General features: G+C 42.1%; 2 long non-coding RNA genes across 2 annotated transcripts; both read right to left on the reverse strand.

Moving 5' to 3' along the window:
- Window positions 1-24,540: 24,540 nt before the first annotated feature.
- On the reverse strand, window positions 24,541-29,441 carry LOC118975036 (uncharacterized). Its single transcript, XR_005063995.1, has 2 exons — window positions 29,372-29,441; window positions 24,541-24,772 (listed from the first exon to the last, which is right to left on the reverse strand). It is a non-coding gene; the product is annotated as an uncharacterized LOC118975036 (long non-coding RNA).
- Window positions 29,442-52,127: 22,686 nt separating this feature from the next.
- On the reverse strand, window positions 52,128-60,147 carry LOC118975044 (uncharacterized). Its single transcript, XR_005063996.1, has 2 exons — window positions 60,078-60,147; window positions 52,128-52,520 (listed from the first exon to the last, which is right to left on the reverse strand). It is a non-coding gene; the product is annotated as an uncharacterized LOC118975044 (long non-coding RNA).
- Window positions 60,148-63,160: the final 3,013 nt, after the last annotated feature.

A 63,160-nucleotide genomic window follows, 5' to 3' on the forward strand; every position in this document is an offset into this window, starting at 1 on the left:
GCAGCTTGCCTAATGCTCTTGGGCACTTAAGGCAGAATCTGACCCATTTCCGTACCTTCCTTATCACATTTTCCCAGGCCTCTACCCGGCTTCTGTGACCAGCTGCCCCCTGAAGTTCTGATGTTAATAGTTAAGGTTTGGTCTTGACTGTTAATGAAAAGCTCTTTTTAGAGCCTGACCTCATGGGAAATGGGCAGGGCACATTTGCCTTGGACACTGTCTACTGGATCAGGTGACGAAAACCAGGAATCCTGAAGCGCTTTACAAACCCTCGCGCCCCTCCCCCCAGGTCCTGCTCTGTAATGAGTGTGGGGGTGAAGCCACGTCTCCTGTCCTGAATCATACAGGATGTCAGTAACGGAGCCAGAAATCGGGGCCAGCTCTCGGCTTTCCCATGGTTGTATTCTGCCCACTCAACTACAATGCCAAAAAAAAAAAAAGACACCACAGACATTTCATCAACCTGTCTCTTCTGTCAACTCGCGTTATTCTCAAATTGGGTAAGCCTTATGTAAACAATATCGCTTCACACATGGGGTTCCATAAGTACATTTTCTGTGTGTTTCTCACACAGCAGGTTTTCTATAGATGGGTGTATAAAAAGTGCCAGGATTTCAAACTTAAGAAAACACTCAAAGGGCAGCCGTCCAGCAGTGTTACAGTCATTTTTTGCCCCAAGGTGCAGGAACGTAAGTTTTTTGCAGCTGGGCTGTCATAGGTGGACTCATTACACAGCACTGGGAGCCAGATAGGTTCCCTGCGTGGCGAATCACTGAGACGGAGTGACTGACAGGTTTGCCTGACTTTTGAGGCACGTTATTTTATACTTTCTTGCCGTAGCTTTCTTCTTTCTTCCTCTTCTGTTTTTGTCCCTCTTCTGTCCCCTCACTCTCTCATTCACCACTCAGAGTAACTGTCATCTCTTGCCTTCCCCTTCCCCTCCCCTCACTCTCTTATAACTTGTAATACTCCAAGTTTGCACGTGTTTGTTTGAAGCTATGTCTAGGGAAGAAGAGTCCCTTAAAAGACCCAAGTTCATTACATAAAAATGGACCTCCTATCTGATGTGTGTTTATAAGGTTGCTAAATTTTTATTGTATTTTGTGCAAAAGATGGAAGTTCCTCCTCCTAGTTACTAGCTACAAGTCATTAAACTGTCTTTCACTATAATAAAATGAAAGCATTTAATTGATAGTTAAATAATTTAGGGCAGGCTCACTGAGGTATATTGCCACAAACTAGCATGTTACCATAAAATGAAGGTGCTAAAACCCTGATAAAAAGCAGCTTTGGAACTCAGAAGCCGGTATTATAATTTATATATATTATGCTGACTGAGACATTATGTTAAAAATTTGACTTTTCTGACTCCAATCCCTCCTTTATCCAATCTATCTAAGTCGTGGTTGCCTGCTTAATCCTCCAGAAACACCACCCTATACGCACCCCATTCCTTGTGGAAGCCTCCTGTGGCTTTCCAGAATTTAGGGTGTCGTCCACAGGGAGCATCAGACATACCTGGAGGGCATGTGAGACACAGCGTGGGCCCCATCCCAGAGGTTCGGGTCTGGGAGAATGGGGTTGGCGCTAAGACTGGGATTTTAGAATGGCTGTCAAGACCTTTTCCTGTAACCCCATGGACTTTATTTGCCTCTTCACATGGGCATCCATGGGTCCCCTTCACAGGAAGCTGCTGTTTTGGTAAACTGTTCTAGTCATTATCCCCAAACTGGAGGCTCCATCTGGACTGAAATGGTTTCTGCTAAAAATGTACGACTACCTTTGCCATTAAACAATCCCACCTCTTCCATGAAATCTCCATGTCCCACAGGATCTAGGGATTTCTTCCATCTCTGATCATAGTAACACTGGGCTTTCCCTCTGCTGGGTATTTGCCCACGGTGTAGACTGCCTTGTGTTATCAGTTATCTGCTTATAAATGGAATCAAATAAGTGAGTTTGCTCTACGATATAACCAGTATGTTTGAAGATCACGGACTAGGTTTGCACGACAAGACCGGCATTAACAGCTCTTTAAATTTTAAATGTTTAATAACCACAATAATGCTCAGTCACCACGCTGTCTGTGACATCATCAGCAGCCCACCCACCTGGCAGAAGCGAACGGGCCATGTGGTCATCCCACAAAGCTCTCTGCCCCGGCTAAGCACAGGTCTTTTACCCGCTCATCAGTACAGAGCTACCATTTCTCTCTAGGGCTTTTTCTACATAATGTGACTAAGTAATAAAACTGATTTCCATAGGCCATACACAAATCGATCGCATTGTGCTTTTGATGGTAGGTGAGTTCAGCTTGTGTCTCCAAGTCATTACGTCTATAAGTCTGCGGGTGGATTTCCTGTGGAGATGATGATGGTTCATCTCCAGGCTCATCTCTGGCGTGGAGAAATGGGCCTTGATGAGGAGCTCTCGTATTGAGCTCATGTGATCATCAATTTTTGTAAGTTTTGCAAAAGTAAGGTATTTTAAATGCTCTTTTCTTAAAGAGGGCCCCCCAGATTGTATAAGNCACAGGTCTTTTACCCACTCATCAGTACAGAGCTACCATTTCTCTCTAGGGCTTTTTCTACATAATGTGACTAAGTAATAAAACTGATTTCCATAGGCCATACACAAATCGATCGCATTGTGCTTTTGATGGTAGGTGAGTTCAGCTTGTGTCTCCAAGTCTTTACGTCTATAAGTCTGCGGGTGGATTTCCTGTGGAGATGATGATGGTTCATCTCCAGGCTCATCTCTGGCGTGGAGAAATGGGCCTTGATGAGGAGCTCTCTCGTATTGAGCTCGTGTGATCATCAATTTTTGTAAGTTTTGCAAAGGTAAGGTATTTTAAATGCTCTTTTCTTAAAGAGGGCCCCCCAGATTGTATAAGCATCAAACCCTGTGTAATCTGAGTCTGGTCCTGGAGACAGTCCATGTTTCTAGGTCTAAAATAAGTAAGGCAACCAAGTCAGAAGCAAAATTAAGGTTTCAAAAATAAATGCTCACTCCTTCCCTGTTCTCTACTTTGCTTGGAATCTGTAAGTATAACTCTAGAATTATTTAATCAGATGATGACACATGTTAGGCTATTTGAAAGTTGGCAGCCATCTTATTCATTTGTGAGAATGAACAATTTTAATTTGTATTCTCATTGATTTTGTGTGATCATATTATAAATGACATTACTTGAAATACAGGCAATTACAATTTTAACAGTGGTTATCTTTGTAAATCAATGTGAATCTTAGGAAAGTAAAAACCATATTTTTATGACCAGTTTGAAGAACTAAAAAGCTTAAGCCAATCAACAAAGCATTGCATGTTTGCATAATAAAAATATGTAAAGAAGCCATGCTTTACCACCACTGATAATACCTTACTCAACCATTTGCTGCCACAAGGCACATAGGTATAAGGTTTAGAAAGATCAGAAAGGCACAAATTAGAATTAAAATTGGGCATTTTAAGTTTATGGTCAGAGAAGATGATTTATAGATACTGGAATATGTGTAATACTTACACAAATATGTTTCAAAACAAAAAAATACTGTTTTCTTTCAGAGCAATTCATTGCAAGCAATTTGTCATCACAAACAGTTTCTGGCACTTGACCAACTCTTTTCAGAGACTTGCTTTAAAACAAATGGCCATTAAAATCTTACAGTGTCACAAAAGAAAATTTTTACTATGATTCATTCTTAATGCAAAATTTACTTAAATTACTGTATTCATTGAAATTACTAAACTTCATTTTATAAACAAAATCATTTTCATATGCAGGAAATCATAATTTAGATTTATCTTCACTTTCATCAGATACATTTTGGGTTTTCCATGCATAAGATCTTAATTGTTTTTCTCCAAACAGTGAATGTTTTCTAAGAACAAAGGTTTTCATTTTTAACCCTCCTTTCTTGAATTATGGAAATTAACTGAAATTCACATGCTCTGTTACATGAAAAACTGGCTTACATTTTTAAAGCCAAGAAACAGAAAATATGACACTTTGGGGCCATAAAAAGTGTTCGGTAAACCTCACTGTGATTTAAATTACACGGAAACTATTAATCACTATGTGTACTATCAGTGGCCCTCAGGAATTACCCCACAGTTGCTGTTTGCATGAACAGGTTACCATGGGTGTATAAGTTACCACGGATGAAATAAAAAATATTTTGAGGTGACAGCTATATACAACTAAAAAGTCTCTAAGACATTGATCACTGGAAGACAGCCATTCACAACGCACTTGAATGAAAAATTTCCGACACCTCCCTGGAGACTATTTGAGTCTGTATAACAAAACTCATGAAACAACCCTTATCTCCCACACATTTCCTAGTCACCATCCCACAATTTACTGCCCCCAAGAACACATGCCCTCCACCCCTTCTCCTTTGTCTAGTCATTTCTGCACAATCTACTGTCTTTTGTTAAAAGGGTGTATAGACCACCAGGTCGAACCCCTTCTTTGGGTTTTTACTTCTTTTCTGTAAAGCCCCCATAGACATAAAAATGGTAACAAAAATGTGCATGCCTTTCCCCCTGTTAATTTTTCTTCATCAGTTAAATTCACAAGCCCCATTTAAAGAATCTAAGCTTGTGTCTTGGAAATGCCAGGGAACACTTTCAGGGATTTTTTGTTTAATGCTTTAAACCTGTGCCAATTAGGAGAACAAAATAATGCTTCTGAGCCACTACAATATTATTTGCTATCTGCTATGACATTTCCTCCCACACCGGGAGGGACTTCAGCAGAATGAATGAACTTGACTTCCAAGCAGACTGAGAATCAGGAACCAGCAACGGGGGTAGTAGTTGAACAGAACTTAGCCCTGAATTTAGAAAGGAGGCTGCTGCCTTTCCACTGTGTTAGACTTCCTGCTGGCTCAGAGCATCCCTTTGTCTGGAGGTATTGATTATAGCCAGAAATAGATCAGAGACTTCTGTGCCTGCTTATGTTACAAGAAATTAAATGTTATGCTCTTGACAGCTCTGCCTGGGCCGAGGTCTGTGCCCAGCCAGTACGAATCTATAAACAGAAGTGAGAAGGCCCCTTCCCAGCATGGCCACAGGCACTGAAAACATGAAGCCAAAGCTAAGTCCCCCAAATTAGCAGCATCTGCATCACCTGGCCATGCCCAGACCCCCTGAACCAGAAATTCAGGAGGTGGGGCCCAGGAATCAGAATCTTGAGAAGCCTTCCAGGCAACTCTAACGCCAGCTAATCAGTGAGATAAAGAAACACTCTTCCCTTGTGAACTGAGTACTCCCTATGTACCAGGCACACTTCTTAGCCCATTAACTCAATCTTTACATCAACCCTATGTAATGGATGTCATTTTTAGCCCATTTTACAGATGTCAAAAGAGGGGCTCAGAGCACCACTTGACACCATTTAACAGAACTGAAACCAGTTCAGTGAGTGGCCCTGTGCTGTGTTGGGCACTTGGACACTAGAGATCAAAAACTCGTATGACTCTATCTGTTCCAATGGAATTGCAGTCCAGGTGGCCACTAAGAGCAAATAAGATGTACAAGGCGGACACCGGAAGGAGATATTCGAAGCATGAAGCATAAAAATGCTTCCCAGGTGGCTCTGACATGAGCAGCAAGTTGGTGCCGGCTCATGGTTGAGGGCTTTCGCTCCTCCTCACAGGTGCCTCTCCACCAGGCTGCTTGAGTGTCCTGCATTCAGACCGGTAGTCCGAGACAAGAAGGTGGAAGCTGAAATGCCCTTCATGGGGCTGCTAGATTTAACAAATAAAAATTCCGGAAACCCAGTTAACTTTGAATGTCAGATAATCAATACATAATTTCTTCATGTTAGTGTGGCACACGCGACATTTGGAACATATTTATAATGAAAAACTTTTTATTGATTACCTGAAATTCAGTATTAACTGGGCATACTGTGTTTTACCTGGCAACCCAAGTTTCATGACTGAGGGTTTCATACCGCCTCACTTGTTCCGTGCCCTTGGGTGACACAGAGCAGCTCTAATTCAACGGGCGAGGAGACTGCATAAGGATGTGAATACTGGGAGGTGAAGCCTCGGGAGCAGAGGCGGTGGGGCGGGGGGTGGGAGCGCTGTCTTGGAGGCTGGCTGGGATACCAGAGCTGCAACCTTCTGCCAACGGTTTTCTCCAAGGATCCATTCCATTTCCTCACATTTCCCCCGAAAGGAAGTATGATCTTTCAGACTCTATTATCATGATTTTATAGTACCAAAGCACAACATAAGAATAATGAGAGTAATTTCCCCTGGCGGAAGGGGAAGGTGAACAATGTAAGTCGACTTTTTGCAGCCACTTTCTCAACATCGTGTGTGCAAATGTCAGTGAGATCGATGTTTGCATGTGCATCTGGCTCTAATCTCTACTCAAAACTGTATCTGTACCAACATTTGCAAAAGGCTTTCAAACAACAGGGATGCTTTTCTTATATTCCATTTGTGGTTTCCAATGGCAACTGTGGGTATTTTAATCACCCTCTACATGGACTTTTGCATTTCCCTAGAATAAAACATTATGTTGCATTCCTTTTCAAGATGTTTCAATCATTATGAATGTTTGTATTTTCTAGTCTAATAATATTGTTAAATGAAAGGCTTTCACACTTTCATAATATCAATAACATTCTTAATGCACACAGTATTTTATCAGGTATTTGGAGTTTGGAAAGCACTTGAGAAGAAGTGGAAATATGACCCAGCATTTCTTGAGTAACTACTCATGTTTGGGAACTTTTCATACCTTTAAGCCTCACCGAATATCTGCCATGGAGGTATTATATCTTGGCTTCCCTTTTCCTACTGAATTTCAACCCATTACTATATAAGATGAACCCATCATTTTACTAAGGGTTTTCAGAGACAAAGATTTAAATGCAAGCTTTATCCTGACTCACTGCAAGCATTAAAGAATAGACCCTGAGCTGGTCAGAACGGAGGCAGAAAGTGGTAATGTGATTTTCACAGGAGGGTTGGTAAGGATCTGAAAATCAGGATGCCGAGTGCTAGAAAACAATACAGCAGCATCAAACAATACAAGGCAAGAGTTCGTTTGATGGCGGGGGAGAGGCACTTTAGTGGGTTAAAAATCAAATGCTGCCTCTTCCGTCAAACCATTCTAAACCCTTCTCTTACAACTTCCATTTACACCCAACTCCTGCAGAAGAGTTTCCCACCTATTTTATTTTGCATTTTACCATGGGCTTTATTAGGAACAATAATAAAAGCTCTTGTTCATTGAGCACGTTACATATGTGAGGTATTGTCCTAAGTCTCCATGTCATGGGCACCTGCCTCTGTAGGATGCCTGCAGCATAACACTCACCAGCCTTTTGTTTCCCCATTTCGTTTCCCCGTTTCACTAACGGGAAAGGCGAAGTTCAGAGATACAAAGTAACCAGCGCCAGGTTTCAAAACCATTAAATGGCATAGTTATATTTTGATTCTTTTCACTGAGAAGGGCTTCCCAGGATGTGGGACTTTCCTTTCTTAAAACAATATTTAAAGAGATTTTTAAAAATGTATTGGGGTGACATTGGTTAATAAAATTATACAGGTTCCAGGTATCCAGTTCTACAGTATGTCATGTGTATATGATATTGCATGTTTACCACCTCAAGTCAAGTCAACAAAACCAGCACAGTCGGAAAAACCAGGAGGCTAGTCACCCAACCTCGTTCAGACTCCAGACCCTTTTGAACCCAAAGCACCTGTTCGTTCCTCTGCTCAACATTTCTCTGCTGAGTTTTGTACTGTCTACACCCCTTACAACAACACTTAGCACAGTGCTTTGTACATCACAGCACTAAGTAATATTGATCAAATGAACAAAAGGATGGGTAGATAATTTCTGTAAGTGTGGCTGTATAATGATAATGACTATGATATGGTTAGGAAAGGTTAAAGTCATGGAGCTTCCATCTTTTTTTAAATTTTAATTAATGTCAAATAGGAAGCTGTTAAATATGCTGGTAAATGCTTACCCACTCCTTTGGGCAGAAGAGAGTGGGGGTGTGGGAGAAGGGGTGGGTGGGCAGCCCTGAGTTGTAGTGTTCACTGACTCCCCACAGTGGCTAATTTCAAGCTACCAATGCAATGTCACTGAACATGGGGTCGGAAAGAAATGAATAAGCACATGTACATTGTTATATTCGTATTGCCATCAGGCAGGGATGATAAATGTCAATAACTCCAAAAGGATAGGTAATAAGACACCCTGGCCAGTATGTCTCAGTCGATTGGGCGTCATGCCGCAGGGCAAGGGGCCACTGGCTCAGTTCCCGGTCAGGGCACGTGCCTGGGTTGCAGGTTTGGTCCCTGGTGAGGGTGTGTAATAGAGGCAACCGACTGATGTTTTTCTCCCTTTCTTTCTACCTTCCTTCCCTTCTCTCTAAAAATAAATAAAAATCTTTTTTAAAAGGGCATAGGTAATAAGGAATATTTTAAAAGTGGTAGGTTTTTATGTTTTACATTTGTTTGAATATAATTTACTTCATTGTAATTTACATAATTTAATTTTTCAGAATGACTATGTTTAACAACCAGCACACCAAAATCCTGAAAACTGAACAATCAGTTCTTAGAAACAATTGATTTCCCTGGTTGGAACGCTCCTGGCTGGTGTATCAGCCCTGTAGATTTCTCCCACTGGAGAAATTTCTAGTGAATGAGCTGATTCAGGCCAACCCTATCGTCATGCCTGGCCTGAAAAAAGAGAGAAAACTGAGAGCAGATAACTCCCTGATATGTGAAAAGAACAAGGTCCAGAGATAAGATACCCAAATTAGCCAGGTAGGACTTTGGAGGATTTTAGAAATTTGTGGGCAGTCATCACTTATAAAAGAATTTCTAGGATTGGCTAAATATCAGAGAAGAAAGCAGTATTTCCACAGAATTCTATGTCTTTATTTTAATTGACCGATGAAAACAGACTTCAGACAATTTCCTGGAGAAATGTAAGGACCCAGCTTACCCTATATATATTTATGTATACAGGGCAAGAATTTAGTTGTTAATTTGTTACACTTGCACACTGAAATATAAACAGCCATAGAAATCCTTAATGTTTGTGATATTCTGTTGGCTCTATACAACTATTTTCTCAAAATAGTTCACAAATGAATTTCACAAAATAAAATAAATTCATAGTTAGGAAAGAGACACTATAAATACTTCTCTAGTCTAAAGGAGATTTGCATATGTACCACTTTGTCAAACAATGATTTCAGCCACAGTAAGTTTTTTTTTATTGTTGACAAGATCTGGATTTTATTTGGAAGAATACTTAAAGTCTAAAATTACGTCTGTGCAAGTACAACAATATGAATCCCACTGGCAATTATCTAATGCTACCTAAGCAAAAGGAACAACGAGTGAACAAATACAGTTTTCCAGGTAGATCAACTTTACTCCTCATTTTTTCCAGAATAGACTTGAGGCACAAGTGTTCTTGTGGTTGGTGTGAGTTATGTCCCATCTCTCTGCTGCCAGGAGGATGGGCTAGGCACCTCTGTGATGACTCTCCGGGTAAGAGAGAATGAGAGATGTTTGTCCAAAAGGTTCCATCAGGATCATGTCCTGGAACTGACCAACACATGACCAGTACCACTGATATCGACAAAGATCTGTAGGACCCTAAAGAGCAACTAGGCTTCTTAAGGTGACTCTGGCTCAAGAATGACACAGAGATAGGTAATAGGGTACCTGGGGCTGTGCCCTGGTGGACCAGTGGGGATCCTCATGCATTTTATCAGGAGGTACAAATGAGCCGGCCATGTGCCTGAGCCTCTGCTAGACGTTTTGTTCCCATCCTGAGTGAGCCAGAGGAATCCCCGCTCACTGCATCCCAAGGAAACAATCAGACCCACCCCAGACTTCACATTGTTGAAAGAACTCAAATGTAAGCTTTTAGCAATATCGCCAAATAAGGGTATATAGTTACAGGAGCACACTGACGAGATGGCAACACTTTTAAAAGTCGGGTTAATTGAGGTAAGTCTTTCATATTAAAAAAAATCACCTTTGTAAAGTGTACATTTGGTGAATTTTAACAAATGCATACAGCTGCATCAGCACTACTATCAAACTACCCCAAGCTCACACCATGATAGTGAACAATACCACCTGTGAATGAGAACCTTTTTAGCCTGGAACTACCTTATGAGTAGCACAGATATGACCAGCATTTAATATTTTGCAGGTAGAAGTATTAAATTTGTTCAGTGTAAGTCTCCAAGTATACTTTAATATTTTAAACCTATTTTGATCACTCTTCATTTTTAAAAGTGTACTTCACATCAGAAAAGTAAGGTACTCCTGATCTCTCCTGTACTGAGAAGAGTTGGCCTCATTGTGTGGAAGGCTTAGTGGGCAGCTTTTTAAAGAGCTGTGACAAATAAACAGTAGGCACACATTTTTTGAGAAAGTTGAATTGGATTTCTATTGCACGATCCTCATGGTACCCCACTTCTCTACCATCACCCCAACTATAACCATAGCAAAGTTATGTCCCACAAAGTAATATTTGGAAGCAGTGGGTCTGTGCATTCTGAATATATGAGTCACATGAAATATAGCAGTTTCTCCTCTGCCTGTTCTATCCCTACTTCCCCCTCCTTGAAAATCAGTGAGTCCATATTACTACACGTAGCCCCTAAAAAAAAACTGGTCCCGGCATGGGGGAAAGAAATCAATCACTTGAGCAAATGACAAAGCAAAAATTACACAAAAGCATTTGAGAAAGAGTTGCAGGCATGGAGAGTAGTGGAAAGATACACCATTTTGGTGTCATTCGCAGTGACTCCCTGTATGTTGCACACTCCATCCTCCCATGCTTAGATGTGCTATCTCTAAATTGGAAATAACTGTATTTTCCTGTTATAATGCACGCTCATGTTTTTGTGTGTATTATACACGGGATTATCATGCTCATTATTATACCCATGATATGTAATCATTATAACCATGTATAACACACACCCTTATTTTTCCCTAAAAAACGTGGGCCAAAAAGTGTGCATTATACATGGCAAAATACAGTAATGCCTAGCTCATTGGGCTGTTGGGAGAATTCAGTGAGAATGACCTATTTACCGAGCAGAGTCCCTACCACACAGAAGATGCTCAATCATTTCAGTTCCTTCTTCCTTCCTCCTTCAAAATTAGTGTCAAAACCCTTTTGAGATATTTAAGGCTATTTATAGGCCCCAAATCCACATCTAAATTACATACATTTAGTAAGAAGAAAGTCAGTCAGTAATGCCCACCCTTAGCAAAAAGTAAGAGACTATTTTACAAGTGCTGACTCCCTGTGGGTGGATTTTGTGTTTCCTAGCTTCTTACTCCAAGTAAACAAGAGCCCTTTGTGGTAATCTCTCCCACGTGAGCCGTGGGGGGAGACTGTCTGCAATCTAAAGCAAACAAGAAACTGCTTAAGTAAAGGTAGTGACTGTGTGAATCACACACCACTTTCTCAGATAACAGCCCTGAAGTAAGTCTGTGTACAAATTCCACAATTTTTATTTTGCTGCCTTTTGACAGTGAAATAAACCCTTTTTAGAAGGGTTTGAGAGAACAAGATCTGACTGCAGCTTTCAAGAATTCATCACTGAATATTTGTTAACCTTGCTCCCTGTGATAGCTGGAGAACTAAGATAATGCCCTTCAAATGGAGATAAATTACAGTCTTTCAAAAGATTATCACGGTCTTAATCAGGTTTGCTCCTGCAGCTGAACAGCTTGTGACCTTGTTAGTTATACAACCAACATATCTGCTACTTTCTGCTTCTATAGGTAGTGGGGTAGAACCTTTAATCTAAATGTTTTCCATATACAGAATAATGGGTTTATTTCAGTTAATGTTGTTGGAGGAAAAAACAGAAGATTGATATTACTTAAGAAGAGTGTATCAACCCACCCTGGGCCCCTGCAGATGGAGGGCAGAACGCACTGGAGTTGTGTGACGAGTGTCTGGGGTTTGAGGCTCTGGGGAGGGAGCTGCAGGGACAGCTACTGGGCTCCCCGTGCAGAGTCATTCTCCCACTCCGCCGTCTTTCTGGCGTGGACTGCCACCCTTCTTATGACATCACCCTGGGGGGAAGCCAGAGTTCCTCCTTCTGGACCCCTCTCACCCCACCCTGTAGAGTTGTGCCACCCTACGGAGTCGGTGGTCTGGGCCGGGGTGCAGAGTTCTGGGCAGACGCAGGGGGTGTCAGTGACTGAGTGGTATGGCTCCGGGCTGGGCAACTTCTTTCATCTTCTCTCAAGACTGACCGGCTCCCACCAGTCACGGGAGAGCCACTAGCCCTATCCTCCCAATTCCTGGCAGCCCCCCACCCTTGCTAAGATGGAGCTCGTGGCAGGATCTGGGCCAGACTGAGTCACGTAGCTCTGGAATGGGGTCGTTTTCCTCTCACGCATTCCACCAGCGCAGAGCCCTTGCATCAAATGGCCAAATCCTGGTCTGTTTGGGCCTGATGAACTCTGCTGGCCTTGCCCTGATGACCCCCTGGGACCCCAGTGATATATCTAATAAGGGGTTAATATCCAAAATGTATAAAAAAAACTTACAAAACTCAACACCAAAACACAAACAATCCAATTGAAAAATCAGCAAAGGACCTGAATAGACACTTCTCCAAAGAGGACATACAGATGGCCAATAAACATATGGAAGGGTGCTCAAAGTCACTAATCATCAGAGAAATGTGACTTAAAACCACAATAAGATACCACCTCACAACTCTCAGAATAGCTATCACCAATAAATCAACACACAACAAGTGCTGGTACAGATGTGGAGAAAAGGGAACGCTGGTGCACTGTGGGTGGGAATGCAGACTGGTGCAGCCACTGTGGAAAACAGTATGGAGTTACCTCCAAAAAATTAAAAATGGAAGTGCCTTATGATCCAGTGATCCCACTTCTGGGAATATATCCAAAGGAATCCTCAAAACTAATTCAAAAGAATATGTGCACCCCTAAATTCGTTACAGTGTTATTTAGCTAAAATTTGGAAGCAACCCAAGTGCCCATCACTTGGATACAAATGCTGTGGTACATTTACACAATGGAATACTACTGAGCTAGGCAAAAGAAGAAAGTCGTATCTTTTGCAGTAGCATGGATGGGCCTTGAGAGAATTATACTAAGTGAAAGAAGCCAGTTAGAGAAAGACAAGTATCATATGATCTCACTCATATGTGGGATCTAATGAACAAACTAACAAAGTAGAAATAGACTCATAAGTACAGAGAACAGACTAACAGCTGTCAGAGGGAAGGACGCTTGGGGATCTGGGTGAAAGGATGAAGGGATTAAGCTCCCGCTGAAAAAAACCCACCTCATTAGACACATATAAGAGTATGGTGATTACCAGAGGGAAAGGGTTGGCGCCGGGGGGTGGGCATAGAAAATGTTAAAGGGGAGATGAGTGAGGCAATTTCACCTGGGGTGGAGAACACGCAATACAACATACAGATGTTTTACAGAATTGTACTCCTGAAACTGATATAACTTTATCAACCAATGTCACCCCAATAAATTTAGTTTTTAAAGAAGAGCTGTTTCAGATATGTTTCAGATTTTTAAACAAGTTTCATGGTGACATAACTTCAGAATTACAGAAAAGTTGAGAGTCTGTTCCAAAGACTCTGACTACCTCTCACTTGGATCCCCAAATTTACCATTTTGTAGATGTGCAGTGTGAATTAAAGGACAAGGAAGGGATCCCAGGTTCAGAAACAGGCATCGTCTTACATAATTCTGTGGCAGTGTGCTAGCATACCTACGATAAAGGAATAGGGATTTCACGATTAAAATACTGAGGAGAATGTTAGACAATCCGCATTCATAATTTTCTTGAAGGAAATCATTTGCCAATTTTTATATATACATAGACCCAACTGCAGATACACGAACGATTCCAGCATATGGCCCTGTTCAGGATGACTGCAATGACCAGATCTTGGGAAATTAAAGCACTTTTATCCTGAATGTAACGTTACGATGGCATGGAAATCGACACACCCGGTGTTCCGGGAGGTAAGCACGTCAGCAGTTATGCCGCAGTGCCAACTTTCAGCAGAAGGAGGGAGAGTCTGAAGGGTATTAATTATTAAACAGTAACATTTAATCCTAGATTCTTATTATCTGTGCCAAGAGAAAACATCTGTGGTGCTTTGAACAGGCAGATCTGGAGCGTCCATACAGATTCTGTTAGGTTTTGATCAAGCCTCCCAGGGTCCAAGGTAATTTGGGAAGCTAAGCATTTGTTCTCCCAGTTACACTCGTACCCTCTGCAAATAGATGATGACTCTGTGGTCCCAAGAAGGAATTTATTATGGCTCACCCCATGTTTCAGGGGGGAAAGGGAGCAGAGCTTCCTTTGCACTTCCGCCTTGTCAAGGCTGTCGGAAGTGAGTTCAATGCCCATCACCACACAACAGAAAACTCAAAATCACTGCATCGGTCACTGCCGCAGTGGCTGCCATCTGTGTGGCAATATCCATTTATTCTGTCCCCAGCCGCCCCTTGCCTCTTTGTTTCAGTGTTCTTTTATAAGTGTTCCTGACATTTTGTTTATCTTTCTTTTAAACATTCTGCCAAGATTATGTCTGAAAATGAGGGGGGAAAACCCAACCACATTTCACTGGTTAAATCTGTTGCAAGGGAAACAATTCAGCACCATTCTCAAAACACCAAGACAGTTTCAAGATACTCGCAGGTCTCCGGCAAATGGCTTGGGCAAGATCAGGGCTGTAGTTCAAATGGAAAAGGGACAAGATACATTCTCATAAGTGATGCAACTTGGATGAAATCAGACTTTTCCCATAATTGACACTCTATTCTGTCCATTGTTTAAATGACAGTCTTGAGGAAAACACACCTTCCACTCAGCCACACAAGTAGACACGGACACAAAGCCCACATGCTCCTCTTCCAAAATAAACACAGTCACGTGAGTCAGCCCTTGGATGTCTATGGAGGTTTTTTTCAAGAAAGTGCTTTCGTAACTTCATAAATAAAATCTGGAGTTTTCCTAATTAACCTAAGTTAGTTAACCTAATTCGACTGACTGCAAACTTTGACAAGGAAGTCTTTCCTTTTCCGGACTGAGGCGGCTTTGCCACATGATCACTTTGTGAGAGTTCCTGCGACTCGCCCAGCGGTGACAGCCCAAATGTCACGCTGCACCATTCTGTGGCAAAGACGCCACGGCTCCTCAATGGAAGTTTGAAAGGAAGTCAAAGAAACACTTTCAACAAAAGAGCCTAAAGTCTGCTTTTGAATTTGAGACTTAATTCAGCATCGTAAATCTGATTTCCATGTTACCAGATTTCTGTCCTTGCTTTTCGTTAGTTAGATTGGTTGGGCGACCTTCCCTGCCCCAGTTCTGACGTTTCCTTGATGCCTTCACCACCTAATTCAAACCATACTTTTTCTTCCCAAGAGTTGGGTAATGCTTAGAAAAAAAGATAGAAAAACTTGCAGCAAAGGGCCAAGATTTTCTATGTAATTTGTGTACAGTGTGTATAAATCATTGACCAGTTTTGCAGACAGAACTCAACTAAAGAAGCACAGCCAAAAGAGTGATCCCAAATCTTTACCAATGTCCTTCTCAAACACTTAAGAACATCCAAGAATGTCGTTTATATTCATTTACGTAAACTCTACTCTTGTTTTCATTTATTTTCTAAGCCTGTAAACTCCTGGAAGCCCCCGTCTTTGTTGTCTCAACATTAAACTCTCTGTCATCAGAGTATCTTGTCGTTATCACCTTAGTCACTCCATCTTTTCAGCCCGCAGGCCATTAACGTCATCCCGTCCTGTGTGACTCGCCCTCAATACGTTAACCCCTTTCCTAAAAGAGCCCCTTAAGACAAGGTTCTTCTGCTCTAGTAGTTCCATCAAAAATGTCCATGTGGCTTTTATTATTTCTTCACGACCACATCTATTAAGTGAGTCATCTCAAGTGAAGCCACATCAGTTGTAGCAAAGTGTTTCTGAAAACTCACTAGTTCTCCCCCTTATTATGAACCCCAGAGCTCCATGCACAGTCCACTACTTAACTCTGAAACCTCCAAGGGTTGTCTCTGGTGTTCCTATAAACGAGTCTGAGTATCCAATAAATATAGTTTATTAGATATTTAGCCCACATACCTGTGGGATCTGAAGTATACTATTTCCTGATCTGTTATGGTGGGTTCAGTAATGTTCCTCAAAAATGCATGCGCAGCCCTGGTCAGGTAGCTCAGTTGGTTGGAGCTACACAAAAGGGTTGTAGGTTTGCTCGCCAGTCAAGGCACATACCTAAGTTATAGGCTCAGTCCCTAGTCGGGGCACGTATGGGAGGCAACTGATAAATATTTCTTTTTCTCTATCTCTCTCAACCCCCCTACCCACCTTCTTCTCTTTTCTCTCTAAAATCAATGAATATATCTTTGAGTAAGGATAAAAAAATTGCATGTCAACCCAGAACCATAGAATGTGATCTTATTTGGAAATACGGTCTTTGCAGATATAGTTCTGGTAAGGATCAAAATGATATCCTAATGGACCAGGGTGGGCCATAAATCTAATGAATGTCCTTATAGGGACAGAAAAGGACACGCAAGAGAAAAGATGTAAAGAGAAAAGTAGAGATGACAGTTTTGAGGCCTGTCCAGAAGGTACCAAGCCATATGATATAAAGAAAGGAGATGTTTACTGAAGAAGACAAAAGATACAAGGAATATTGCACATAGGACAATGATACCTCAGTCCCCTTCAAAGTAGGCACCTTGGGACCTCACACAATTCTCCCACTTGCCATCAGCTGCCTCATTCTATTTTCTTGAATCTTATCGATGATCTGAAATCTCTTCCCTTTCAAAGGCAATTTCAGTTTTCAGAGAACCCAGAAGTCACAGGGCACCCAATCTGGGCTGTAGAGGGGCTGAGTCACCTGGGTGATTTGATGTTTCACCAAAAACTCTGTATGAGACATGATAGGTGAGCAGGTACATTGTTGTGACGAAGCTGCCAATCACCAGTTGCCCATAGCTGCAACCTTTTGAATCATCTGAATAGTTTCCACAGAGGAATGTTCAAGCTTACTGCAAAATCTGATGCAGATTCACTGCTGTGCTCTCCCAGTCATTGTGACTGTGACATCCACACCTGCTTACTCAATGGCATCTACTGCCCTCACTGACTAGTACAGCGAAGTCATTATTGTTCATATGTGTATATTCCAGTCCTCTCTCCTTGGCTGCCAGTTTACATGGATATTGTGCAAACCATTCTCATTATATTAACAATGGCTGGACTTTTTCTAGACAGACCTCATTGTGTGCGGCCACAAGCCAAGAAACACTAGAAACCAAATGAGATGAAAAAAACAAAAAAGAATTGTCCCCTATAGCCTGTGCAGGAAGCATGACCCTGCTGACACCTTGAATTTGGACTTCTGGCCTAACACCAAATTCAAGTCACTTCTTATCACTCATTAGTAATGTTTTGGAATATTACTCAAATTCACTGACCCTCAGTTATCTCAACTAAAAAACAATGTGGGGGGGTGAGGATAATTATTTCCACCTATATTCACTGAAGAGTTTTTTCGATAAACAAATGACATTATAAACACAAAAATACCTGGCTGGTGTAGCTCAGTGGATTGAGCACAGGCCTGCGAACCACATGATCGCAGTTTGATTCCCAGTCAGGGCACATGTCTGGGTTGCAGGCCAGTTCCCAGCAGGGGACTCTCGAGAAGCAACCATACATCGATATTTCTCTCCTTCCCTTCCTCTCTAAAGATAAATAAATAAAATCTTAAAAAAAAATACCTGGCATCTAAGAAACTCATGCAATGTGGGAATCTGTGTTTTTCCTTCCCCCTTTTCCCTCAGACTACTGGAGGTGGTGCAATGGAGGGAGTAAAAAGATAATCAGGATGTGATTACTTCAATAAGAAGGATGATCACCTGTACACATGGCAATACCAAAAAAAAAAAAAAGAGAAGAATTCCAGTAGTATCTTTGGGTTGGTGTTTGGATCTCGTTAAACTGCTATTCTCTAAACAGTTTTCAGAAATGTTGATATTGACCTCACTAAGCCACAACAATCTCTCTGCAAATAGAATTGGTCAAAAATCACATCATCAACCCTGGCTGGTGTGGCTCAGTGAATTGAGTACTGACCTGCAAACCAAAAGGTCTCCAGTTTGATGCCCAGTCCGGGCACATGCCTGGGTTGTGGGCCAGGTCCTCAGTAGGAGACACGTGAGAGAAAACCACACATTGATGTTTCTCTACTTTCCTTCTCCTTCCTTCCCCCTCTTTTTAAAAAAATAAATAAAACCTTTAAAAAATTGCATAATCAGTTCTGTTAGTTCAGCCACTCCAGATCTTCCTCCTGCCCTCTCTCCCTTCTTTTTTTCTTTCCTTCTTGCTAACATTTCTTCCCATCCACTCCCTCTCTCCATATTATAGCACTGCTCTGATGTCACGATTGGCGATAACTCTGAAAAGGGAGCAGCCCCAGTCTCCTCAGTCAGGGCGATTCATCATGCTCCAAGCTTGACTGTCAGGAGCACTGTCAATGTTGATCCTGGGCCCTGTGGCGGACTCGCTAAGAGCTGGGCCAGCATGCTTCGGAGAAAACATGCAGCATGGAAACAGGGTAGTAGGTACTTGTGAACAATTTGGTAAATTGCTGTCATCCACAAGACCAGGTCTGTGGCTGTCCCCAAGGCTATGATTTCACATGTGGTGACCATGAGACCACCAAAGCCCGGGAGGGGCAACGAGCCTTGTTATCAGCCATTTATTCAGTGACCTTGAGTTTGCTGGCACATCTCTGGCTTCCCAGGGCCTGAGAAGAAAAGCAAGGGAAATACCCAGCGAGGGAGGCACGGACGTCCTGCTGCCAGAGGCTGTCCTAGTGACACTGACCATTTGCTCAGCAAAGAGGCAGTCTGAGGGGATTGCCGAAGCCCATCGACCTTTCCAAAGGGATTGATAAACGGTTAAAAAGCTTTCTGATGTAGAAAATACATGGCTTTGGAGTCACACAGTCCCTGGTATGAGTCTGGTTCTGACGTGCACTTGAGTGGCCTTGAGAAAATTATTACTTTAAGCTTCAATGGCCCCATATGTAAAGTAGAGATAAAAAATAACCCCCCAGTGCAGGCCTGTTCTATGACTTTACTGAGGTTATATACGAAAGCACCCCGGGACACAAGATTAGAAAAATGTTGCTTCCTTCTTTCCTTGCTTCCTTCCCTCTTTCCTCCCCCCTCCTTTTTAAGCTCCTATAAAATCACTTTCCCAAGAGCAAGAAGAAAGAACTCTTACATTTCATATTTCTTGTTCATTTAACACTAAGGTTCAAATGGTCCTTTTTTTCGTGGTGGAAACTAGAAGGGGACATTGATAGTACCTTCTGCAGATGCCCCTAGGTTTCCAAAACTGGTTACCGTATGAATGGGAGGGACCTCTCCACTTGTCACTGGGTAAAGCACCCCGTCACTGTGAACAAGAACTGAGCTACACGTGTTATTTATACACTTTGATGATCCTAAATGCTAATTTGTGATGGGCCAGAAGTGAAAAAAGTATAAATGATAAATATAGCAAATTCATAGTCACTAAGCTACCTGGTGGTCATAAAGCTGAAAAACATATAACAAAAATATGCAGCATGGAAACAGGGTGGTAGGTATTTGCGAACAATTTGGTAAATTGCTGTGATCCACAAGGCCAGGTCTGTGGCTGTCCCCAAGGCTATGATTTTACATGTGGTGACCGTGAGGCCACCAAAGCCCGGGAGGGGCGACAAGTCAGGGAAATATGTGACAGGAGCACAGCCTTGTTATCAGCCATTTATTCAGTGACCTTGCATTTGAGGTACCTTTACCCTACCTTGAGGAAGTTAATGAAAGGTATCTGAAAGCAGGGAACGAATCAAGGCCTTGAGTGAGAGACTTAGACTTAGAGAAAATGGATCTCAGAAGATTTCAGCTTCCGGTAAAAGGAAACTCAGCTCGAAATTAATTACATGAGAGACGTATCAGTTCATCCATCAGGAAGTCTGGATACAGTGAGGGCTGCAACACCGCTCGTGGTTCAATGTTTCAACACAGGTCTGGGTTCTTTCCGTGTTTCGACCCTGCCATTTCCGGGTCAGCTCAGCACTAGGGTTCATTCCACATTAGCCAGAGGATGGTTGCAGTAGCCATCCGAGCTACGGGAGTGTTTTGTTCACACGCAGTGGGAGAGAGGAACAGGCTTCTCAAAGTTCAGAAATCTCCCACAAATCTGTCTTCACTTTATATTAACGGGATTTGCATCAGATGTCCACTCCTGGAGAGAGAAGGATTGATCCCTCCACCAGTCAGACTCTCCCCTTTGAGGACTTTGGACTGTGTCAGGGGGCTTAGATACCTAAACAAAACTGCAATTTATCGGGAAGAAGAAAGTACGAATGGGACCAGATAAGGCCTCCAACCTTCTAATTAAAGAAGATTAGAGAGGAAAAATTTACAAATTTCTGAGGGCCATTTGTTCCTACGTGGAGGCAATGTCACACAGGGAACCACTGGCAAAATCAGATTTAGACAGTTTTCTTAGGTTCCAGGCAGTGAGTTTGCTTTGTTGTTGAGTTTTGTGTTAACTGCACTGCACTGCGCCTTCCACAGGTAGTGCAAAACCCGCTCTTCTTAGCAAGTGCACGCAATGAGGGATTTTGAGTTCTAACGTCCTCCACACTACGTCGCGGCCCAAGCTCAGGCGTCATACAGTGTGCCCACTACAGTGGGAGATCCTGGGAGTTTTGCCCCCTCATCTGCATCCTGAGTGGTTGGATCACCTGGGAGCTTATTTTCAAGACACTTAGCAGAGACTGTAATTCAGTAAGTGAGATGTGAGACTTGGACATCTCTGTGTTTTAAGCCCGGGTCAGAGTGTTGGAGACTGGAAAAACTGGAGGTACTGGTGGGAGGGTGCATTATTTCAGTGTGTACTTTTTATATGGCTTGAATTTTTTTAACGTGTCTATTGTTTTTGTCCTTTCCCTTTCATCTGTTCTTTAGCCCCCTCCCCCTCCCCCGTCTCCGAGGTGTAGCCAAGACTGAGAACTATTCATCTATATGGTCAAAGAGCAAGCCTTAGATTAATGCCCTAGAGGCCAGAAGTGTGTAGAACTGTTTTCAGAGTCATAGTGGAGCATATTGCCTCATTAATGAAAATCCTGAGGCCAACAAGGGGGTCACTGCTAATGCCTGACTCAGATTCTTGGACTCATTTCTTTTCTGGTTTCTGCACAGACCATGGAGTCTCAAACACACCTTATTCCTCAAAAAAGGGGGATGTAGATGACCAGTATTTTGTTGACAGACACAGAGAAGTGGATTCCATACAGTTTGTTCAGCTTCCCTCAGAAGGAGTAGGCACAGAGATGGCGTGTAAGCAGAATCAGTGACAGGCTGCTCTCAGGAGGCCACGGACATGTGTCTCAGTGACAGAGACCATGGTAAGATGATGCTGTTTGTTTTAAGATCTCATTGTAGGTGTTCTTTCCACAGTCTCTTCTAAGCCCTCAGAGACACTGCTCCCCCGCTAAACACGGCCCTAGGAAACAGGAATCCCTAACTGGCTGTGTTGAAGCGCTTCACAGAGGCAATTTGAGGAGATCAGAGGGGTTGATGGAGAGATGAGTTGAGAAATCATGATAATGGTAGACATTGTTTTTAGAAAGGGACATCCCTTCTTCACCCTCTTATAGCTAGTTATGGTCTTATGGAAATCAAAGAAGATTCAGGGTAGCCTCATGGTCATTTTCACAAGAACAGACCAGATTGCTCGTGGTCACAGCCATTACTCTCTCCTTCAGCTGTGCTCCATACAGGGTATTTTTGAACCTGCATATATATCTCTGATATACCATGCATGGGGAGTCATTCCTACCACAAGGCCAAAGTCACAGCTTGTCCTCACAATCTGACTAAACCCCGTCCAGGTACGAAGTGCCCCTCCTTCTGTTTGCCTGAACGGCATGTTCTGCCCTCATCACTTCCTCTCCTTGTAATACCTTTGCAGATACTCTTCAGCAGCCCGACTTTAGAGGAAACAGATTGTCTGTTTGTAAGATGCAGATGCCAGGTAGTTCTGGGCTAAAAGAGCTCAGATGTCTCACCCATGAAATTTATGCCGTGTAAAGAGGAACTCGGGCAGGGGGGCCACTGATCCTACCTCACTGGTACCAAATTCCCTACAGTTCCCTTAAAGTGGCCAAGCCTTAGCCGGAGCGTAGGGCCTAGGGGTTCACCCAAGATGGACGAAAGGTCCAGATTAACTCCAAGAACTGATAAGAAAAGGTAGAAGGAGGGAGACCAACATTTTCCTAAGGCCACTTTCCCCAACCATCGATAGGAAGGGGAAGCCAAGTTTTCCCCCAATTTTTTTGTTCCCATCCATCTAATTTGGGCCTTACATTTCCCAAAATACCAACTATGATTATTTGTATTTTTCTAAAAAAATGTTACTGTCGTTTTAACCATTTGTACACATACAGTTCAGTGACGTTAGGCCCATGTACGCTGCCACACACCCATCTCCACCCCCCATCTCCACAACTTGTCACTTACACCCATGACACAGTGACTACCTGTCCCTCCATCCCCCAGCCCCCAGCCGCTACCATCCTACTTCCTTGTTTTATGAATTTGACTACTCTAAGTGCCTCATTTAAGTAGAAACATACAACGTGTGTGTTTTTGTCAGTGGTTTATTTTACTTAGCATAGTATCTTCAGGGCTCACCCATGTTGTAGCATGTCTCCAAATTCCCTTCCTTTCTGAGACTGACTAATATTCCACTATAGGTGTATGTTCCACAGTTTGTTGATCCATTCATCTCTCTTTACTTTTTTAGGTTTTGAATTTGTTTTTTCCCTTTTTATTGAATTTTGGGGGTAACACTGGTTAACAAAGTTGTACGGGTTTCAGGTGCACAATTGTAGGACACACCATCTGTGCACTGTGTTGTGTGTTCACCACCCCAAGTCACGTCTCCGCCCATCACCAAGGATCCCCCTCACGGCCTCTTCCACCTCCTCCCACCCTCCTCCCCCGCAATCACCGTGATTGTTCTTAAGAGCAAACCAATTTGTGCAGAATACATTTTTTTACTCACTGAAATTTGATACTTAGTATTCTACACTGCCTTAAAATTTAGGGAATGTTTTCTTTAGTTCAAAGGGGACAGGGAACCAACAAGCTGAGTTCCTATTGTAACGCAGATTCTTGTTGAATTTTTATGTTATCTCATTTAATGCTTGTAACCAGCCTGGAAATTAGTTACATTGGGTTATGTAATACGGATCCCCAGAGTGTGTCTAGTGTTTATCTTCCCTGCTGTAGGAACCCTTGCAGGTCCTGCGGCTGCTGTGCTCCCACCTGGGACTCAGTCTGGTGGGAAAGAAACAAAAGAATGACTAATTACAGCACCGAAAAAAGTGGGGCGGGGATGAGAGATGTATGAATAGAAGGTTGTGGGAACATGCTTTTTAAAATTTACATCCCTTTAATGTATGTACCAGTCAAAATGGTGGTCTTGCGCAGAACACACATTCTGAGACAGTTTCAAAGGATTCCAATATTTTGATACAATCTTACTAAAAACAGATGAATAGTTAACTAGGGATATAAGCTGCTCTTTCACCTTTTTTCTTTTAGGGAACATTGGGTAGGTGTACAATTCTCTATTTTTTTTCTAACAAAGTAACTTAAAATGTTCTAAAGAAACTTCATTTTTCCATTCATGCCCCCCCATATTTTAACATGGCTTACCAAAACATGTACATTAGCAGAGAGCAAACAAAAATACTCGGTAGCGAAGTGAGTACATCTATGTCACTTTCTTCTAAATACCTATTTCCTGTTCCCCACAAAGAACTGTTTCCTTTTTCCTGGTTTCGATTCTGTTTGAAGTCTCTGCAGCTGTCAGGCCAGCCCGTGCTTCCTCTGGAACTAATTCAGAGCCTCGCGCAGGCCCCCAGCCGCCTCTTTCTCTACACAGGGCCCGTGTCACCTCTTCCACAGCACAGTTAAGTCTCCAAACTACTTAGGCAGGAACTTCTGTCCCAAACAAATGTGTTTATCAGAGAGCAATCGGATTGCGTGTATGGACGCCTCCCCAAACAGGATATTCCGTTTCAAATTTCATGGCCTCTTGGCACACACAGGAATGACTCCCGGGGAAGCATGCGATTCTCACAAACACCGCGGCTTGTCATCAACCACATGACCTGGGGAGCCAGCTCAGGCCTCTGTGCATGGGCCCTTCCTGGCTGAAGTACAACCATTAGTGCCTTTTTTGAATTGATGCAGCTTTTGGATTATTAATTTCGGGGTGGAAAATCATTAGTATTCTTAATTTAAAGAGGAAACCTTTGGACAAGAGTCTGCAGCTATAAATCAATAATAAAGATTTTCTCTGAATTATGATGTTTTCACCTGACTCTGAAATTGGATTTTTTTCCCCTTTTCGTTTTTGAGCTTTGGAATTTGACTTAACATCCTGACTCTGTCAGGTGCCTGTGGTGCATTGATAATGAAATTAGAGGAGACAGGGTCCATTGACTTAGAAGACCTATGCCATTAGTTAAGTCTTCTCTCTGTTTCTGCCAGTGGCTTGACACCCACTTAGTCACCTTGGTTTGGGCACTTGCCTCTGACACGTCACTGAAGGGAGCAGGGAGATGAGGAGGTAGCCTGGTACACAGACAGTACCCAAAAGAAAAAAAAAAGGTGAAGATCAATATTTCCATTAACATCTAGAAGCAGACTTTTCAAAGAACATTTGTATGTGTAGCTGACAGTAATGTACCAAGAAGACTAGTTTCTTTAAAAATCACAAATTATGTTACTCACTACTTTTGTTTTCTTTTCATTTTGCCAAGTTTCACCAATAAAATTTTAAACTACACACAAGCCCAAAACAAAACAAAACAAAAAAATCCCAGGCTAGCAAAATTACTGAAATAAAGACTACATTTTTCAAGAATGTAGGTAGGATAAAATGCTAGTGCTACACACCAAGATATTAGTCATGTGCAATGAAATATCTATTCTCTCGAAGCTTGCTGTAAGAGGCATTGATTCGTACATACATCTCCTTTATAAATGGCATGACTTCTGGATGTTTAGGACTGAGATGCCGGTATTGCAATCCATTGTAATTTTCTGGTTTTGTTTGGTTTTGTTATCCTCTCATCCTCAAATCTAGGTTTAGCTCCTGGCTTCTGCATTCCCTGGCTCTGTGACTTAGAGAAGCCAATCAACTTACGTAGTGCTCAGTTTCCACCCGTGTTAAAATGGTATTGGGAGAAGTGTGATAGGTGTGCATAAATGCCTAGCACACTGCCTGCACGCAAGAGTTTCAACAAATGTTACTCCCCATCCCCACGCTCTGTGCTTCTTCATTTCCATTCCTCCCGTGTTAGTTCCTTTACCTCCTCTGCTTTTACCATCTCCACTCTATACAGTCAGAGGAACACCTCTGGGCAAAGGTGAGAGCATTCAGTGACCAGATAAGGGATTGACCTGTTGGCCTTCCCCCCAGTGAAAGAGGTTGGGTACCTCTCCTGAGGCTCCCACCACTCCTCCACTCTGGCAGTCTTTGCTAGTGCCTGTGCACCCAAGCGGGTGCTTGGTGGGATTCCAGCATCATTCAGCAGTGTGGGGTTTGGGGTCCCTCCCACCTCTGGGCACCCAGCAGAGAAAGATATATATATATATATATATATATATATATATATATATATATATATACACACACACACACATATACATATATATACATATACATACATATATATATACATATATATACATATACATACATATATATATACATATATATATATATGTATATATATATATGTATGTATTGTTAGCTTGGACTCCCAGGGGGACACGGTTTCTCTAAACTTGAAAGGGCAGGTTTAGAACAAAGAAGTGCTGAGAACCTTGGGGAAAAAAATGATGTCTTCCTAGCATTCAAATGCACAAAAGACAGGAATGTTAATCTGTCTGACGTGCACCCCAGACTACGGAAAAGTAAATTTCAAAAGTTCAAAGAAATATATTTTTGTTCTCATGGGCAGAGGGTTTTCTAAAAGGGTATAGATAGGTCCAGAAGGGGTAGAAAATGAAATTCTAACTATATAATAAAAGTTAGTCGAATATGGAAGAAAAGCTAAAGAAATCAATGTGGTTGCCTGGCGAACTCTCCTTTGAGCTCAGATTTTAAAAAGAAAACATGTTTGAAAGATCAAAGAATCTGCAGCCAAGAACAAAAGCAATGCAATAGCACAAACCTGGAAGAATGGTGTCATAAAAAATAAAGTAAAAGAATGTGCTTGATTTTGCTGGAAGAAAAAAATAGGCTAACAAAAAAAAAGGATTTTTACCAATGCATGAAGAGCAAGAAGAACAAGGAACTGTTAGGCACATTTCTAAGAGATTGTGATGTTATGTTAACAAGACAGAGAGAAAATAGAATTACTCAGCTCCTCATTGGCTCTGTCTTCTCTCGCAGAAGAATGCCCTTCAGACCAAAAATGTAAAGATGGCTGACTGAGCCTGAGGACTGGAAACACTCCCTGAGTGGTTTTCCATAGAGGAATGCAACAGTGTGAGGGGTCACAGAGGGGGTCGGCCAGAAGCTAAACTGCCCCTGCAATGGTCCACACAGTTGCCTGAAGTGAGACAGGCAAAGGAGGTCAAGTGGAGAAAGGCTGAGAGGGTAGAATTCATGGAACAACCCACTGCAAAGGCTCTAGAGAAGATTCAGATGTGCTGTTCAAAGTGAGCGTAGAGGAGGAAAGGATTTCACAGACCTCCAGTAGAAGCAGAAAGCAGAGGGGATGGGGGCACAGAGCATGTGAGTGGAGGGCAGCCACACAAGCCTGGTCCTGGAGACAGAAAGTTGGAGCACGATGAAGCCTTGGTGAGAATCCAGGTTTGCCAGAATCACAGGTTACGTATGTTCAGGGAAGTAGCTGGATGTAGTGTGACCACAAAGAAAGGGACACAGTCTGGGTCTAAAAGGTTTATTACCTATTAGGGAATCTAGAGTGAGGGCCCCACACATGATGAGGAGCTGGGGATGCATGTAAAAAACAAACCAACAAAGTAGTAGAGCCATCGATGTGCCTCCTTCTGTTGACCATGTACTTGGAATCTGCAGCCCAAGAGGAGGGAGTCAAGAGTTTTCTGAATTTCTTTGTGCTTTGTGGGATTGACTAATTAATAGTAAAACTATTGAAAATGGACAGTGCCCCTCCTCCTTTCCCTATTAAAGTACATGTGCTACTTAATCGTTGACTTGCAGGATATTAATGCTAATAAGGAAAGCTTTGTGGTCGCCCCACAGACGTGATATAATGGCTCGGAGTTGGCAGATGAGTAGAAATCACCTCAAGACACGTTGCCCACGCTGGGAGTGCAAAGCCTGGCTCAGATCGCAGTGCCTCACTTTGAAGAGAAGGGCTGCCAGACTGAGGCTCTGCCGTCGGAGGGACCACAGCCAGCCAGCCAGAGGCCACTGACGTGGCAGGAAAGTGGTTTCATCCACTCTGTGTTTTATCTACTTCTAAGATAATTTTAGAATTTTAATCTTAGAATCAGATGAAATTCTTCTTCTAAGAATTTCATCGAATTCTAAGACAATCTAGCGTGATGCTCCAGACCCAAATGCATGGCTTTCGATCCTGGCTGTCCCAGGAATTGCATCCCTGCGTATGTATAACAACAGCGGTAATAACGCACACCCCATGGCCTGCTGGGAGAACTGACTAAATAAATACACGTCAGGCGTCTAAGACAGTGTCTGGGACATAGCAGTCAGTCAAGGCATGTTGGCAATTACTGTAATCCAGTGAATAAAAGCTGTAACAAAACAGAGATATACAAATAAATACATGTCAATAAGGAAATGTTTCAGCAATCCGAGTTTTTGAAGAATGTAATATGAGTTATCCGAGAATAATAACCGGAAGTGTTTGACCAGCCATTAGATGACTGTCCGCAGCAAACAGTTACATTTTTGGCCCTGTGACTTGGGTGCTCAGCTTAACGGGGCAGCATCTGGACGTTCAACTTCCAAATTCCATGGCAAGACTTGTGTGTTCCAAGAGGAATCCAACTAATAGGTGTGTTCCTGGTGGCAAATTATGTATTAAATGTCCTGTGGAGGCATCCTAGCCAAGAGAAAGTATTTTTTCTATTTGTGAGACCCTAGTTCTTAAGCTGGCACACAGCTGTGTGTTTCCATTTGTGTTGAGTCAAATCACAGTGAAAACTGTGTATTCAGTCTATATGGTAGAAACAAATACATAAAATTATTTATAGGACTTCATACCAAAATGTGACATGAGGGACTTCTAATTTACTGTCAAACTTCCATAACTATTTCTGAAACACTTCTTGGTCATTCGTAAATTGATTATTCTTTAACTGAGTCAGCAAGAAGCAATAAGGACAAGTTAGGAAATAGAGGTATTTTCCCTTCAGCGATTTTCCTCAAAATTCTCAATCTCAGTGACAGCACTGATCATCTGAATTATCTGGACGCAAACAATGCAGAGAAGAACCAAAGGAGACTTACAGGGAACATTGGCCCATTTCATCAAGAGTTCATCCAGGCTGATTTGTTCAACGGGTAAAGAGTAACATCAGCTACACTAACCACCGGAATGGTCAGTGCGATTAATGCAATTAAACTAATTAGTCCTGGCAGCTGTAAGGTCAAATAGAGGTAGCATTGTAACAGCAATCTGCCACTGCAAAATTACTGACATTTCCAACTAAATTATATTCTCTAAATTGTTGCCTTAATGCCGAATAAATAAAGTTATGCTAATGTAGGGACTGATTACAGATTGAAATTAGCACAATTGCTTGTTATACAGTCTGCTAGGGTTAACATTTTTTAAAAACATAATTAATGGCCTTTGCTTACTCTCTCTGCTTATAGATCCTGCAGCTCATTTGCATTCTTTTGCAATATGCTGACAGTGCTAAATGTCTGAGCAGAAGGATCTCATCCACAGGCAGAAAAACGTGCCTGTCACGTCATCAAGCTAAAACTTGTTATGGTTTCAGGCCAGTGTTAATAACATAGGTGACCAGAAAGGCAATGGATAAAAATGAGGCTAGAATCCGTTTTTCTTTCTCACTCCTGTGATCCAGGCCTTTTCTGGAGTCAATGTAAAATGTAATTGCTCTTTTGACCTATATCTTCTCTCTCCCCAGGTCTGAGGAAGAGCTACACTGGTTGATTATTGCAGGAATGAAAGGCACTCTGACCTTGTCGACCAAACGCCTCGCAGCTTTCAATGTTGCCCATTATACCGAAGGCAGGCAACTCCTGGAGAGAGGCAGAATCTCCGGGAGAGCTGCTCCCCGGGCAACCTGCCAGAAAAGGCTTCATCAGCAGCAGTTCAGACGTGGCCAACAGCTCGGGCAGCAAAGGAAACAGCTAAGAGGGGAAACAGAGTGTATAAAAATATTGTTAGCACACTGTCTAAAGGGCTCTCCGGCATCTGTGGGATAGAGAGCCTTTGCTCATACCACCCCTCCGTCATCTGTCTGAACTGAATGAAGATCCGCCCGGGAAGGTTTGCTGGGGAAGGAAGCAGCAACCCAAGTAAGTGCAGCTCCTAATTTCCTAAGCTTGTTCAAAGGGGTTTATCATAACACTCTTATGTACATAGGAATGTAAAGTGATTTTCTAGCAAAAAGTAGGTCGGGATATTTAGTTGCAGTAATTGTTCTATAGTATGAATTATGCACTACAAATCTGGTTGGATTATTTTTAGAATTTACGGTTAACGGAAGGATTAGGGTGCAACTCACAAAGAAATCAACTGCACTCTTTCAAATGTTACAGTTCCAAGGAAGCTTTGTTTAAAATCAGCCATGGTCCCTTTGCATATCTGTTCTGCTCCAAGTTTAGTCAACAAAATTTTATTGAGCATTTATTATGTGCCTGAACACAGTGGGGAAATAAACAATATGCAAAGGTTGCCTGTGAATTAATGAGACTGGCTGGCCCAACCAGCACGCACCTGGCGTTCTTTGCTTTGTCGATCTACTTCATTCAGTGACAGGGAGCACCGAGGACCAGGTACAGGTGAGGCATGGTGTTTGGTCCTCTTGATTCCAATTTTCCCTTAAGTCTGACAGTAATTTTCAGGTTCATGTTGGCATCCCCACCTGAGGAGGAATAGATTTACTCTAGTAATAAAGGCTTCAGCATCTGGAGTTAGCCAGTCTTGGGTTCAAATCCAGTTGCGTTGCTGCAGTTGTCCCCACTCACTCTGGAGGGTACATTCCAAGACCAGTGGATGCCGGAAACCAGGGATAGTACCGAACCTTATATGTACAGTCACGTGTCCCTTAATAATGGGTTACGTTCTGAGCAATGTGTTGTTAGGTGATTTTGCCGTGTGAATATCACAGACTGCACTCACACAGACAAGGTGGCACAGCCCACTACACACCTAGTCTCTGTACAGTATAGTCTATTGCTCTGCGCTGCAAACCTGTGCAGCATGTTACTATACAGCGTGCCGTAGGCAATCATAACACAATGCCAAGGACTTGTGTATCTAATTGCATATAAACATAAAAAAAGGCACAGTAAAAATACAGCATAAAAGGTAAAATTGGTGTACAGTACAGGGCACTTACTGGGAACAGAGCTTGCAGGACCGGGGGTTGCTCTGGGTGAGCCAGCGAGCGAGTGGTGAGTCAATGTGAAGGCCCAGCAGGTCGCTGTGCACCACTGTAGACTTTATAAACGCTGTCCCACAAGCCTCCCCTGCTTCCTTCCAACTGGGTCAGAAATAGAACAGTGAAGCTGTCAGAGCTGCTCCGTGGACAGAAAGGTGTGCAGATTGATTGGAAATGTAGAGGAGAGACTGGTTGAAAAAGGTGGAGATCACCAAAACTGTGACTGTCAGGAGGGAAGGAACGGAGGCCGGAGGATCAGCAGGAATAAGAAACAACACAGAGAGGTCAGGGTAATGAGGGTTGGGCTGCTGCATGTTGAAGCTGTGGTCAGATTAAGAAACCTGTGGTATTCACTTTTTTAAAGGGAATTTCACATGGATAGGATATAGAACTAAGGTCTAGTATTTTGACTTTGGAAATCTGTTTTTTGGTTCCATTTACCCTATCTAGCACAAAGGGTTCTCTCTGGCATTGCATTGATGGAAGAAATAAAACTTACCAATGCTTTACATCATTAAAACCTAAAACCACAGAAAGCTTCTACTGAAGCGGCACTGGCACTTAGTGCTGTTAAGGCAGTTCCTGTAGGTCTGTGTCCTTGCACAGGTCGCGGGCGTCCACCCAGGGTTACAGCTGTGTTCCCCGAAGACCACCACGCCGGACCGGGGCGGCCTGGAGTGCCCGCTGGTTACGCAGCACTCGGGGTCAGGCTGCTGGTCTGAGACAGGTTGGTGGCTGACTGGGATGTGCTCTGCACACTCCAAATCGAGGTGTTGTGACTGAGAGGGAGTCTATTACCAAGCCCCACCTGTAATGCTCCTGTCAGAGGGAAAAAAATCCTCCTGACTCTCACAGCCTTGCATTTCTTGCAAGAACTTTAGCTCCACTGTAATCTTAGGGGACAGCTGTGGTAGAGAGGGTTTGTCATTGACCAAAAATGGCATTATGCAGCACACAGCTGCACTGTTTTTTCCCATGCATGCACACCTAGTACAAAGTTTAATTATAAATTAAGCAATTTCATGGACAGAAGATTCATTCTTATGGTATATCTTAGCAACCTCAGCTTCTGATTTTTTCCTTTCCTTATTAGCTCGAGAACTTTCACCGTTTCACTTAAAGGAAGTACCTAGCGGCTTCTCTTCAGCGTACTCGTGGGCTTTGGGGGCGTCATGAAGTGAAGTAGATTAAGAATTACTTGAACACAAACACTGAGCCACCATGACGGTGGATCTAAAAACCCAGACGATGACTGAGTGACGAACCGGCAGGTAGCATGTGGAGTGTGGACGCCCTGGACAGAGGGATGGTTTGCCGGACAGAATGGGGCAGGACAGCACGACAGTTCATCCTACAACTCAGAATGGCGTGCGGTTTAAAACGTATGCATTGTTTATTTCTGAAACTCTCCATTTACTATTTTTGGACCACGGTTGACCATGGGTGGTTGAAACTGCAGAGACTGAGACCTTGGGAAAGGGGAGGCAACTGGACTCAAAATCTGTGCAATCTTGAGAAAAGTCTCCATTGGTGGGGGTGGGGCTGGTCGATTGGCCTAATTCCCGTGAGAGAGGGGGCTGGGTGAAGCTCAGACCTGACCCAGCTGTGTGGCTCCGCGAGAAATGTTGTCGAGCAACCACACATCCCAGATTTTCTGAGAACATCCCAGCTCTAGATACGGTGGCCTGCAATAGGGAGAACTTCATGGTGATTCTAGGGAGACCGTGAGACTCAGCAGAAGTCACTGTGTTTGGACAAGTTCCGAAGGGTTAAACGCACTGACACCATGAAACCGGTGAGAGAAGGCTACTGGGGCCTCTTTGCAGTCAAAATTTCAAATAAATTGTTTGGACCAACAGAACAGTTTCTTTCTTTTTTTTTCTATTGTTTTAACCCCACGGATGAAGAAAATAAATCAATGTCTAATTTTTTTTTAAAGCTTTGGTAGCTCAGCTCAACACAATATATAAAAATGAAAATAATCATTTGTTTGTGGGGAGAAGAGAAAGCCAATAAAGCTCATAGTAGCGTCTTTCTAAAGCACACATTGTATAAAAGATAACTTTAGAGCTATTATTCCTCTTTTTGATCTTCCCCCAAAGCTAAGAGGTATACAAATTCTACCCACATAGCTGCTTTCCAGCTGTCATATCTTAACTAGTATCATGCACATACCTTCCAAGTTTTGAAAAGCCCATTCAGTGTTTTTATATGAAGGCTAGTTACCAGAAGTGGGCAGAGATCACATTACTAAATACAGCAACCTAATTACTGTCCTGTACATTATTTTCTCTATACTGTGCTAGAACAATGAGGCAAAAGGTTTATCTTGACAAAGTTTGAATTGATTCACGATATCTCTACCTTCTGGGTCCACAGACAGTGGGGGTGCGGGGGTGGCAGGGGAAGGGAAGAGCTCCTTTCATTTCAGTATCAGCAGGTCCTTCCTGTTCATTTGCATTTGGGGAGTTTTTCCACAGTGTATTCACTTGCTAGTGAGATCATGTGTCCCTGCGCGATCAGATAAGACAGGGATAGAATTACTAATGATGAGAGGAGGCAGCACCAGGGCAAGAAAGCAAAGCAGCCCTTGCTTTTCTCACCTGATCTGGGTAGATCTGAATTTCAACCATCTCATTTTTTTTTTTCTCATGGCGATGGTGGGGCCATTTTCCAAAGCTGGGTTAGGATATTGCAAACTGAGCTCTACAGATTCTTTTTTTTTTTTTTTAGTGCTGTTCAAAAAAGGAAAGTGATGTCATCATGCTGACTGGCTGTTCTATTCTGGTTATTTGTACTTGTCGGTTAATAAATTGAGGGCAATTTAATTCATCCATCACTCAGTACTCATCAGCTATTTTCCAGGTACTATGCAAATAACAGAGAGGTCGTGTCCTTTTTTTAAAAAAAAATCTGAATAGAAAGTTAGAAAATGGTGATTAAAAGGAATGTTGAACTTAATGATTAGAGCAATGGGGTATTTCTGGTACCAGAGCCATCAGAAGAACATAGATGAAAACACAGGCTAAATTTAAGAAGTAGAGGTGATGTCTTATCCTGTGCTGTCTTTAGGTTGTTAAAAAGTAGAGTTCTTACTGAGGAAATTTAAAGATTAAATTGGCTTCATTCAGGGGTTCCTGAGTTGGGCCCTATCCTGTCGAAGGGACAGAAAGTAGCTCTGGTGAGCTGTGGAGGAGGAAAGATCTCTAGAGGTGGAAAGAGGGTAGGAAACGTGAACGACTGGAAAAGCATGCGTTGTCCATCAAGTGGATTAGCTCACAAGTGCTGACCAGGTCATTCCAGTGGACTGGCTAAAGGTTACATTTTGGGGAAGGCTGAAAGTGCAATTCAGCTGAGTATGAAAGTTTAGCTTGCTGACATGGGGCCTGGCACAAAGTGATTCCATTTGGGACCCATTGTCTCTTTTTTAACAAGGTAAATGTAGGGATTTACTCCTTATGCTCCGTGAACTGCGTGCGGCTCAGTATTTCCTAGGGCAAGTCACAAAGCCAGCACGGGCACTGGAGCCAGGCATCTGCGGTCTGCAAACCAATGAACCTGGCCGCGTTTTCCCTTCCTGTACGTTTCCGAAAGTCTCCAGAACAGGAAAACTATGTCCTTTTAGGATAAATATGGTGATGCAGCAGCATGGTGATCAGCATTTCTCATTGACGTAGATGAGATAGAGACCAAGTTCAAACATCCTGATGCAATAAAAAGGGTATAATGACACACGAGGAAAACTATTTTGCTTTGACTTACATAGGAAACTTTTTTTAAGAAAAGGTTTTATTTATTTTTAGACAGAGGGGAAGGGAGGGACAAAGACAGGGAGAGAAACATCAATGTGTGGTTGCCTCTCACACGCCTCCCCTCCCCCACTGGGGACCTGGCCCACAACCCAGGCATGTGCCCTGACTGGGAATCGAACTGGAGACCCTTTGGTTCACAGCTCACACTCAATCCACTGAGCTACAGCAGCCAGAGCTAGAAAACTTTTTAAAGGTAGCTTGCAAGCGTGTGGCACTGAATTGGCTGACCCATCCTGTGAAGGCTCAGCAACTTTTTGCCTGTGGCCTGACGCGAAGTACCTCCCTGGGAGACAGAGAGTTCCAGGGTGAGCGACACGCCAACTGGAGTCGCTGTGTTATAGGACATCCCAAGACGCCAGCACTCCAAGCTGGCTGCTGTACACGCTTGCTTCCTTACACCAGCCCAGGGCGATTAAGCTGTGTTGGAATAGAAATCCACCAGGCTGAATAATGTCATCCAGCGCCTTGTCACTCACAGAGAACGAAAGGACCATGACACAGAGTCTTATAAAAAAAAGTGTTTCTTTAGTGGAACATTGGGGTCCACTGAACAATTGCTACAAATGAAATGTAGCTCCTACAGTGGGGGAGATTTTCCCAGAGCTATTTGTCCAAAGAAGCAGTCTAATAACAATAATCCTAAAAATGAGAATATAGCTGTGATGGAATCCCCTGCAACCCTCCACCCCCACATTCTAAATGTATTCATTTCCCCCAAACATTGGAACGTATTCTAAATTCAGACTATATCCTAAAAAGAAGCATCGTGCAGCTCTTTTTAAGCACTGCACTAGCTAGCGCATTACTCAGCCATATTCCTCGGCCCCCTGAGCCCAAGCCCGAACAGGGCAATGACAGAGGAGACAGAGAGAAGTGAATGGAGGAAGGACGGACAAAGATGGATTTCCGAAGGGCAGGAGGTGGAGGGTGGAGTGGGGGGATGGGTGGAGGAAGATAATGATAGAAAAGAATGTATCAAAGAAAATCCCTAAATGTCTGACTAGAATGATGATATGTTTATTGAGATAAGAACCCTGGAGGAAGACTGGATTTGGAAGCAAAAGACCAGGATGGGAAGGAATCAGAAAAGAGGAACATCCTGGAAACAGAGGAAGGGGAGGGACTGATAAAGAGAAGTTCGTAAGGAACAAACTCGGCAGATAGCCCGAAGAGATCACCTTAGAAAGAGGAAAGATGGGCGCTCTTCCTTTGAAGTAGGGGACACCTTGCTCTAGGCTAGGAAACTCCTTCCTTTAAAAGAGGGAACCAACACTCACCGAAGGCTTTGTGTGTACCCAACGTGGTGTCCCAGAACTCTCTCAGGCCTTAGGATGCCGTGAAAAGATAACAGGCTGTCCTGTGACAGCCTTTACTCTCTCTGTGGTAACAGGGCAAGGATGCTAGCTAAGATTTTAAACAATAGAGATTAGATTTTAAAAGAGGAATATATTGGTGGTATGCAGTGAGGGAAGTGAAAGGAAAATGACTAGGGACTTGGAAAAAAAACAGGGAATGTCAAATACCACTGAACACTGAGAGCTGGATCTGCATTGGTGAGCGTCTCAGTTATTTTTCAGACAAACTAACTGCCACGTTGACATCATCCAGGGTCTCTAGCAAGTAGAGTGAAAATCGTTTTCTTCATTCTTAAAATGCTAATATTCTTTAAAAGCTAGGCTGGAAAAAAACCCCAGAAAGAACAGAAAATTGAAGCTGCTAGCATATGCTGAGCCACTGCTGGAAAGTATGGAGGATTCTTAAATCCATGCCCTTCCCAGGTCAATAGGTTAAACGCAAGTCTGTGTTACATGGGTTCAGAGGCCCTGCAGCATTCCCAGGGGTTTAATCGTACAAATTAGTAACATGCTTGCGTAACGCACGGGCTCTCAACAGGTGTTTTGTGAACTCTCTGAGTGGTATGGTGCAAGTGAATAAAAGCCAATCCATCTAACTCCAATTTACTGAAAATGTTACATAGTCTAGCAAGAGCAGTTACAATAAACTCTCTTTTAATACCCAGTGGAACCAGGAAGCTTATTCAATTTCACAAACATTTCCTGGGCGTCCCTTGGTGTGAAGCGCAGTGCTAGGCACTGGGGGTGCTGTGACGATGATGATGACCACCTTCACGGAGGGCCTACTGTGCACCAAGCAGTGGTCTAAGCTCCCAAATGCATCCGTCCCAAGAAGTCCTACAGCAGCCTTATGAAGGAAGTCGAACCCACTACTGCAGAAGTGGGAACTGAGGCACACTGGCCACCCTCTCTGTCTCCCTGAGGCTCAAGGCAGCGAATGTCAAGCCTTGAAGGAAAGCTCCTTGTCCTTCCCTTGCTTCTCCCTCTCTCACTGTGAAAGTCTCAGCCAGGAAGTCGAGCCAAGAAGTTACCAGACATGGACATGGGAAAAACACAATTAAAAAACAGAAGTTCCAGGGAAATAGACTTTTCTATAAAATCTAGATGTTGAGAAATCTCTTATTTTCCTATCAGAGTCTATTAAATATCAGTATAATAATATCAGATTATCTTGTCCTAAACATATATGTAGAAGTGTTACAGCCCTGTCAAAAATTGTCTTTCAGTAGCTGGTTGTATTGGTGATGGGAAAGGGCTGAGGGCAGCTGGAAGTGGCCACATACACAGGACAATCTTTAAAAAAACACCTTAATAGGTTTGACAGAGGGTGAGCGATTCCAATGGGAATATGGGATTGAGTGTGTGAAAAAGCGTGTATGACAACATTCTAATGTGATGATTCACGTTTTATTTGATTCTCTCTAATTTAAAAAAATAAAATTATATCTGCCAAGCAACATCCAGAAACACTGTTTATTTATGTCCTAAGATCGTTTTAGGAGCCTCTCTACCACCAGGGTGTTTAAAAATAATTTCCATATTGGAACCACTCTTAAAACATCTATCAATCATTCCATTTAATTGCTGACTTCCGTTTAAGCCCACCAAAAACATGTCAGCTACTAGTCGCAGCCTCGAGAGTATATTTGCTATCCTATCCTTGGAGGAAAGCTTGTAAATTTTTAAGTGTTTATGCTGAGTTTATTAACATTATTTAAATAGTGATATAACCAGTGCTGGGTTGCCACCACTACCTTGAAAATATTTAAACATTTTTATAACTTAGCTCCATGTTCCAGTTTTATCTCTAAAATTCATGCTTTTAGGCTCAATTTATGCCTGTCAACAAGTAATGATCATAGATGTGAGCTGGCTCATAATCCAGAGGTACTAGGTTACAATGTGTTACCATGGAAACTATGTTTTATTGCATTTTCTCTTCTTGATTTAAGGCATTTGACAATCATAGCAACTGTTTGCCAGTCTTCCCACATCATAAAAAATTCAAACCCACAAACAACCAATGTGGGGGGGAAGGAAAAGAAAAGAAGTGGTGGAGAGGGGGACGTGAGCCTCTACTCTTCTTGGGCCTCACTAGAAAAATAAAAAAAGAAATGACAGCCTTATATTTAACATGGACCTTTTGTGAATAGTTTATCTCTCAGAAAGTCCAGGAGTGTCGGAAAATTCAATCAGTGGTTAGTCATGGAATGGACCTGTCTGCCTGTGGTTCATTTTGTTTATTGCATCATATATCTTTTATGATCGCTGGAACTTGAGCCCGAAGCAGCATTTTCTTTAACAAGGGCCATGTTTCCCTTAACGTTGTTTATTGCATGGGAAATACTACTCTTTGAAATCTTGGTACATTTTCTATCCAGCAAAAGTCTGCAACCGAATCTTGCATGAATGTGTTTATTCAGGATCTAGAGGAAAAAAAAAAAAAAACTAGTCCAGTTCATGTAACATTAATCACTTTGCCAGTGCTCAGCTGAGGTCATTGCCACATTCCTAGCAGTATTAAGGCAAGTCAAGATTAATCACGTACATTAAACCCTGCAAGGGCAGCACGTGAAAGGGATCTCAAATTAGGCATTTTCTAAAAGACAGAGAAGGGACTGTAGCCAATGGGCTTGCTCTGCAGCAGCTTGTCTTTCCACCCTGCTGGCTTTTCCTGCCTGAGGTCCACACAGCCACTGCGAACGTGTAGGCTTCCTTTTTCCTACTTCTGGAAGTGTATAGGTCAAATGTAAGGTCTTTCTGAGCATTCAACAGGAAGACTCATTCATTAAACTTTGCCGAGTGCATGGTAACCACCAGGCCCTGGCTGGGATCTGTCCATACAAAGATGAATAAGGCACAGTCTTTCCCCGCCCACCTCCGAGAAGAGCGTGATCTGCCCTGGAAGGCCGTTTCCATGTGTGCATAGTCTGAATGGGGGTGGGGAGGTAGGAGTCATTAACTGTGATGGAAAGTCAGAAAAGACTTCACTGAAGTTTACTTTACGGGGGAGAAAGGTGAGAAGACAGCCCAGGCAGAGGGAACAACAAAGATCTAGTGAGTGTTCTCAGCTCAGACTAAGTGGTGAGTAAGTGTGGCTGGAGCAGAAGGCTGCTGGGGCGTAGCGGAACAGGAGCAGCAGAGGAAGTTGTATACTAAGTTGGTGCCAGATTTCAGCATCTACTTTATTCTAAAAGCCATGCGGGCCCCAGCCGATGTTGCTCAGTGGACGGAGCACAGGCCTGCAAACCAAAGGGTCACCAGTTCAATTCCCAGTCAGGGCACATGGCTGGGTTGCTGGCCAGGTCCCCAGTGGAGGGCACATGAGAGGCAGCCGCATACTTGTGTTTCTCTCCCTCTCTTTCTCCCTCCCTTCCCCTTTCTCTAAAAATAAATAAATAAATATTTTAAAAATAATAAAATAAAAGCCATGCAAAATCTGTGAAAAATTTGAGTCATGACATTGTATTAGAAACTGATTATAATTTGGGTTGAGGGCAGGTAAGAAACTAGAATCACTGTCATGAAAGAGAAAAAGAAAATCATCCAGGAAAGTGACAACAGATGAAATTTGACCATAGAATAGAGCGAGAGACATATATCATGGAACCAGATGAGACAAAAATAGTAAATTGAGTTCCTGGAAGAAGCCAAAGGGCAATCACGGAGCGAGGGAATCTAAGACTATCCCACAGGATCTGGCTGGGCTGAATCTACAGAAGATGATGCCCTTAACCAGAGCATCTGGGGTCATGGGAACACTGACATGTGATTTCTATTAGGATGTTGGGCAAAATGTTCTGGCACAATAGCAATGGACAAATTAATTTGAAGGTCATTAACTTACACTCGGTTCTTTAAGTCACAGGAGAAGATAAGAATGTCTCTAAGAGCAGAAGGTAGAGAAAGAAGGATAGTCTAGGGAAGAATGACTGGGAAAGAAACGATTTTTCTCACTTCTATGATAGTTTTTACATTGAGGAAAAAATACTAGCCCTGGTCGGGTGGCTCAGTTTGTTGAAGCATCGTCCCTTAGGCCAAAAGATTGCTGGTTCAGTCTCTGGTCAGGGCACATACCTAGGTTTTGGTTCAATCCCCAGTCGGTGCATGTGTGGGAGGCAACTGATAGATGTTTCTCTCTGTCTCCCTCCACCTTCCCTCTCCCTCTAAAATCAATAAACATATTCTCAGGTGAGTATTTTTATATATTAGAGGCTTGAGGAATTGTTATGCTTTTCTCTGTCTAAATGAAAATAAGCTGGACACATTAATATTTCTAAAAGACAGAAATTTAATAATAAATATTAGATTAAAAATATTTCACCGTTGGTTGATATGTATGTATGATTCAACCTGTATTTAAGTTGCTATTGGGCTTATATTTGGAGACCAATGTTTCATATAAGAGGCTAACATTATTTTGAACCATTGCAGCTTTCAATGTTCATAATATGTGTCTCTAAATATGTTCTTATACTGTCTGTGACAGATTTACATACTTCCCATGTCACCATCGTACACTTCCATTAGATTTACTTATTTAAAAAAATACTTTCTATACTCCCCTAAAAAGGAGAAATTAAATCATGAAAATACAAAGTTAGTGTATAGTCTAACCAGTACTCTTACAAAAAGAAAAAAGAAAAAAATCAGAGTTTGTGGCTGTTTTTCTGTGTTGAATAGAGAGAGAAGAGCTTAGTTTTTGGTCATGGAGCCTTGCATTTCGAAGACTAAATTTTCCTAACACCTAGATATAACAAATGTGAGAAACAAAATGTCACTTTCTAATAGACCAGAAAGTTGAAACTGTGTCCATTTATGCTTGACCTCACCTTTTATTAATACTGAAAATGTAAGAATCAGTTATCATCCAGTGGCGAGAAGTTATTGGAAAAATCAGGAGTATGTGTAGAACTCAGAAACACCATTTGGGGAGGTTTATGCATTCCTCCTCATTTTCTGTTCAGTCATACAATAACACATTCATTCAGCAAGAGCTTGCCAAGCAGCCATAATGTGTCACGCCCGGTGAGTGAGTATGAGATAGTGACACAGTCGTTGCATGGAAGGAATTAATGCTTTTGCTGGGGAGATGAGATAAATCCCCAGGTTACTTTTGTGATAGGAGATGCAGGCTGGGCTCGCGCAGCCCCAAAGGGAGCCGATCACACCTCGGCTGCAGTGCAGCCCTGGAGCTGCCCCAGCCTAGCCAGCAGGTATCCCCGTCTCCCTAGACACGGCGATTAGTTCAGAGATGGGCGAGTGACCCAGTCACAGCTGATTAGATGTGTGTGAAGGGATGTTTGCTGGAACCTCTCTCTTCCTGAGAAGCTACCAAAAGGAGCCCATCTTCCTTCTGGACGATGAGGTAGGAGGCTGAGGTCAGGAATTGCCTCAGGTGTTTTGACACCGTGAGCCGTGAGCCTGGGGTTGTTGGACTCCATCATACGGAGCCTGAAGATGAAGGTAGCAAGGAGGTGGACAGAATGCCTACCTCTAAGGGGCAGGAAGGCCCTGGGTCCTTAGAGACCTCACAGGAGCCTCAGAGAAAGCCTCTTACAGAGCCAGGACCAATGCAGTTGCGTAAACCCATGAACTCCCCTTTTGGTTGTTTGTTTGTTTGTTTGCTTCAGCCAGATTGAATGGGATTTGTGAGAAACATGTATTTATGTGTGTACTTTTAATTAAAGTGTAGTTGATATGTAGTATGACGTTAGTTTCACATGTACAGCATAGTGTTTCAGCACTTCTACAGTTTACAGTATGACCATCACCATAAGTCTAGTAGTAACCATCTGTCCACCCACTTTTTTATTGCTATGGTGTTGTCAATAATCGACTGAGATTTCTTGTCACAACAGCAAGAATCCTGACATAGTCACCAACACTAACGTGTCCTCTCTATGTAGGTTTTGTGCCTAGTCAGGTCATGCTCTTTTGGAGGTCCATTCTAGTTTAGGGCAAGATGGATCTCAGCAGAGTCAGGGAGAAAATGGGTAATCCCAGCCTCGTTGAGAGCTTGACCTCTAAGTGCAGAGGGGGAGCCAACTGCTTCCCAATCCATCAATTCTCATTCAACCTAATGTGGAGGTGGTGGCAAAGAGGGTGGATATTAAATGGAAGTATTTAACACTCAAAGCTAACCTCCCAAGGGACTCAACACTACACTCCTAGATTTGGAGGCTTTTTTATTTAATATCCCCAGTGACACATAGGGTTGTACTTAGCATTTCTGCAGTGCTTGATAAAGTTTGCTTTAATTTTTTTGTTATTATTATGGCCAAATATGCATAGCATAAATATACCACCTTAACCACTTTTAAGTGTACTGTTCAGCGGCATTACATTTATTCACAGTATCGTGCAACCATCACCACTGTCCACATCCAGAAATGTCTCATCATCCCAGACGGAGACTCTGTACCTGTTTAATGACCCTCCCCCCAACTTCTCCCTGCAGCCCTGGTGACCTCAGTTCTACTTTCCTCCCCTAGGAATTTGCCTATTCCGGGTACTTCAAATTAAGTGGAATCACGTTATAATTGTTCTTTTATGTCTTATCTCAGTTATATTTTCAAGGTTCATCCATGTTATAGCATAAAGTTTTTTTAAGTATATCCCTCCCCCTCATGCCTTTCAGAGTATTTAAATTCTGCTATATAAAAAAATGACATAAACATTGGGATGTTTTTTTAAATAATTAGGATATAATTCTGGAACTGACACGTATTTAGGACCCATGGGACCCAGGTAATATACTAAACCCTTTACATACATTACATTATTTAGTACTTACCATCCTAAGAGTTATGTCGTTTTCAAAGCCCCCAAGTTGCAAGCTCATCTGGCATTGTAACTAGGATATAATCCCAGACTCCTCTGACCCAGGGCTTATACTTTCCTGTGTGATCACATTGTAATGGTCCAGACACTCCAGATCAGAGAAGGTCTAACTATAAACCTATTTCTAGTTTTTGAATAGCTTTAAATTTTCCAGGATATTATGTTTATCCTCCCAACTACATTTTACTTGAGCTGACATAAAAACTAGTTCACTGTAGCTGGGTTTACTCAAATCTTTGGCTTGGGGCTACCCACTAGAGACCTCCTAAGTAACAGTCTTACCTGGGGACTCAGCTTTCTGTGTCCACGCCCAAGGTCACTACACAGCCAACACACACACACACACACACACACACACACACAGATTGCCATTTGTCTGAACACCTGCTGTGCTTTGCACACCCTAAGTGCTCAACATATTTGCTCTGTGCACATGGTATCCTTGGCTTCTCAGAAAGGACCTAGGCTCCCTGAGACACGAGTGCCAATGCACACCCATGACCGTTCTCCACCAACGGACAGGACCAGGGAAAGTTCAGGGGTGGATGGAGTTTGTCTCTGCCTCTTTTGCCCTCTCTAATCCCTTCAGATTCCCTTGAAATGTAAATAAACGCAAAGTTACTTGTGATTTTCTGGATGCTTATTGTTATGACAGAGTTCACTATTCTTCCTGCCCCTCGATGCTGCCATCCTGACCAACCCAGAGGAATCTTGCCCGCCAGCCCCAAGAGCAGAAGGCCCAGAGCAACTTCCGGGTTCCAGTCCTATGTGATTGTATGGAGGCTTCTAAAACAGGGTGGAAAAAGTCATTGAGCGAAAAGATATTTTGTCTTCCAGAGGCAGGAAAGAGTGGGTCAGGGGTTTTTTGCTCCTAATTTAAGGCAAACCTGGATTCCGGTTAAGGACTCTGGAAGAGATTGTTCAGTTTAACAAGCAAACTGCACTGTCAGTTCTTCTGAGACCATTTCCCTGAGTTTGGGTCATCGCTAAACGTGCAATTACACATTGCATTCTTCACTCACATATAATTTAACCTGGTCAATGACTCTTCTGGGATGCTGGGGGAAGTAGTGTGCGTGCTGGCGCGTGGACAGGCAGTGCAGTTAGCAGCCCTAGGTTGGAATCCCAGCTCCGACACTTCACTTCCTGGGACGTGACCAGCAACTCTCTGAACCTCCCTCTGGCAATTATTTACTTATCACTGTGCAAAAAAGCAGCCTCGAATTTAGCAGAATTTAAACAATAACTTTTTTGGCTTATTATTGTATGGATCAGAAATTTAGACTAGGCTCCACTGCGCAGTTCTTGTCTCTCCTGAGTCACTACGCAGATAAAGTTATACAGTGGCTTGAATGGGCTGGCCTGGTCTAAGGTAGGGCCACTCACTCGTCCGTTTGTGGCGTCTCCGGTCCCCTCTTCATCACCATTCCATCGGGCTAGCTTGGGCTTGCTCACACAGTGGTCTCAAGTTGCACCCACAGCCAGAGGAAAGCAAACCCATGTGCAAGTACTTTTCAAATGTCTGCGCACACTTGTGGTGTCCCATTGGTCAAAGAAATTCTCACAGCCAAGCCCAGACTGAGAGGGTGGAGAAGTAAACTCTACCTCTGGCTGGAAGGAAAGGCAAAGCCACATTTCAAAAAAGCCCGATTACTGCAGCCATTTTGAAAACAGACTCCCTTCTTTCTCTCCGAAATGGAGACAATAATATAATATGGAATATAACATTATTGTGAAAACTAAACTTATTCCCTTCCCTTTGTTAGCTAGGTCAGTGGGGCATAGAAACGGAAAGAGTGTGGGCTAAACTAAATTCAGACTTCATTATGGAGAGTCAGAATGCTCAGTTGAGGCATTTGTTTGTATTTACCGTAGTCGGCAATAGAAACCGCTGACACATCCTACGCAAGCTGAACAACATGATCTGAATCTGTTCAGGGAGTGATCCCTGTCTAACGCTATCTGCTTCCTTTGTTTATTTTCTTGTTTATGATCTGTGTGCATCTATCCACTAGATTGTAAGTGCCATGAGACAGAATAAGGACTGTGTAGTTTTCTACTCTGTCTGCAGCACATACAGCTTCCTCTGGCTTGGGAAACACTTGCTACATGATGAAACGCGCTTCAGGCACTTTGAACTTCCTCTTATAGTGTGACTTCCAGGCTTTCCAGTGCACTTCGCCATATCTAGATGTGTGAGGTCCCCTTGTTCTCCACACAGCACACAGCCCCCTTGGCATATTCAATGGCAGCTAGAGAAGGATAGAAGTGTCTCCTGGTTTGGTTACTTCACCTTTATTAATGCAAGATTGAATTTCTTGGCTCGTATGGAAACTGTAGGTAACTAAAATTCCCAGGAGGTTTCCCTATTAACTACTATTAATCCAAATCTTAGTCTTACCCAATCTCAAAATTGTCACCAAAAATAATTTTTTATGTAGCATAAATAAGTGTTGCCTTTGTTCAATCTGATCTGCAGTTTCCGGCTCGTCATTCTCATTTGCCAAGATTTTTCTGAATTTACATTATGCCATTACCATTTGCTTGCCTTCTCAGCTTTGTACCAAAATTCTGTTTGTCAATTACACTTCCTTTGTCTTCAGATGGTAGATGGTAAAATGTTGGGCAGGGAAGCATTAATATGGAGACCTGCCATTGCTACACCACTAGGAATCTCCCTCTTGGTGTAACCAGCCACACGCCCACTCAACTCTCCTATTCTCCACTTTCTGTATTTCTACCCTCTCTGAGCATTTCAGTAGCAGTTTGTCACATGTCTTGCTGAAATGAAGATATCTAGTGTTTATAGCATTCTATTTCACACCTACCTATTTAACCAATCTCATTCTTAAAAAGAAAATAGTGGGTCATGGCTTGTTTTCATGTTCCTTTTGACCCATCTGCAGCCTCACCTACACTTGGATCCGCCTTCTTTATCTTACCTCTAAAAGGAAGGTGTGTCCAGGGGAAAATATCCCTAATTTAATCTACGTTCTGGCCCTCTGTCAGGATCTCCTGAAATCTTCTTGCAGAATTCAGGCATTCCCTCTCTTCTGCAATATGCCTTCCTTCTCTTTTAGATCATAGCCATTACCACTGTGGTATTGGTTCCCAAACCTGACTTTGTATCAAAATCACCCAAAGAGCTTGTTAAAACACAGATGGGTGAATTTGGGTGAATTTCTTATTATGCCTGGGGTAGGAGCAATAATTTGTATTTCTAACAAGTTCCCAACTGATGCTGTGACTGCTGGTCTGAGGACCACATTTTTGAGAACTACCAACCTAATATATCGCACCTCATTAAAAATATATATAACGATGGTGCTCTCTTCCTCCTGGGAGCATGGCCACTCCTTTCCCTCCACCCTCTCCTTCCCCCACAGGCACGCATCTCCTAAACTCTAAGGGAACCCTAAAGACTTTCAGGGGAGCAATGGGCAGTGGCAGCTCATCCCAGGCTGACTCTCTGAACCTATCCCTAAGGCCTCCTTTTTTCTCTGACTCTCCAGGGAGCTGACAGCAACACCACCTTGGCTGGCTTCTTTCCCGTAATGTTTCTAGAATGGCAAAGCAGGCCTGCTGAGGCTCTCGCCTATTGCTTCTTCTGTGCCCTTCCTTGCTTCACTGTCTCTAGCTTTAATAAATGTACTCTCAAAAGACAAAAGCTCTCCTCTGATTTCACAAATACTTCCAAAGATGGTGGGCCAGTTCCTTCTTTCTCTTCATGAACAAACTTCTTCAGATTATTATCTAATCTTATAATCTCCATTCTTCTCACCTCATATTCACTCTGACATCATGGGGACATCTTTTAGCAAGTTCGCCAATGGTTTTCTTTCTTTCTTCCTTTTGTAAGATTTTATGTATTTGTTTCTAGAGAGCAGGGAAGGGAGGGAAAATGGAGGGTGAGAAACACCAATGTGTGAGAGACACATCAATCAATGGCCTCTTTGCAGGTCCCCAACTGGTGACCTGCCCCACAGCCCAGGTGTGTGCCCTGACTGGGAATTGAACTGGCAAACTTTTGTTTCACAGGTTGGCATTCAATCCACTGAGCCACACCAGCCAGGGCACAAACGGGAGTTTTTTTGTTGCCAAATCCAAAGAACAGTTCTCTGCCTTACTCTTATTCTGTCTCTCTACTACATTAAGAATGGTTTCCTTAAAATGCTTTTTTTTTCTTACTGGTTTCTCAGATACTATATTCCTTTATGCTTTGCCTCCTAATTCACCTGCTGCTTACTCTCTTTTGCTGGCTCCCCCTACTCTACCCAAACCCTAAATGTGAAGTGCTTCCAGTGCTTCCATGCTTGGTTCTAGACTTTCTTCTCTATCATATTCTCTCCCTTGGCGATCTTACCTAGTGCCATGGTTTTAAATAGCACAATTTGTACATTTGTACCTGTCAGCCAACACCTCTCTCCTCAACTTTAGACATATGTGCAAGTGGAGACCCAACATCCATCACAAATGTCTCTCAGTCTTCTCAAAGTTCAATCTTTATTTATCATATTAAACCTAGTTCTTTCCCAATTATCCCTGTAGTAGGAAGAATTAGGACCTTCCCAAAGACCTCCACTTATAAATTCCTACAACCTGTGAACGTTACATTAGGTGGCAGAAGGGACTTTGCAGATGTGATTAAGATTAAGGACCTTGAGCTGGGAAAATCATTCTGGATTATCTGGGTGGACCCAGTATCATCCCAAGGTTCCCTAAAAGGCAGAGAGGATAGGACAGGCAACAATGAAAAAGGAAACTAGAGATGTGGCGGTGTGATTATCTGGGCGGGCCCGATCTAATCCTTAAAAGCACAGAAACTTTCCCAACCAGGGCTGCTCCCTGCAGCCCCTAACAACCACCAACCACCAATTTACTTTCTGTGTCTATGGACTTACCGATTCTGGATATTTCATATAAATGAAGCCGTACAATATGTGCCTTTGTGTCTGGAACCTTTGCTTAGCATAACATCCTTGAGGTTTATCTACATTGTAACATGTATCACTACTTTGTTTCTTGTTACACTGAATAATATTCCTGCATGTGTGTGTGTGCAGCAATTAGTTTTTTGTATTGTATTTTTCCATTACTATTTATCTCCCTTTATTCTCTACCCTCCAAAATCGCCACACTGTTGTCAATGTCCATGAGTCCTTTCTCCCTTTTGCTGAATTCCTATCTCCCTAACCTCCTAGCCCCCCACACACCCCCACCAATAGCTGTCAGCCTGCTCACTATCTATGAGTCTGTCTCTATTTTGCTTGTTAGCTCAGTTTGCCCATTAGGTTCCACCTATGAATGAAATCATATGGTATTTGTCTTTCTCTGACTGGCTTATTTCACTTAGAACGATGTTCTCCGGGTTTGTCCATGCTGTCATAAAGGGTAAAATTTTCTTCTTTTTTATGGCCAAGTAGTATTCTATTGTGTAAATGTCCCATAGTTGTTTTATCCACTCACCTACTAATGGACACTTGAGATGCTTCTATACCCTGGCCATTGTAAATCATGCTGCAGTGAACATAGAGGTGCTTATGATCTTTCGAATTAGTGTTTTGGGTTTCTTTGGATATAGTCCCAGAAGTGGAATCATTGGGTCAAAAGGCAGATCCATTTTTAAATTTTGGAGGTATCTCTGTACTGCTTTCCACAGTGGCTGCACCAGTCTGCATCCCCACCAACAGTGCAAGGGTTCCCCTTTCTCCATATTCTTCTAGCACTTTCTAGCACTTGTTTGTTGATCGGTTTATGATGGCCATTCTGACAGATGTGAAGTGGTATCTCATTGTGGTTGTAACTTGCATTTCTCTAATGATGAATGACATCGGGCATCTTTTCATATGTCTATTGGCCATCTGATGTCCTCTTTGGAGAAGTGTCTGTTCAGGCCCTTTGCCCATTTTTTAATTGGACTTTTTTGGTTTTTGGTGAGTTTTCTAAGTTCTTTATACATTTTAGATATTAATCCCTTATCAGATGTATCAGCAAATATGTTCTCCCATTCTGTAGGCTGGCTTTTTATTTTGTTGATGGTTTCCTTTGCTGTGCAAAAAACCTTTAAGTTGGATGTAGTCTTGTTTGTGGGTTATTACCGCTTTTCCGCTATTGTGAACAGTGCTGCTATGCTATGGAAAATCGTGCACATTTATGTTTAACAAGTCCCACGGTGGCATTTAGGATGTCGGCCGTGATTTCTAGAGCATGAGCCGTATTTAGTTCTTGCCTGTTTCTGATGGTCTGCATATCTCTCTCACCCCAAGATTTTTCAGAGTCATTGAGAGTAGCTTTATGATCATACCTGCTTAATCACCATAGAATTCCTAATTCAATTGTTTACTCTATAGATTCATACAGCAGTTTCCATTCTTAATAGGGCTGGAGACAGAACTGGTGGTAGGCAGGAAGAGAGTAAGAAGAGTGGTAGGTGTAGTTAAAATGATGATTAAAAAATGCACATTACAAGATAATCAATGTGCTCATCTGGTGATAAACTCTGTTTCCCTGAGAAGTGCTAGTAGCTGCCAATATTTCCTGAATTAAGCACTTGGAATCCCTTGGTGGTATGTTCAGTGCCATCTCCATTGTTAGGAAATTTTAATCTGCAATTAGATATATATTAAGCCATTAAAATATCATTGCATTTTAATGATTTGAATCTACAAAAATATGTAAATTAGTAATGGCTTATTAAACTTTACAGTTTCGGGTTATTTTACAAAAAAGATCTGTAGATATAAAATGTTAGGGGTGAAAGTCTTTTGTGTATTTCTTTACATCTCTCTTCATTGAGAAGGACAACAATGAGAATGTTCGTGCGATTAATAGTTTTTTTAATACATATATTAGTTATTATGAATAGGAATGATTTCCCTGAAAGCTGAGTAGCAACAGTTGTTTAGGTCTAAGCACCCTGTCTCGATCCCCGGCACTCTGTTTTGTGCTTTGGAAAGCTCTACTCAATTCAAAACGTGAATTTGGAAAAGGCTTCCTCCCCGGCGCCCTCCGAGAGCTGTAGTGGTGGTGGTGACTTCAACACTATTTCCATAGCTACGCTGGCTTCCAGGCACAGCTGAAATGCATATCAACCAGCTTGGTGTGAAAATGGGAAGGGAGGGGAAAAAGAGGAGACAGAGGACACTAATTTTCCTTCTTTGGAGTAGGAGGTATAATGTCTTTATAAGTAATAATTAAAAGAAAAACAATTACTGGAACCTTATCTGGACCATGCAGCTGTACTTCCTCCTTCCGCATCAGCCGTGTTTCTAAGGTTATGACAAACCATGAAAATTGCATCTTTAGAGGAATTTTATTCCTTTTCCTATGATTTGATTGAAGCAGACAGCTACATTTTGTGTATATATAATTAGGCAGTAAAATAGGCTTTGAAGGCAGGTTTCCATTTAGTATGTGAGTCACACGCTCAACAGCCTTTCATTCAACAGCCAAAGACTGATCTTTTTAATGCCTCCGCTCGCTCAACATGTTTTCTGAATGCTACATCTTGCACTGAGGGGGAGAAAGAGGGAAAGGGAAGAAAATCTGCTTTTGCCCATCTTTCTTGTTTTGTCTTCTTTCCAAAGGAAAAACAATCTGAAAAGCCAATCTAGAAAGTCTTTGGGGATGTAACCTCACAACAAACTGATTTTTATCGTCCTTTTCCCAGATTGTTGTCGGGGGCACCAGTGGCTGCCGCACCGGCTCTTGGCGTGTCTAATCCCTCTCATAAAAGGCCATTGTGGCAGCAAAACTGAGACCAATGGCTTTTTCATTCTCCACCTCTCAGTTCTCCACAGTAATGGCACTGGGTCTCCTCATCGTGTTCTTCTTTCAGATGCACAGTTTCCCCCCTTAACAAGGTTTTTGAAAAGGGAGGGGGACCAGAGAAGAAAAGGAACACAATCCCATTTTCTTAGTGCTGTCTCCCTATGCGGCACTAAGTACTCCCCCCGGCCCCCCGCCCACCGCACTAAACTCAAATTAGGAAGAGTATTTGAGATGCAGCCTGTTTTATGAAAGAGATTTTTCCTCTGAGGGTTTGAGTACACTGGGAACGACCCTGGGTGTACTTTTTTTTCCCTTGTAATAGAAATCAGGCCTATCAACTGCGCATCCTCAGGCCTTATCTGATTAAAAAAGCAGTCGCCTGTTAATCTCTACCCTTTCATCTCACTATATACCATTTGCTATCTCCTGTCCCATTCTGGCAAACCCAGAGATGGAGAGAAATAATATCCAGCCACTTGGCTGATGTATGCAAGTGATAGTTCGTGTTTGTAGAATGCCTTTCATCTGAAGACCTCAAAGGGCTTCACGAACATTATCACAGTGCCTGGGCCCAGCTCCAACATAAAGAGCCTCGGACGGCCATCATCATGTAAATCTGAGTGTCTAGAGTGATTAGTACCCTGGTGACCAAGAGCAATGAACTGGGGTCCCATTTTTGATGTGAAATTCGATGTCCATGCAGGAATTTCCATGTCCAGTCCAGGCCCTGTCACAAGGTAAACCACTCAGTATCCAATTGACCCACTGAGGTGCGCCCTTGGGGAGTCTGCTCCCCAAGATGAAGGGTTTACATGACAGGCAGGTGTATATATTTCTTCAATTGGCCTAACCTAATAAAGCTGGACGTGATTTATATGTGCAAAATGTTGCCGTGTTAAATAATTCAGAATGAAACTGCCTTTTCTAGTTGTGCTACAAATAGATGTCAATCTGCATTTGATGATGCTTGTATCCCACAGAGAATTTGGACAGACTAGGAAAAAATATATGCCTCGTGCTGGTCCTGAGGAAAAACCCTGGGGATAGCACTCCTAACTGAGCCCCAAGAGTCTGGCCCAACCCCAGTGACATCTTTCAAAGGGGGCTCTCCTTTCTGGTTCTGTTTGTGTGACAAATAGGAGAAGCTTCCATGGAAGACTGGGGTACCTATCAGGATTTCTATGTAAATCTAACACAGAGACTTCCCTTATTGTAAGAGATGTGTCTGTTCATGATCAAGGCCCCAAGGATAATCAGCACCACCTCCTAAATTTATATTCCTCTTCACGTTTCTCCCCTATTTCCTAACTCACATTCCCTCCCCATTTTAATCCCATTCCCCCAGCCTGTGGATTTCTAAAGGTTTTTTTCAGACAAAAAAACAATATCTTGAGCCAGTATTTTTTATTGTAGCTTCTCTCAAATAAGATTATAAAGTCTGCATTCATCATTTTCATATTAGTCTTACAGACAAAATAGGGGTCATCGGGTTGTAAAAATAAGACATCCACATTTCCACAGCATTCTGCTTCTGAACTTCAGTGATGGTGTGCATTTACCATAGTCCTCTCTTGTCTGAGGGTTCACATTCCACAGTTTCATTATAAACAACCCAAAAATATTAAGTGGAAAATTCCAGAAATAAACACTTTTTGTTTCATATTGCATGAGGTTCTGAGTAGCGTGAGGAAATCTCGTATCACCCCGGGCCGTCCCCACCCATGATGTGAATCATATGCTTTCCCAGCACGCCCACACTGTATGCCCACGCCCCGTGCGTGAGGCACTTAGTAGCCAGTTTGGTTATCAGACTGATTGTGGTGGTATCACGATGCTTCTGTTCGAGCTGCCTCGGGGTATCTACGTCACTCACCTCACTTCCTCTCATCACATGGGCATTGCATCATCTCACATCATCTCAGAGTGTCACAGGAAGGGTGACTATGGCACAGTAAGGTATTTTGAAAGAGAAAAACCACATTCATATAAATTTTATTATAGTATATTGTTATTGTTCTACTTTAGCATTAGGTCTTGTTGTTAATCGCTTACTGACACTAACTTGTAAGTTAAACATTATCATAGGTATGTATAGGGGAAAATGTATAGGGGAAAATGTACTATATCTAGGGCTTGTATAGGGGAAAATGTACTATATCTAGGGCTTGGTGCTGTTTGAAGTTTCGGGCATCCCTCAGGGACAAGTGGGGTCTCCTGGGTTTCATAAAGTGTAACAGGCATTATTTCCCAACTGGAGCCTCTTTGGTGATGAAAATGAAATGGCAGCATTTAGGAAAATGATTCGGCCAATATCGGGAGATTTTTGATAACTTCAGAACACCAATTTATAGCATCAGCTTAGCCTAATTTTATCAATGGATGTGGTAAACCAAGGGAATATGTATCCTGGACCTTTATTAGTGAACTAACCAAACCCAGCAGTCAGGTGTTCATCCATTGTTAGTAGCTGACCAGACACCCAGCCTTGTGTTCCACGGAAGAGGCTGCAGCCGGTGGCTGAGGGGAGTGAAATGTGCCCGTGAGCCTCACTCTGTGGGTCCCGTGGTAACAGAGAGCCAAGAGAGGACTTTTCTGGGGCTGGCTCTGTTCCCAAGGGCAGTGCTTAGTTATTATTCCCTTTAATGCAAGCCCATTTTTTGTGCTTATTTTCAACAAAATTTAGAGGAATATTCTACATTTGGGAAAGGAAGATTTTGTTACTTTTTAACGAAGGAGTGAGGACAGTCAGTATTAAAATTGCTCCTACCCCATGAACTTCCCTCATGTCATCCTTTTCTATTTTCTCCTTAGCATTATTTTTTTAGTTTCAATCTGCTGTAACATTTATTTTTTAAAGTATATTTTATTGAGTATGTTATTACACTTGTCTCATTTTTTCTCCCTTTTATCCCCCTACACCCTATACCTCACCTTCCCCTCCCTTAGTTCATGTCCATGGGTCATACATATAAGTTCTTTGGTTTCTCCATTTCCTATACTATTCTTAACCTCCCCCTGTCTATTTTGTACCTACCAGTTATGCTTCTTATTTCCTGTTCCTTTTCCCAATTCTCCTTCCTCTCCCTCCCCACAGATAACCCTCCATGTGATCTCAATTTCTATGATTCTGTTCCTGTTCTAGTCATTTGCTTAGTTTGTTTTTGTTTTAGGTTCAGTTATTGATAGTTGTGAGTTTGTTGTCATTTTACTGTTCATAGTTTTCGTCATCTTCTTTTTCTTAGATAAGTCCCTTTCACATTATAATAAAGGTTTGGTGATGATGAACTCATTTAACTTAACCTTATCTGGGAAGCACTTTTTTAAAAAAAGATTTTATTTATTTATCTTTAGAGGGGAAGGGAAGGAGAGTGGGAGAGAAATATTGATGTATGGTTGCCTCTCCTGTGTCCCCTGCTGGGAACTGGCCTGCAACCCAGGCATGTGCTCTAACTGGGAATCGAACCACAGTCCTTTGGTTCTCAGGCCCGCACTGAATCCACTGAGCTATGCCAGCCAGGGCTTGGGAAGCACTTTATCTGCCCTCCCATTCTAAATGAAAGCTTTACCAGATAGAGCAATCTTGGATGTAGGTCCTTGCTTTTTATGGCTTTGAGTACATCTTTCCAGCTCCTTTTTGCCTGCAAGGTTTCTTTTGAGAAATCAGGTGATAGTCTAATGGGAACTCATTTGTAAGTAACTAGCTCCTTTTCTCTTGCTGCTTTTAAGATTCTTCCCTCATTTTTAATCTTAAGTAATTTAATTATGAGGTGTCTTGGTGTGTTCCTCTTTGGGTCCAACTTGTTTGGGACTCTGGACTTGCGTGTCTATTTCCTTCACCAGACTGGGGACATTTTCTCTCATTATGTTTTCAAGTAAGTTTTCAATTTCTTGGTCATCCTCTTCTCCTTCTGACACCCTTATGGTTTGGATGTTGGAACTTCTAAAGTTGTCCCAGAGGTTCCTAAGCCTCTCCTCATTTTTTTGAATTCTTGTTTCTTTATTCTGTTCTGGTTGAATGTTCATTTCTTTCTTCTGTCCCAAATTGTTGGCTTGAGTTCTGATTTTCTTCCCTTCATCGTTGGTTCCAATATATTTTCTTTTTTTTCACTTTGTGTAGCCTTCACTTCTTCCTTTATTTTGCATACGTACTCAATCATTCTGTGAGCATCCTGATTACCAGTGTTTTGAGCTCTGCATCTGATAGGTTCACTATCTCCTTGTCACTTAGTTCTTTTTCTGAAGTTTTGATCTGTTCTTTCGTTTGGGCCATATTTCTTTGTCTCAGCACACCTGTTACTGTGTAAGGGGCAGAGCCTCAGGTGTTCACCTGGGCAGGGCAACCCACTTTACTGCACCCGTGGTGCTGTATGTGGGGGAGGGGTCAGAGAGGGAACAATGCCACTCGCTCGGCTCTTGCCCCACTTTTAGTCACTCCCCTCACTCCCCTCAAGCAAATGATGCCCTTTGAAGTGCTGCCCTGGTGCTGAGTCCTGGGTGGGTACGCTTGTGTATATTTTAGGACCCTGTGGGCCCCTCCAGTGGACTCTCCTGTGAGACTGGGAGTCTCTCCCACCACTGCAACCCCCACAGGTTTTTACAGTCAGAAGTTTTTTAGCTTTATTTTCCTACAGTGGAACCCTGGGTTGTGTGGTTGCTCCCCAGTTATTCCTTCTGGTTTATTTGCCATGATTGTGGGGATCACCAGGTCTGCCAACCGCCACCTTGCCACACATCCTCTCTGCCCCAGCTGCCCAGCTCTGCCACTCCTACCTGTCTGAATGAATGTTTCTTCTTTAACTCTTTGGTTGCTGGACTTCATACAGTTAAATTTTCTGGCAGTTCTGGGTGTTTTTTGTTTTTAAATTTGTTGGTATCCTTCTTTTGGTTGCATGAGGAAGTGAAGTGTACCTACCTACGCCTTCATCTTGGCTGAAGTCCACTCTCTATAGTATTTCTTATTACCTGAGATCATATTTATTTACCTGTTTACTTACTTACTTTTAAACGTCACTAGAATATAAACTATGAAAGCAGTGAATTTGTATATATAACAGATATACCTGGGTGCCTGCAACAGAGCTTAGAACACAATGGATGCCTAATAAATATTTGTTGAAGGAATTAATCAATGAATAAATATTGGTAATATGGTAAATATCTAAAAATAGATTCTACTAAACAAATAGATCAACATTTAATAGATTTCTAATTTTTTAATTCTATTAATATTTAGTAGTATAGAAATGACCTTTATTTTGGTTGTTTTCTTATAAGTATCAACCCACTAGAATTAATCATAAGCTAATGTCTATTAATTCTCTATATCCACTTTATCATATCCACGCTAAAAATGAAAACTATTATGAATATGAATGACACCAAATCATGCGACATGCTCCTGTGAAGTTATAATTCTGAAACAAACTTTAGATGTAGGTTCTTTGTAGTTTATAGTATTCAAATTTATTGATTTTATTTTATTTTTTTGTGGAACTCATACACTGAGCCTCTTTCAACTAGCCTATGAATGAGGGACTGGTGTTGCTAAAGCCAACACATGTCCTCATACTGTCCCTCCCCTTCTTTGTAGGTCACGGACCACAGCAGTTGAGCATGTGGACTTGGACTTGATGCAGGCCAAGCTCCAGCTCTCCCACTATGCCTCCATTTCCTACTCCCCACAGTAGGGTAGTAGTTCCAATTGTAATTATATGTGTGCATATGCATATATGTGAGGGAGAAGGATTTTTAAAAAAGAACTATGTACAAAAACTAGCATTGTGCCTGGCACATAGTACTCCATAAAAGTTAGCTATAAATAGTAGTAGTGGCAGTGGTGCAGTCATTATTATCTTATCGCTTATTCCCAAACACATTTTGGCTAGCCAGTCTTAACTTCTAGAACAATTTCCCACCTTTTCCATCTCAAGGCACACATAAATTAATTACAAAATTCTGCAGCCCACCAAAAAACATGTATTATATTTTTTGCCTACCTTACTACAAAAAATAGGCATAATTTGGATTCATTCATACCGGATGGCTATTGTTGTGTTGGCTGTTGTCATGTCTTTCCTTGGAAGTCTAAGGAAAAGAGGTCAGTGCCCCTGATTAATAGTCAGGTATTGCAAGTTTTAAAAAAATATTGCAGTGCACCAGTTTGAAACCATTGTTCTAGAATCTACTCTATATCTACATTTATCTGCATCTCAAGGTCTTCCTTCAAATAGCCTGCTCTTTCCCTTGGAATTTATCCGGCCCACTTCTGTTCTTTTACTGGAATGAATTAGTTAGCAAAGGTATCTTTATGCACGGTTGTCCACGAGCTTCACTTAGCCTCTTAACTCTGCCATTGTCACCAGTGTCATCCATTTTGCCCATCTCTGGAATCCCAGATTCTTTAGCCAGACACCACCTTGAGCCAGCCTCTCACTCTGATGTTGAGAAATGGTTTTAAGAATAGCCTTGAGTAATCATGCCACCATCTCAGACGTGTGGTCTTGGGCAAAACATATGCAAGCTGAGTTTCTATGTTTTCAGCTTCAGAATTAAGGGAGTTGGATTAAAATAGCCTCTGAGGTCTTTTCAATCCAAAAACATTTGATTCTGTCTATGTAATATTTTCTTTACTCCCATACCTGCTTGAGTTAAATTTTCAAAGAATCTGTACTGTAGTAAAATGTTCAACCTCATTTTATTTTATCAAATGTTAAGCTAACTGATCTAGATGGCATATTCGCTATTATGCCTTCATCTCAACATGTCCCTATAGCTACCAGCTTCTAATAGATCAGTGTCCTAGGCTCATGTGTATACAACTTTTTTGACTCCTCTACCAATTCATCCTGGAACTAAAGTTTGAGTGTGTGGTATTGGCCCACTGATTATACCCACCTGTAAGATCCACAACAGTCAAGATGGAATATCACTCAGCTACAAGTTTATTTGATAGTCTCCCTAGTCAAGCTACAAGGTAAAAATGCATTGCATTTACAGATGGTTTTATGGTTTGTAAGTATATTCATATACATTAGCTCCTATGACCCTCTCAAGAAACTAATGAGGTAAGTAGATCAAGCCTTATTGTCCCAATTTATAACAAGAAAAACTAGGGCACAGCAAGCAGAACACTTACGTGGCTTGCCCTAGGCACCACACTTGATTAGTGACATCTAGGACAAGAACTCAAGGTTCTAACTCCGAATCTAGAGTTCTTTCCATGGTGCCCGGCCCCATTCTCAGCCAGCTCGCTCATTCCACTAAGTGCAAGGGCAGATCACAAAATGGTCTATGGCTGCGAGACATCTGTTACTCACTAACCACAGTGTTTTGTTTGGGCAGAGTTAGTCAAGGAATTATATAAAAATAGAAAAGCATATATATATTCATTACATATATGTATGTACATATATATGAATATATATATGAATATATATATATATACACACACGTCTAGTCACAGCTTAAGCCCTGTGAAAGAAACATGAGAGTACAAAGTACCATCTGTCCACCTGAAGTCTTGAAAGGCAGCTACATGTAATGAAGCACCAGAGAAAACATATGTGTAAATCTATGGAGCACTAGATCATGCAGTACACAGTGCAAAGAAATCATCAAATCAGAGACATAAAGATTTATTTGGGCTAGAAACTATGGTGTGTTTAGGCTTACTTTTTAACCTTGGAAGAATTGCATGATTTGGATTGAGGAAACCAGTGAAAGGAATAGCGAATTTTAGGTAGTCAGAGGGTGTTGGTTTTAGGAAGACAACTTGGAATCATTTAAAAAAATGTCAGGAGGAGGGGCTTTGGACTCACGTAGACCTGGGTTCAAATTCAGGCTTGATATCATTCTAGCCTCGGTAATAGAAATGACCATTCAAATGTCTATTTGTGCCAGGTTTTATGTTACATGCATTATTTTATTTAATCCTGTAAGCAACCTTGCTACTCTCAATGCCTGAGAGAATGCCTGGCACATAGCAAGAAGAGCTCAATGAATGTTTGCTAAATTATTTAGTACAAGAGCATGGTCCTTATCTTATTTATAAGAAAACAAAGGCTCAAAAAAGTTATATTACTTGCACTAAGCCACACAGCTAACAGAGAATAAAAGTGGGACTTGAACAAAATCTGTCTAATTTAAAAATGGGGATAGATACTCTTCTGGGTTGGTCATGGGTTAAATGAAATACTCTGGCAGAAGGCTGAGTACAATGCCTGGCACACAGAGAGTGCTTAAGTAAATATTAGGACAAAATATCTCGCAGAAGTAAACTGATATGGGCTAAATGAGGAACAATATGGAGGGCAGTTGCACAACTATTTTTGGCTTTTCAACAGTTTAAGGCAATGTGTTCAAAGTTGATAGAATTTCAAATGACCCATGTAAAGCAAATATTTGATAAGATGTTTGCTTTCGTGCTCAGCCATGGCCATTGTTACTTAGTTTTTTCTGCCTAACAATTTTAACCTTAAGCATAAGAGAGACAACTGAATGACTTTTCCTGGAATAGTCTCCATTTTCCATATTTAATAGTGATTTAAGAATATTTCCTATAGTGATATAAAGTGTCACTTGATACTTCCAATTCATATAATACCTTAATAACTCTTTAAGGTGTTGAAATTAAAAAATAAGCATCTTGTAGACAACATACATATACAACATTAGTCTGTTCAGGCTGCTGTAACAAAATACTGTACCCTGGGTATCTTATAAATAGAAGAAATTTATTTTCTACAGCTCTGGGGGCTAGAAGTCCACGCCACCGGATTCATCGCCTGATGAAAACCCACTTCCTCACTGAGACTCTTCTCATTGGTGGCTGTCTTCTCACTGTAACCTCACATGGTGGGCAGGGCAAGCTAGCTCTCTGCCATCTCTTTTATAAGGGCACTAATCTCATTCATAAGGGCTCCACCTATGACCTAAGCCTCTGCCAATGATCTCATCTTTAAACACCATCACATCAAGCTATAGAATTTCAAAACATGAATTGGGGGTGGGGAGGACATAAATATTCAGTCTACAGTATCCATTGATTGGAGAATTGACACAGCAATATAGTATTTCCGTCCTAAATATATTATGCAGCCATAAAAATAATGAAATAATTTATATGTACCAAACTTGGTAGATCTTTTTCATTTATTTTTAGGTGAAAAAGTATTGACTAATTGCAGAAAAGTTGCAATAGGGCAATTTCAGTTGTAGCAAGGCAAAAAAAAAACAACCCCAAAACTCTCTATATATCATGCACATGATTGTAAATTCATGGGGAAAATGTGTGGAAAGGTACATGGTAAACTATCAGGAGAAATAGCTACTGGGGAAGGGAACATGCTTAAGAGGAGGTTGACAGACAACACATGGCTTTTTGCTTTAGACACCTGTATTTTATCCTTAAAAAATTTTTTTGAAATGACCATGATTATTTTTTATTTCTTTCATTTAAAATTCAATAGGGATTATATCAATATCATGTCCTAAGCATACCTGTGTAAAGAATATAATGAAGAATAATTCTTGCCCTGGTTGGTGTGGCTCAGTGGGTTGAATGCCGACCTCTGAAACAAAAGGTTGCAGGTTTGATTCCCAGTCGGGGCATGTGCCTGGGTTGCTGGCCAGCTCCCAGTTAGGGGAATCCGAGAGGCAACTGATCGATGTCTCTCTCACGCATGATGTTTCTCTTCTTCCCTTTCGGCTCTCCTCCTCCCTCTCTAGAAATGAATAAATAAAATCTTTTTAAAAAAGAATAATTCTTTATATAACTCCCTTTCACCAAAATGTCATTGAAATGACAGAAAATCACCTTTAAGAGTGCTACAAAACATGGGTTACCGTATATTTTGAGAAATTCCTGGGAGATAGAAACCAGTAGAGACAGAAACCAGGGATGAAAGCTACTGCAAAGGTAAGATTGGTAATCTCAAAAATGGCTAATGTGTGTAAGATGCAACGAGGGTTCCAGTGTAACCCTCGACGCACCTGAAAAACCACACTTGAACACGTTTTTCTAGTGGGGCTCATGACCTTGTTCCTTTGCCACATCATCTGAACATCCGGAAAGAAAGGTTTTCTACTTTCAGATTAGGACCCTAACAGATTTTGAAACATAGTAAGAAATGACTGCGTTCAAGTTGGAGAGAAACCCTATGAAACACAAGGTCTACTGCAGGGGGGCATATATGTTGAATTCAGTTTCCCTCCTTTCCTTTTATATAACATTTGCTCCTAGGATAAAACCTTGAAAATGGGCCTCTGAAGTGGTGGCTCTTGTAGGTGTGCGTGGAGGCAGCCCCCCAAGGGACTCACAAATGCTAAGAGGAGCTCCCAACCTAGAAGATAAGCTGAAAATCCATTCTTCCTTCCCAGATAGCGCAATATCACCAAACATTTGAAGAAAAATACTTGGAAAAAGAGGCTCAAAATTTAGGATGCAGAAGAACTAAGTCCTGACAGAAAAGTCTTCAATTATGGAATCATGTATTTAAACTAGAAGAAAATATATTATTTTGAAAGATTTGTCCTGGCTGGTGTGGCCTAGTGGATTGAGTGCAGGCCTGCAAACCAAAGGGTCACTGGTTTGATTCCCAGCCAGGGCACATGCCTGGGTTGTGGGCCAGGTCCCCAGTAGGAGGAGTGTGAGAGGCAACCACACACTGATGTTTCTCTCCCTCTCTTTCTCCCTCCTTTCCCCCTGCCTAAAAATAAATGAATAAAATTGAGAATATTGTATATACAAAAAATGGCTGATATTAAAAAAGAAACATTAACATTTGGAATTAAAATTTATGATTATATTGAAATGAAAATCTTCAATAAGAGAAAGAGCAAAATGGATATGTTGTGATCTAATTAATGAGCAGGAAAATTGAACCCAGTGTTTTCACCAGAATATAAGTCAAAAGGACAATGTAATGGCTGAATTGTGTTCCCCCAAAATTCATGTGTTGAAGCCCTAACCCTCCACACCTCAAAATGTGGCTATATTTGGAGATAAGGTCTTTAAAAGAGGCAATTAAATTTAAACTAGGTCATGTGGGTGAGCCTTAATGAAATCTGAAGAGTGTCCTTATAACAAGAGGAAATTTGGGCACACAAAAAGAGATAGCAGGGAAGCATGCCCGCAGAGGAAGGGCCATGTGAGGACATGGCGAGAAGGCAGCTACCTGCAGGACAAGGGGAGAGGCCTTGACCATGGACGTCTGGTCTCCAGAAGGGCAAAAATAAAGTTCTGTTGTTCAGACCACTAAGTCTGTGTTATTTTATTAGGGCAGCCCTAGCAAAGTAATATGGACAAAAGTCTGGAAAGTATGAGAAAATAGTTAAGATATATCCAGAATTTTACACATTTATTCAATAAGATTTCTAAAGAGACAGAACAGAGGTAATGGAAGAAAGAATATAATCCATAGTGATTCCCAGCCCCGGCCGGTGTAGCTCAGCGGGTTGGTGTCACCCCACACAAAGTGAAGGGGTCACTGGCTGACTCCTGCCAGGGCACATGCCTGGGTGGTGGGCCCAGTCCCCAGCTGGGGCGCCTGTGAAAAGCAGCCGATTGATGTTTCTCTCACATGTCAATGCTTCTGTCCCTCTTTTTCTCTAAACAATAAACAAATAAAATCTTAAAAAAAAGAAGAAGAAGAATTCCCAGAACTGAAGACAAATGAGAGCCTGATCATTAAAAGACTTGCAAGTTTGCTGAGCAAGACACGTTAAAAGAAGACGCACAACGACACACATTTTGAAATTTAATAAACGAATCAGAAATAAAAAGTAGTGTGAGCGTCCCTGTACATGGTAATCTATTTGTAAGCTAAATGCACAAGGAATGTTGCAGCCCAGAAATCATTCTTGATGTCTTTACTGACTCCCACTGAAAGAATCAAAGTTTAGAAATGGATCAGAATCTAGAAGCTATTTTCTAAAAATCTCTTATTTCTTTGAAATAAGGAAATTGAGTCTCAAAGAGATTACCTATCTGGGTATTTTTTAAAAAATAGTTTCAAGTGCTCCCTTTGGCGGCACATATGCTAAAACACAATTTTGAGTTCTTTAATGCCCTCCCATAGACCCCCTTGGGGTGGGATCTATACTCTCTCCCCTTGAATCTGGGTAGGCCTGTGGGTACTTCTACAATGTTTACCACTGTTCTGGTGTTCCCAGGACTGTCCTGGACTTGGCACTGCAAATCCCCAAGGAAACAACTCAGAACCAGACAAACCAGGACCAGGATCAAAGCGGGTTGCCAGAGAGGTGACTTACGTGTCTTCCAATGTTGGATCATAACAGGCCAGAAAGTTAGCACTCTGTTTACTGCAGCACTCACATCCGGAGTCTGTTGTGAGGCCACCAGGCTGGACTGGCCTTGTGTAGCATTTTAGTTAGCAGTCCCAGGTGAGCTCAGCCCTGCGGGCCTCTCCCCAAGGTGTCAGAAACGTGCCCAAAGAAGTCTTCCACACTGCAGACCAGCCCATGCGCTGTGCCACCACAGGGCCTGTGTTGACACTACGTGGGACAGAAGGATTCATCAGCAGGGCCTGATCTTATTACTGACCTCCAGAGTCATGAAATAT

This window comes from Sturnira hondurensis, unplaced genomic scaffold (assembly GCF_014824575.4).
Source record: "Sturnira hondurensis isolate 20B ecotype Veracruz unplaced genomic scaffold, ASM1482457v3 Scaffold0001509, whole genome shotgun sequence".
Lineage (NCBI taxonomy): Eukaryota > Metazoa > Chordata > Mammalia > Chiroptera > Phyllostomidae > Sturnira > Sturnira hondurensis.